At 36.1% G+C, this 72,089-nt stretch overlaps 4 protein-coding genes, 1 long non-coding RNA gene and 1 pseudogene across 5 annotated transcripts in view; 1 reads left to right on the top strand and 5 right to left on the bottom strand.

Moving 5' to 3' along the window:
- Positions 1-28,381: 28,381 nt before the first annotated feature.
- LOC145571178 (replication protein A 70 kDa DNA-binding subunit D-like) lies at positions 28,382-32,398 on the bottom strand. Its single transcript, XM_081630253.1, has 9 exons — positions 32,356-32,398; positions 32,156-32,268; positions 29,984-30,127; positions 29,615-29,876; positions 29,430-29,529; positions 29,219-29,346; positions 28,865-29,130; positions 28,603-28,781; positions 28,382-28,523 (listed from the first exon to the last, which is right to left on the bottom strand). The coding sequence occupies exons 1-9, from the start codon at positions 32,396-32,398 to the stop codon at positions 28,382-28,384; spliced, it is 1,377 nt and encodes a 458-aa protein (XP_081486379.1).
- Positions 32,399-32,522: 124 nt separating this feature from the next.
- Positions 32,523-33,389, bottom strand: LOC145571177 (uncharacterized). Its single transcript, XM_081630252.1, has one exon. The coding sequence runs from the start codon at positions 33,387-33,389 to the stop codon at positions 32,523-32,525; it is 867 nt and encodes a 288-aa protein (XP_081486378.1).
- A 143-nt stretch (positions 33,390-33,532) lies between these two features.
- LOC145571176 (uncharacterized) lies at positions 33,533-34,249 on the bottom strand. The gene is made up of 2 exons (XM_081630250.1): positions 33,933-34,249; positions 33,533-33,794 (listed from the first exon to the last, which is right to left on the bottom strand). The coding sequence occupies exons 1-2, from the start codon at positions 34,247-34,249 to the stop codon at positions 33,533-33,535; spliced, it is 579 nt and encodes a 192-aa protein (XP_081486376.1).
- A 78-nt stretch (positions 34,250-34,327) lies between these two features.
- Positions 34,328-35,841, bottom strand: LOC145571175 (uncharacterized). The gene is made up of 3 exons (XM_081630249.1): positions 35,830-35,841; positions 34,995-35,647; positions 34,328-34,835 (listed from the first exon to the last, which is right to left on the bottom strand). The coding sequence occupies exons 1-3, from the start codon at positions 35,839-35,841 to the stop codon at positions 34,328-34,330; spliced, it is 1,173 nt and encodes a 390-aa protein (XP_081486375.1).
- Positions 35,842-53,477: 17,636 nt separating this feature from the next.
- Positions 53,478-53,575, bottom strand: LOC145573419 (small nucleolar RNA R71; annotated as a pseudogene).
- A 17,535-nt stretch (positions 53,576-71,110) lies between these two features.
- Positions 71,111-72,089, top strand: part of LOC145572394 (uncharacterized) — a 1,936-nt gene continuing 957 nt past the window's right edge. The window contains exon 1 of the long non-coding RNA XR_014096824.1: positions 71,111-72,089. This exon is cut by the window's right edge and continues 315 nt beyond it. This is a non-coding gene — a long non-coding RNA (uncharacterized LOC145572394).

Raw genomic sequence — 72,089 nt, 5'->3', positions numbered from 1 at the left:
AGGTTTGTTTTTCTTTCTTTTTCTTCTATGGTTTGCCTCATTGATGTTTGGTGGAGAGTTATGGGTCAAACTCTTAGGATACCCTTACGAGACCTCACTCGTCCTCATAGGCGACTTTGGGGTTTAAAGGGCTTGTTGTAGCTAAAAACAACCGTGATTCCTACGACAATGAGTCTTAGTGTACATTCTTATCTTAAGTCTTTCTTTTTCGTTTTCAATAAAATTTTCATCCTCTCTTTTTCTTGCTTTGTTTTGCTCGAGGACGAGCAAAAGTTTAGCTTGGGGGAATTTGATGAGTGACATTTTTGGCACTCATTTGGTTCCTTTTTGGATGATTTTTATTTCTTTTTACCCTTCTTTTCTTTAGTTTCCCTTCGTTTTATTCTTGTTTTCTTCATTTCGTGCTTTTTGTAGTTAGTTTCTCTATTTCGTGCTTTTTCTTGTTTACTTGCTATTTTTCCTTTTTACTTGCTTTTTATCCTTTGATTGTAGGTTGTGATTGATTGTCCAAGGATTCCCGGGCTTCCTTTCTATGGTTTTCCATTGATTTTCATGCCTAAAGCTTGTGCAAGAAGTTTCAAGTCAATGAGAGGTTCAAGGAGCATGCTTCAAAGTCTTGTTTATGCCTTCCTCATGGCTCATTTTCTTCAAGAAATTCAAGGAAGTTGCTGCCTACCTTGTCCTCCATCATCATCATCTAGGATGCGTGCACCTCGTGAGCAAGGGCAAAGAAGAAAGGAGGAAGCTGCAGCTATGTGCGGGCGCACTTGAGGAGTGTGCGGCCTCACATCTGTCGTGTGCGGCCGCACATCAGGTGTGTGCGGGCGCACATTCCTGGGTACACTCCTTCGAGCGCCCGCACCAACGTGGGTCTATTTTTGGACGTCTTTCCCAACTTCCTCTTGGGATTGTTAGTTATTTTCATTCCTTTTATAGAGAGAAGTTTGGGATCTTAAGAGGAGAGAATTAGATTAGATTAGATTTTAGAGAGAGAAAACATTAGTTCTTAGCATTTTTAGAGAGAGAAAGTGTGGGTTTGATGATTGATGATTGAAGATTGCTTCATTTGATTTGATTTCTATCAAGTTTGTAAGGATTCTTTACTCTTTAATGCAATTCAAAGTTTGATTTCATTAGTATTGTTGTTTGATTTGATTAATTGATAGTTGATTGATTTTGCTTGTTTCAATTTGATTTCAATTGATGAATTTGGGAATGATGATTAGTTTAGCTTTGATTTTGTTGTTCTTTATGGATTGTGAGTAGTTTATTTGCTAGGGTAGTGGTGAAGCATGTATTGATGATGAATTGAGGTTAATTTGGGGGAACATTGATTGAGTTGATGATGTGATTAAATTGGTTGATTGATTATGTGCATGTGTGTGTTTGATTTAGGCTTGATCACCCTAGTTATTCACACTAGATTGCATTGTAAGCTTGCTATGATACGGACCATTGATTAGTAAACTTGCAATTTCACGATTGAGGTGCTTTGTGACGTTCCCTAGGTAGTGTTTAGCGTAGTTGACGCTAGTTAGACCTCTAGGTGAACCATCTTAGTATGCTCTTTTGGATACATGATGATTTTCCTTCATATCGCTTGACTTAGTTGGTTCAACCTCCCAAATTACCGTTTCCATTATGATTGCATGTGGATCCATTGCTCTAGTGTCTTAGATTGATCTCATATAAGTTTTGCATTGCCTAGTTTAGCCTAAGTTCTACCTCAACCCCTTCTTGACTCCGAAATAGCTTGATTTAGGCATCGTGCATTTGATATCCATTCCCTTGGGTTCGACCTTGACTTACCACTACGCTAAATAGGGGTTAGTTAAGTTACAAATTTTGTTTGATTGGGTGGGGTGGTAGCCCAACGACCTACCGTTTCCATCCCCATCACATTTTTATTACTAATGGAGGGCATCCGACTTCCTCCCCAAAAAGAAAAAATGAAAAATAAAATTGAGTTTGACAAAAAATAAGCTTAAAATTAATTAAACTTAAAATAATAAAAAAGGGATAAGTGTTTGAAAGAAAATTGCCAAAAATAAGTTTGGATAAGGCTTTGAAAAGAATCAAAACCATAAAGTCAAAGTACAAATCTGAGTCAAAGTTGGAAAACACACGGTCAGCTTAGCGCGTTATTCTAAAATTGAACCATCGCGGAGTGACACTCCTGTCGCGGCGCGATGGTCTTATTTCTCCGAATTCTCCTGGGATTCGGTTTTCGTCAGGTTCTGTTTATATAAAGCCCCCAAATTCGTCGATTACAGCATAATTCGAGCAGATTAAAAATATTTAGCTCATTAATTTTCACTCAAAATAGCCGTGTCTAAGATTTTTAGTGATTTTACTCGTGAGTGGGGCCGGTCTTTGACTACCAAAGAGAGAAAAGAGCTTGACTTTTTCCACTTGGGGGGTTTATATTGTATTCAGGAGGTAGATCTTGACATAGATTTTATTCATACCGCCTTAGAATATTGGGATTCAAATATCAATTGCTTCAAATTTGGTTATGATGAAATGTTCCCTTTACCGGAAGAATTTGGTGCCATTCTTGGCTTCCCCTCTTTAGATCTTGCGGTAATTCCTAAGGTGAGTGAATATTATTATAAGGATTTTGAGCGTTTCCTTAACCTTAGAGATAGGGACTTAAAAAACATAGTGCATGGGAATTTAGTAAATTTGAAAGAATTTGCACGTTTTTATTTTGATAGATTACGCTCCGAGTCTTTTCATGTTTATAGGAGGAGGGCTTTCCTCTTTTTCATGTTTAGCCAATATCTCCTTACTAGTGGAAACATTCATGAGGGTCAAGAGATTTTAACATCTGTCGTGGAGCAAATTGAATCAAGGAGAAATCCAATGCCATTAATTGTTGGAAAAACTATGCTTAGTTTAAATGAACTAAAGAGAGATCCGAAAGCACCTCTTAAAGGTTCTCCAATTTTATTACAGGTAGAAAATCAATACTTTTAGTTACAGAAATAAAAAATATTTAATTTTGTTTAGTAATACTAATTTTTGCACTGAATCTTTGCAGATTTGGCTAATGGAAAGGCTTGAATTAATTAGCCTTCCTAATAATGTTGAAAAGTATACACCCAATTGTCTCGTGAGAAGGAAGAAGCGCTTCTCCATAAAGATGGGCCGCCGGGAGTGGAGTAGAATCTTTGAAATTCGCGACTTTGCCATAAATGGGTTGTTCCGTGGTGGAAAATTGATGAGGGTCAAGAGATTTTAACATCTGTCGTGGAGCAAATTGAATCAAGGAGAAATCCAATGCCATTAATTGTTGGAAAAACTATGCTTAGTTTAAATGAACTAAAGAGAGATCCGAAAGCACCTCTTAAAGGTTCTCCAATTTTATTACAGGTAGAAAATCAATACTTTTAGTTACAGAAATAAAAAATATTTAATTTTGTTTAGTAATAATAATTTTTGCACTGAATCTTTGCAGATTTGGCTAATGGAAAGGCTTGAATTAATTAGCCTTCCTAATAATGTTGAAAAGTATACACCCAATTGTCTCGTGAGAAGGAAGAAGTGCTTCTCCATAAAGATGGGTCGCCGGGAGTGGAGTAGAATCTTTGAAATTCGCGACTTTGCCATAAATGGGTTGTTCCGTGGTGGAAAATTGATAAGATGGTTGGTGTCAATAAACAACCTTTTTGCCGTCTTCCAAGTTTGTCCAAATTAACTTTTTACTATCCTTCTAAAGTAAAAAGACAATATGGCCTTGCTCAAACCATTCTTTCTGGGGATCTTCGTGGCCCTTATGAATTTCCTATTTCACAAGATATAGAAAGATTTGATGACTATTGGTGTGCTAGACCTTTGTGGGAAGTTGTTACCTAAAAGGTTCCTCCTTCTTTTTTTGGAGATGTGAAGCAGTGGTTACTTGATAGATCTCAAAAGGACAAGAACAAAGTCCGAAACATACATGACTAGTGTTAAAGATCGTTTAGGAGATAAGAAAATTCCTCCTAAAGATTGTCTTGGTGCAAGAGTTGAATTCAAGACTCCTATTATGCCTAAGAAGAAAAGTACTACCAAGGGCAAGGAGAAAAGAAAAACTGACTCCACTGAAAAGAAAATATGGGTTGAAAATAAACATGGTGTAGTGGCTATTGGAAAAAACTATTGATACTAAGACTTTGTGCAGATCTTCTAAGGGATCCCTATTGGTGAAAGAGATGGATGATGAACAAGAGGCAGAGAAGAATTAGAAAAGGGCCTGAAAAGAGAAGATAGATTAGAGCATTGCTTTCACTTTCAATTTTAGTATCCTACTTTAATGTTTCTTGTCTTGACCTTTTCATTAAAATGTCTAGCCATGCGAGTTTGGTAGCATTGAGTATGATGTAGAGCTTTTAATCGTTTTTTATCAAGTAGAATTAGCTCTTCATATCTTGCTCTAGTCCATTTGACTTCATCGAGTTTTCTCTCCGACGCGATGCGTAGGGAAGGTATTTCTAATTCCACAGGTTGTACGACATCCATTCCATAAACTAAGGAAAATGGCGTATTTCTAATGGATGAACGAAATGACGTGCGATAACCCCAAAGAGCAAAATGGAGTTTGTCAGGCCAATCCTTGTAATTTTTTGTCATTTTTTCGATGATAGTCTTTAAATTCTTATTAGCTGCGTCTACAACGCCATTTACTTGAGGCCTGTACGGAGAAGAGTGATGATGTTGAATGCCATATTTTTGAAGAAATTCTTCACATTTTGCTTGAAAATGAGTTCCATTGTCACTTATCATTTCATGTGGGACTCCATATCGACATATAATGTTCCTTCGATAAAGAGTGCTACATTTTTTGCAGTGAGTTTTTCATATGACGCTGCTTCAACCCATTTTGTGAAGTAATCAATTGCTACTAGGATGTATTCTTGGCCTCCTATCCCAGGATGAGTGATTTTTCCAATAATGTCTATACCCCATGTTGAGAATGGCCATGGTGATGTATAGGTATAAAGAAGTGAGGGAGGAACATGTTGCAAGTTAGCGTATATTTGGCATTTAGGACATCTTTTTACATATTGATGGCAATCCCTATTCATGGTAGTCCAATAGTATCCTTGTCGCATTACTTTTTGGGCTAGCATTTTGCCATTCATGTGAGTTTCACACACTCCTTCGTGGATTATTCTCATTGCTCTTTGAGCTTCCTTTTTGCCTACACATAGGAGAGCTCTACCTTTAGGTGCCCATTTATGTAGCTCGTCATTTATGAGTACATATTGGGAAGTCAAAAGTCTTAGTGCTCGTTTCGCTCTCTTGTCATCATGGAGTGCATATTCTCCTTTGGTGACATAGTTGAGGATGTCAGTATACCAAGGTTCTTCCTCCTTTTCCTGTTCTTGAATTACTTCGTCATCTTCTATAGCTTGGATATAAGCTGGTTTATGCCTTTTCTATATTGTTAAAGGCATTTGCTCAATTTCCTTGGGAATTCTAACCATTGAGGCTAGTCTTGCCAAGGCATTAGCAAATTGATTTCCTTCCTTGGTAGATATATTTATTCTACCTTGTCGAGTTGATCGGTAAGAGTTTCCAGGTATGTTTGATAAGCAGCTAAGCTTTCACTCCTTACTTTCCATCTTTTGGAAATCTGATTGATGATTAAAGAAGAGTCTCTGAATATTCGAAGTTTCCTCACTCTTAATGCCAAAGATGTTTCGAGGCCTACAACACATGCTTCATATTTCGCAGCATTGTTGGTAACGTCGAAATCTAACTTTATGGAGATTGGGACGTGTTCTTCTTTAGGTGATACGAATAATACTCCTATGCCACATCCTTTTTGGTTTGAGGCTCCATCGAAGTATAATGTCCAAGTATCATCTTCCGTAACCATCAAGTCTTCGTCTAGAAAATCATTCTCATGTATTGGTGTCGAATCTTCTATTGGAAAATCTGCTAAGAAGTTTGAGACAACTGATCCTGTAATAGCCTTTTGAGGCATGAATCTTACATCGAATTGTGCTAAGTTTACTATCCATCTTGATATTCGTCTGTTAAGTGTAGATTTCTCGAAAAGATACTTAAGTGGGTCCATTCGAGATACCACATAGACTGTATGAACGAGCATGTAATGTCTCAGCTTAGTTGTGGCCTACACTAGTGCGAGGCACAATTTCTCAAGTGGTGTGTAGCGTACTTCATACTCGAGCATCTTTTTACTTAAGTAGTAGATGGCGTTCTCTTTGCCTTCTACTCCTTGCGCAAGCATAGCTCCCATTGTCTCTATAGTGAATGTTAGGTACAATCGAAGAGGGAATCCTGAAAGCGCTGGAGCTAATACATGAGGATTACTGAGATATGCTTTGATCTTTTCAAAGGTTTTTTGAAACTCATCGTCCCATATTACTGGCACATTCTTTTTAAGTTTCTTGAAAATTGGTTCACATATTATGGTTAACTTGGATATGAACCTACCTATGTATTGCAACCGGCCAAGAAATTGTCTAATTTGCTTTTCGGTTTTAGGCGGCGGCATTGACATGATTGCTTTGATCTTAGTCGGGTTTATCTTTATTCCTCTAGAGCTAATGACATAGCCTAAGAGTTTCCCTAAGGTGACTCCAAAAGCACACTTAGCTGGGTTTAGCCTCATGTTGTATTTCCTTAGCCTTTCGAAGAATTTCCTTAAGGCTACTTGGTGTCCTGGACGGTCTTTTGATTTCACAATCATATCATCCACATAGACTTCAACTTCTTTATGCATCATATCATGGAGTAAGGCAATCGTTGCTCTTTGGTAAGTGGCACCCGCGTTTTTTAACCCGAATGGCATTACCGTGTCACAGTAAGTGCCCCAAGGTGTTATGAATGTAGTCTTTTCCATGTCTTCTTCAGCCATGAGAATTCGGTTGCACCCTGCGTATCCATCCATAAATGAGAGAAGTGCATGATTTGCCGTGTAATCTATTAAAATGTCGATGTGTGGTAAAAGGAAGTCGTCCTTTGGACTTGCCTTATTTAGATCTCTGTAGTCGACACACATTCTTACCCTTCCATCTTTCTTAGGAACTGGAACCACATTTGCGACCCATTCGAGGTATTTGGATACCCTAATAAAACTTGCAGTTATTTGTTTTTGAACTTCTTCTTTTATTTTAAGAGCTACGTCGGGTTTCATTCGACGTAACTTTTGTTTTTACAAGTTTCATTCCTGGAATTAAGGGTATTGTGTGTTGAGCTATTTCTCTATTTATTCCTGGCATATCTTCGCATGACCAAGCAAATACATCAATTAATTCTTTTAGTAGATTAATTAAATCGGTTCTCTCTTCTTTACTAAGAGTAATTAGACCAATTTTAACTTCTCTCTAATGGTTGGATCTTTTGAGATATCAACCGTTTTGGTGTCTTCAATTACTGGTGTCTTGCTTTCAAGCGTTTCCATTGCCTTAATTATTTCTTTATCACTTTCATTGTTAGTTAAGCAATGCTCGTCATCTTGAGTAAGGGAATGACGAGGAGTAAGCTAAAGAAGACATGTTATTTAATTCAGAAATCATTAAATCTAATAAGGAAATGTCTGTTGGGACTTGACTACTAACTACTCTAGGAGTAGATTTTGAGGTAGAAGGGAGAGAAGGAGATGCTACTATAGGAGGTTTAGAGGACTCAACTATAGAAGACTTGAATTCAGACTCAGACTCAGATGATTCAGACTCGTCGAACATTGGTCCTTGTCCTGTTGTTATGGAGATCTTTCTTCTGCTTGGTGCAGTCGCCTTCAAAATCTTTCGCCATCCTTGAACTAATCCTTCTGCCGGAGTAATGAGCTTTGTGGGAACAAAGTCTTCTCTTTGCAAAGCCGTTTCCATAAGCACAAAATTATTGTCGATACGCTTAGGCTCATATTTCTCGTAGCCAAAGAGTAATCCCATGACATTAAAGTCAAAACATGGGGGTGCTTTCTCTTTGTGAATAGGGATTGGAATCTCATCTAAGAAATTACAATCCAAGAACATCTCGAATCCTGGTTGTCTTATCCCATCTTTGACGAAGGGCTCAGGAAATTCGTAACATGGAAGTCCTCACCCTCTCTTATGAATTGTCCATTTAGAGTAAGAGGATATTGGTTCATTTGGATTACTTTCTTTTGAATACGGGCATTCCTCCGTGCATTGATCTTTTCCCAGGCTTGCTTATAGTCTTTCGGAGTCGGTTCGAAACCAAGTCCAAAAGTATCTAATTTAGGAAGGCTAGGCGATCCCATTTGTGTTGCTACTCCCTTCTTCTTTCCTAGAGTCATTCCAGGAAAGTGTCCTTGCTTTCGGAATATACCATTAACTATCATGTTTGAATGGAGGTCGTAGTGAAAAGGGGTCTTCTCATTTTCGTCGATAAAAGAGACCTCTTCAGCATTGAAGCCCCATAAATCTTCATCATTCTCATCATGTTCCACATTTATGAGGGGTTTGTCAATCTCCTTGATCCTCATTCCGGAAGCATCGATTGTGACGGGAATTCCTCCAACTATAGCCTTTACTTGTTGATGAAGGGACGAAGGGACGGCCTTAAGGTCATGGAGCCAAGGGCATCCCAATAACAAGTTGAAAGAAGCTTTTATGTCTACTACTTGGAAGGTGGTAGCATGTTCAATAACTCCTTCCGTGACATTCATCGTTAAAGTTCCAAGAGCTTGGTGACGAGTGTTGTCATAAGCTCTTATGCCTTGCGTAGATGGAGATAAGTCTTCAACTCTTATTCCTAGCATCCTCACAGTTCGAAGTGGGCAAACATTGATTGCTGACCCATTATCTACAAGAGTCATTGGGACATTCATTCTCTTACAGATTACTATGAGGTTTAAGGCTTTATTGTGTTTATCACCTTTAGGAGGTAAATCCTTGTCAGAAAAGGTGATTAAATTAATAGGACTAAAGAGATCATTCGTGAGGAAGTTAGCCAACCCCTCAGGAGTGGTTTCTGAATCTATTCCGACTTTAGCCAAGGCGTCCATTACCGCGACTCTATGCTCACGGGATGTGGCTAATAGTTTCCATACGTTCATCTCGACCTTAGTCTTATTGAGTTGTTTGAAAACATCATTGTCTTCTATGATTGGTATGGGAACTTGCTGAGTAGTAGGAATGGGTTTTGTTGCGATAGGAGGTTGCATTCTCCCTAATCTTTTAAGGACGTCGATAGGTGAATCCTCTTCATCCCAAATGTCATCAATCGGATATATTGAGGAAAGTAGAGTGTCTTCTATATATTTGAGGTAAACATCCTCATCATCATTGTCCCACACTCCATTAACAAATTTAGAAGATACCTCATTGTCTGGTCGAATTTGAATCAATTTCTTACTGTCAATTAATCCTTGGACTAAGTCCTTAAATTTAAAGCAGTGTTTTTTGGTATGTCCTCCTGATTGTTGATAGGGACAATAGAACCTATCTGTCTTTTTAAGTGATTCAAAAGGTATTTGGTTTGAGAGTTTTGATCTTCCCATTCTTAAAGAGCTTTTGAAACATGTTCGCATAAGTGGTTCCAATAGGTGTATATGACTTGTTACTCCTTTTGGGTGTTTCGACTACTTTGAGAGTGAATGGTTTTATTTCGGTAGTCTTAGTGGGTGTCATCTTTTCGGCCATGCGTCTTTTCCCCGTCTCCTTTGCTTCTTGGAGAGCATGGTGAAGTTGAGCCATCACTGCCCTTTGTTGGGTCATTGCTGCCCTCATTGTGTTTATGATCACCCATGTATCTTCTATAAAAGCTGGTTCCTTATTTGGAGGAAAATAATTCATGGCATCAAAGAAAATGTCCTCTTCTTCTTCACTAGCATGAGCTTCTTTAAGTGATTTGATGAGAAGTGATGGGTCAGCGTGACCTTCCTCATCAGAAATGGCCAAGGAATCCGAAAGTGGAGCATTATTGATGCTTGGCTTCTTGCTTGCAGGAGGTAATGGAAGTTTATTGCTATCTATTAGATCCTGAATTGCCTCCTTTAACTTCCAGCAGTTTTCAGTAGGGTGACCCTTGTCTTTATGATATTTGCAATGTGTATTGGGATTCCAATTAGCCGTCCTCTTTTCGACTGGTGGATCTCCAAATGGTCCAATAGGCGTTATGAGACCTTTTGCATGAAGACGATCAAAGGCTGTGTCATAACTCATGCCAATAGGTGTGTAATGTTTCCTAAATGGCTTCTTTTGTCCTTGATTATTCATTGCTAGGACCTCATTCAGATTAAAGGTGCTAACATTGTTTGAGTGGGTAGTTTTGGAAAAAGGAGGATTGTCGTTCTTCTTTCCTTTCCAGCCACTGTTGGAAGTGTTAGCAGCTTTTTGTTTTGCAAGGTCGTCCTCAATGTTGATTCCTATATCATAGATGGCCTTGAAAGTACTCAAGTTTCTTTGGTATTTGAGATGCTTAGAGTAATTTTCTTGGAGGTTCTTGGTGAACATCCTTACAGATTCTTTTTCAGTAGGAACCTCAACCATTTTTACAGAAGTTTCTTTCCACTTATTAAAGAAGGAATTGAATCCCTCATTCTCTTTCTATTTCAACATCTCAAGTTCTCTATGGTCAGTTTCAACTTGAATGTTGCATTTATATCTATCTATGAAAGCGTTTGTTATTGAATCCCAAGAAGAGATCTTCTCTTTATCAAGGGAAAAGAACCATTGTTGACAAATGGTTTCTAAAGATAGTGAAAACAAAGAATGAAAAACCTTCTTATCAATCCCTTTAATATTCATTATTGTTTCAAAAGCTCTTAAGTGGAAGTATGGATTATCAGTTGGCTTGAATCTAAGGATGTCATTGGCATTGAACTTCTGCGGAAGAAGTTCCTTGTCCACCGAGACCCCTTGTGAGCTAATCCCATGAAACTTATAGTCATTAGAGAGCTTGCTCAAGCTTTCTTCCATTCGCTCAATCTGTTCCTACTTCGCAGGGTCATTGACTTGAAGAGCAATGGTTTTCATCATCTCAATCAAACTAGCAAGATTCTGCATAAGTTCACTGACCTCTTCTTGAGTTGCCATTTTCTTCTTAGCTTTTCTCTTTTGTCGAATCAGTCTATCAAAGAGTAAGACTTGGACGAAATTAAAGTGTTGTCCTTGATTAAGCGTCCTTCCTTTCTAGACCAAGAGCTTTAAATTAAACCATATTTGACTTCATGACTTGACTCAATTTGACTTTGACTTTATTGGTTTTAAAGGTAAAAAAGCAAAATAGGGTGCAAAAAATAGGTAGTATATTTTTGGGAATCAAGTATAGGGTTTAAGCAACATGGTTTTAATTTGGTGGATTAATATCCAACATACCCCCATAAAAAATATGACGGAAAATAGGCGCACACAAGACTCTCTAGACATGGTCATGGTGAACATATTTACAAAGTGTGTATTTAAGGAAGTGAGTGAAAGTGACATGCTTTGACACTTGTGTAAGACCATGGGACTATGTGCCTAGACTCAAACAAAGAATAAATATAGCTTCTGTCGTTAATAAAAAGGTTAATTAGACTCAGCGTGAAGACTCGACCAGAAAAATGGACCGTCGCCAAAGCAACGGCAATGTCTCGAAACGCCAGATGCCATCGCGTCGCGATGGACACCATCGTGTCGCGCCACAGGTCTGACCTTCGCGTCATTATTGATGCGTCGGTCTGGGCATGTTTCCAGTATTCTTCTTTAAAAGAACAAGCCTAAAGTCGTACTAAGTTGATTTAATCAATTTATTAAACTTTAATTATCTATATTAATTAATTAATTAAGCAAAGTCTTACATAGTCATTAATTAGTTTATTTAAACTTTTAAACAAGTCAAACAAACGGTTAGTGTAAATATGCACAAGCAAAGATGCACAAGTAGTCAAGTAAGCACAATATGATGCAATGAGTTTGCAACCAAACCGTGGCTCTAGTTCTCTAAAGTTCAAGGATAAGGGTAGTCAAAAGAGGGTCCATGGTTATGAGTCTGAATGCATCGCGCGGAAGCCTTACCTTTGGAAGGGTTGGCGTGTATGGATGAGACCTCGTAAGTTAAACTTGCTTCCATGGATTGGTAAATTCACAAACTCGGATGTACCCTTCGTTGCAATGAGCGTTCGATTGGGTAGATGGAGCGTGAATTCCCAGAGGTTATGGCCATATGTAGAACACATATGGGTTCAGAAAAGTGGGAAAAACTCAATTAGGAAGTAAAACCAAGCAAACAGTACTAGAACTAGTTGAAACAAGAACGCGGATTTCTGGCTCGGTATTGGAAGAACATAGCGCAAGACAACGGGGACCATCGCGAGACGATAGCCCTGTCGCGCCGCGATATTGCTATTGCGCCGCGATGGGCACTGTTTTCACAGCGCCAGTTCCTACATGCCTCAGCAGCAATCTCTGCTCTTAGAATTTTCCAGTTTTTCGTAGCGTTATTTCGATTCTAGTTGTGAAAGATATTTCTCAAATTTCCTACGTGTAAAAATCCTATGTTTTTTACGCATTACGGATGGTCTATCGAATGTGGACCTTTTTTATGCTTATGCCAATAATGTCAATCAAAATTACGCACGTGAATACTTAGAACGTTTCGAGTCTCATCCACTCATTCTAAATTATTGCCAAAATAAATTTTAGGAATTAAAATAGAAATCCTCCCTGGTAGAGTCGCCAAAAACTATAGGGAATATTTCAAGCATCCCACACTTGAGCGCCACTGTGATCATACACTTAAGCATGGTGGCGTCCAAAAGGAAGGAAGCTAGAGTAAAAGAGTCGCCAACAAGTTTTAGGAACTTGTAAACCGTTCATAGGGTGAAGGTTACACCCCTTCACGATCCATGAGATCGCTAACTCCATAGTGGTCCGGAACCATGACTGGATATTCGGGGATGAAGGTACAAATCCAACCTAAAAGAGATTGAACCTTCCATAAATAGGCCTCTACTTTATTCTTCTCAAATTCATGTGCGCTTTCTGACTAACATACAATCTATATATTGACCCTAATCCTGTTTAATCTATGTTGGTTGAATATTAATGCACAAATAAATCTATTATTGGCGATCACTTGAATTAAAATCACATTAGCCTAAATAAAATTATTAATTATCTTATTAAGCGTGATTACAAATACAAATTCCCTTTAAACCTTCAAGAGAGGCGTGATCAAGCAATGACAATAATATCAAGCAACATAATATTGATTATAGACACAACAATCATCATCATAATAATAAAGCATAATAATATTAGCAAGATCCTAGGCATGATACTAACAAGATTAATAACAAACCTATAGCATGTCACTAAACATTAAAAATCAAAGCTTTATCCCTAACATGATAGAAGAAAATAGGAAGCAACCTAATCATAATACTAGAAAGCAATAAAATCATCCTAACATGATACTAGGAATTAAAATAATATAAGCATGCTTAAAGGAATATAGCAATGAAACTACTTACTTTGTTGCCTCGTATCTCTTTCTATCAAAACAATTCACACGTTACTAACTTCAAGGAAAATATTAAATAAAACAATTAATTTAAATAATCGAAATAGGGGTTTGGGACCAAACCCTCAGAAATTATCAACCTTTCACGTCTAGGGCGAAGGCAACTTCGAGCTTGGCTAGGTATGTCTAGAACTCGTGAATGCGGTATTGTGTTTGTAAAAGGCCAGGCTAGAAAGAGGGAGAAAGAACAAGCTATTGCTTAAGAGAGAGAAGAGAAAGATGATTGTTGATGATCGTGAATGAATAAAAACGGGGAAATACGACCCTATTTATAAGGAAAAATGTAACACCTCAATAATTCTCTCTTTAAACCTGTGAGTAACCTGAACAATGTTCAAGAGAATTACTGGCGTGCTACCGTCATGCGTTTAAACGTTAAGGCTATATCAGAAACTAGCAGCGGAAATACTACGTCGATTATAAATAAGTTTCAAAACCAATAACCAAAACCAAGTTAAGTCTTACAACCTAGAACCATTAAGGCCCTTATTCAAAACTCAAACCAATAGAAGTAGTAAAAAAAAAGTGAAATTTAGTTTAAATAACTTCAAAAGTAAACAGCGATAAAAATAAGAAAAGCAACCAACACTCCACTCAAGATCCCACCACCTAGATACGGATGCAGCATGTGTAAGAACCTGTGGTTAATCTGCTCCCCAATATTACAAGTGTAAAAGTTGGATCGTCACAGGGTCATTGAAAGGCGAAGCCATGACCAAAGAAAGACACACAAAGCACGCAATCAGCAAAGCTGAGTACATACAAGCTGCGAAACATAATAAGAAATCCCTAGCATGCTACTAATAATCAATCAACACACGTCACTAATTTGTAGACTCAACACATGACCCAACTATCAATTTTCTAAAACTTCACTAGTTAAAAGTAGTTAACTCATCATTTTTATTCATTGGATTAAGCAACAGACAAGGTTGTCCAACCCATGCTCCATTTGGAACATCAATAAAAGAAAACCCCATGCCTCCTTTCGGAAACATCAATAAAACATCCAACGACCACGGGCGCGACTCCGTGACCGTAGCTAGTATGAGATCTCATCTAACTCCTATTTTTTGGAAAGTATTTGAAATAAGAAACTTGTAGATCAAACGGCCTCGAGAAAAGTTCACGGCTAATACCCTATGTACCCCAACCCCTGATTGTCATTACTACAGATGTGCACAAATCCAAAGTTTTATTGCTCACCCATCTTGCACTTTACGTGATTTACAAGTTTAAACTTGGTGATGACACATTTGCAAACAACTCGGTTGGCCACTTTAGAAACTAGAAATCGCCTTCTACAAAGTCCTCTCCTAAACCAAACAACGAGAATCAAATAAATACCCAAGCAAATAAATTTACAGTAGTACTAAACTACTTTAAAACCTCTTAAACCATCAAAATAAAGCTTTTAAATTGTTCACATTAGTCAATAATAATAGTATAACATCCCAACTATAAGTTTATACGTTAAAATTATGAAAATATAGTGTATAACATGAAATTCCAGCAGCTTTAAAGTAAGTAAATAAACCTGAAAATTTAGTTTAAGCGTATAAAATAACCCCATAAGCATAATTACTTGAAATTATTATTATATAGCAAGTTAGTGTGTTAAAAACCCAAAAATATACCAATTCAATGCAATTAGAAGATTCAAATTAAAAGTATACAAATCTGAAAATTTATTCTTGAGGTTGTAATTTAAAGTTCAAAGCTTTTTAATCATAAAATACCCACAATAATTATTTTATATGCTTAGAAGCATAAAAACATGAAATTAACATAACTTGCTAACAAAATCAAAACTTTAATAATCTGAAAATTTATACATAGTCAAAATAATTATACTTTGATGTAATTTAAAAATAGTATAATTAGATAACTTGATTAGCACGTTTTCAAGCCCTAATGAAAAAATCAATGGTTAAACCCTAAACTTCATACATATACAAATCTGAAAATTTATATAATAAATTGAACATGTCAAAACTCATAAATTTATAATCTTTTATAATCTAAATATATTATCAAACCATAATAATAACTTAAGTGTTTGGGCTAGTAACTTAAAAAGGGTTATAAATTAAACTAAAACTTAATGGTTTAGCTTACTAGTAGTAAAATCTTATTATTTTTATATTAAATAATTCATATTATAAAATTAAAATAAAAAAAAATTTGTATAAATAATAAATATATTAAAAATATAGGGAATTACAAAAAAGGTCCTAAAACGATCAGAAAAAGATCGAATTCGATTCGGAGTAAAACTGCTCCCATTGCGGCGCGACAGTGTCCATCGCGACGTGATGGCTCCGTCGTTTCGCGATGGTTCACGCGCTAACTCAAAGCCTTACAGAGTCCTTAATCTAATTGAATTAGACTAATTAATGTTTGTACTTATCTTTTAAACCCATATTTAATCTTTCAAAACACTTATTTTATTCCAAATAAAACTCTTATATTTTCTAAAAGATATAATTACTAATCCTAATTCCACTATAATTTAAAATAAAATTCTAGATTATTCTAGATGATTAAAATCAATCCTAATCACTTAAGGAATATTAATTAATGGGCCCTCCACTTGATCATTGGGCCACATAAAAATCATTTTGGGCCCAATTCAGTATTTTGGCCATAACTTCCTCATTATTCATCGGCATTGAGCTTATAATATATCTTTGGAAAGCTCTTTTTGAGCCCAACCCAACTACACTATTATTGAACCCTTATCATGGACAAAACTAAATTGGACTAGACATTTTCCATAAAAATAGAGTACGAAAAGAAATATTTTCAAAAACAGAAAAAAGTATTTTTATTAAACGACCGCATCATAAGACTTTGCACATTTCACGTCGTTTGATAATCAATGACGTGAAAGATAATACTGGAGACACAATCAGGTGTCTACAGTATTACTTCTACAACAAATCCGAGAACAAAGTGTTTGTTGCTCGTGATGGTGTCTTTTTAGAGAAGGAACACCGTTCTAAAATGATAAGTGGGAGGAAAATTGAACTCGATGAAGTTCAAGAGGACGAGCAACAAAATCAAATTGACAGTCAAAGTGCTTAAACAGCATCTGTTGACGTTGGTCAAAATGTGTAAAGTCAAACTGACAATGCAAATGCTCAGTCCATCACCCTACGTAGGTCGTAGAGGCCAAGGTCTCAACCCGATAGGTATCTTGGTGTCGTATTAACCGAGAATCAGGACATCCTAGTAGTGGATGGAGACGAACCGACAACCTACAGGAAAGCGATGATGAGCTTCGACTCTGCTAAATGGCAAGAGGCCATGAGATCCGAAATTGATTTCATGTTTGAAAATCAAGTATGGGACTTGGTTGACTTACCCGAAGGTTACACACTTATCGGATGTAAGTGGATTTTCAAATTGAGAACCGACAAAGGTGGAAATGTATTCATTTACAAAGCTAGACTGGTAGCAAAAGGTTACAAGAAAATTCATGGTATTGACTATGATGAAACCTTTTCTCTTGTCGCAATTCTTTAATCCGTTCGGATCATCCTAGCAATTGTTGCATATTACAATTATGAAATATGGTAGATGGATGTCAAAACCGCCTTCCTCAATGGAATTTTGGAAGAAACTGTGTATATGACACAGCCAGAAGGTTTTATCAACCAAAACAATGCTGGGAAGGTATGCAAGCTTAAAAATTCCATTTATGGGCTAAAGCAAGCTAGCAGAAGTTGGAATTTTTAATTTGATGAAGCTATCAATAAGTTTGGCTTTATCAAGAATCCAGATGAGTCTTGTGTTTACAAGAAGGTCAGTGGGAGTGACATCACCTTCCTAGTCTTATATGTCGATGACATATTGCTCATTGGAAATAGCATTCCGATGCTGGAGTCTGTAAAGACCTAGCTTGGAAAATGTTTTTCAATAAAAGACTTGTGAGAGGCTCAGTACATATTGGGTATTAAGATCTACAGGGATAGATTTAAAAGGATGATTAGATTGAGCCAGAGTACTTACATTGATAAGGTACTGGCTCGATTCATCATGGAGGAGGCCAGGAGAGGTCACCTACCCATGTCACATGGCACAACCCTAAGCAGGAAGCAATTTCTAAAAACACCTGATGAGCGGGAAAGGATGAGTCAGATTCCATATGCTTCGCTTATTAGATTGATCATGTATGCCATGATATGTACTAGGCCAGATGTATCGTATGCCTTAAGCGCTACGAGCCGATACCAATCAGACCTAAGAGAGGCGCATTGGACTGAGGCCAAGAATATTCTAAAGTACCTGAAAAGGAACAAGGATAAATTCCTGGTATATGGTGGCTCAAATGAATTAGTTGTTGAAGGTTACACCGACGCAAGCTTCCAAACAGACAGAGACGATTTCAAATCACAGTTAGGATACGTATTCTGTCTAAATAGAGGAGCGTTTAGTTGGAAGAGTGCTAAGCAAAGCACAATTGCAGATTCTACAACTGAAGCCGAATACTTAGCAACTGCTAAAGCGGCTAAGGAGGTAGTTTAGATTTGTAAGTTAGTTGGTGAACTTGATGTTGTACCCTCCATCAAGGGTCTAATAGCCCTTTATTAAGATAACAATGGAGCTATTGCTCAAGTCAGAGAGTCAAGGGAACATTATAAGGTCAAACATGTCAAGCGGCGATTTCACATGATAAGGGAATGGAAGTCAGAGGGTGAAATCAGAATTTGCAAAGTAGGAACGGACGACAATGTAGCCAATCCACTCACTAAACCTTTACCTCTAGTGAAGCACAACAAGCACGTTGAGGCAATGGGAATCAGGCACGTTGGTGATTGGCTTTGATTTCCTTGTTTAGTGTTTTAATTAATTTTGAGTATTTTAATGTAAGACACTACGATGAACCATTCAAGTTTGGAGTAGTTTAATTTCATGCAATTTTATCACTCCATTTCTATTTTATTGTGGTTTAGGATTAAATATTGAGTCCATTCGATTATGAGAATATTCAAAATAGGGTATCAAGATTAGTATTGGATAAAGAAACACCTATTCACTGAACGTTGAATATTATAATCGAAAATTATCCCTAATCGAGGTCATTTAAATGATGGACGATTAATAACCACTTGAGATTAGTGTATAGTTTGATTTGTAGCACCGTTTCTTGTATAATAACCATTTGCACAGGTATTGGTTTAGAACCATAGTGGAACGACCTATGAGAATACTTTAAGAGATTTAAAAATCGTCATTAGTATACCTCTCATTATTGCTATCGGAACCTCTTTCCTCGACCATGAGTATTGTGAGTTCTCTTGTTTAAGTACTATTCCGTTTTGATGTTTGTCAAACGTCTTCCGTACAAAGGGATTATAACGGCAACACTCAGGCGGCTAGGTCCTCTTAGTAAGAGAAGCTGACAGTACAAGACTGGGAATGTCCCCTTATTAACCATAGGGAACATGTCTTTGTTATTTACAAGGTCCCTCGGAGAGCGAGTCTGTGAAAATGCATGGTCGTGCTCCAAATGGATTTTAAGAAATCATCTGCTTATTAACAATCGAACTCGGATTTCGAGAAACAAATCTGGATGTAATAAGGATGACGAAATATCTTACCTTATAGTTCATGAAGAGACATTAATAAGTGACATAGGAAATAGGCTATACACAAAAGGCGCACTTGTCTGGAAGGACAAGTGGGAGATTGATAGGAATGGTGTCCTTCGAACAAGTGTATTATTCTAATAGAGGGTTTGGAATTATTAGAAAGCTAATTATTCAGTGAGGTCAAGTGATAGGAATGATTAGTTGGACGCCGCTTCCGATCAGTAATATTAATGCATAATTAATATTACAGCTAAATCTTGACTGAACCCTTCGGGTCATGTCTAAGCAACTAACGATCCGACACGACGAATTAATTTTGAAGGAATTAATGAGTCGCTCGAGTATTATGAACTTAGACGTCGGAAATCGAGCCATGAGTGTCGAGACCGAGCATCGCAAGTCGATTCGAATTAATAAAAGATGAGATGGTAAAAACCAATTAATCAACAAATTACCAAAATACCCCTAGCATCGGAATGCCCCGAGAAAACCGAGTGCTAAGGGAACTTGGGATAACATGGTGGCTAGCATGCGCGCCGCACCGAGCCTAGGTTGCTAGCAGCGCTGACTGGTGCGTGGCGCAGCATGCTAGCGCACCAGTGCTAGTAATGCTAGCATCCCTGCTAGCATTTGGCTAGCAAGCAATTCTAGCATGCGCGCAGCATGCCAGTAGCAGGCTAGCAGCGCTTGCAAGCTAACAGCGTGCTAGCACTGCTAGCAATGGGCGCACAAGGGCCTCGGCCAGCAGCCCGCAAGCATGTGCGGCGTGCTGGGCCGAGGCAGCAGCAATGGCGCGCAACAGCAGGCCTAACCGAGAGCACCAAGTGCTAGCAAGGCAGCCTTGGCACCCAAGGCAAGCTTGCCATGTGGCAACAACTCATTGGAGCCGAGAGAATGTGAGTGGTGGCTTAGGGAAGCTTGGGGATCAATATTTAGTCCCCCCCTTCCCCTTGTGGTTCTTACCTACCCTCTCCCTCCTTGTGACACTTGTTAATTAATTATTATTTTGAGATTTTCTTTTTTTTTATTTAAAAATAAAATGGAAAATTAATTTTTACCAACTCTCCCTTATTGATAGGAGAATGGAATCCTCATATGAAATTCTCTATAAATACCCACCTTAGGAATTGGAGAATTTCACTTGAGTTGGAACTCAAAAAGGCATCTCCATAATTGTGAGAAAACCTTTAAGTTCACATAAAACTCGAGTAGTTGTTTTGGTCTGAACTCGGCTAAACTCCGAGTTAGAGACCGTTCGGGTAGTGGTTGAGGGCGGACTATTGTTGGAGGTCTATGCGCTTGCGAGACTCGACTTTCGAAGTAAGAGCTCGTCGAACGAGCGAAGCACGCGTCAAGGGTAAGATGGTCTTTTCACTCTATCTTGTTATTTATGTATTTTAGTTGTATTAATTGTGAGCAGGTCTTGGGGTCTGGTTTTTCCGCAGAAAGTCGGACTTTCTGAAACCTAAAAGTATATCGCGATGATGAATACCGAACTGGGGTGGTTCATAGATGACAGCAGGTCTAATCTTAAATGCAGTTTTAAATGTAAGGTTTTCGTATGAGAAAATAGAAAAGGAACAAGCAGGGGTAAATTAGGTCATAACAAAATCGTAACCATTATGATTATGACTTAAACAAATAGAATAATGTTTGGACGCAAATTCAGGGGATTTGATGAGAAAGAACCAATACTTACAAACACAAGTAAAGCGAATTAATGAGTTGACCTGCAATTGAGCAAGTATTTCGGTTAATGTATCCTCTGGCAACCCCATTTCCTCTCCTTTATAATTCTTCTTCTTCAACCTTTATTATTATTTTCCTTTATTTTTACTCATATGTATGTATGTATGTATGTATGTATGTATTATTATTATTATTATAGGAGGATTGGAGTTTTATAGGAGGAAGATGTAGGGATTGAATGTGAAGATTTTTACCTAAACTAGGGTTGCGACGCGCTCGCGTTTTGCGCGAAGCAATTTAGTGTGATTAGTAAGTGTGGCCGGAAGTGTGATTTTGTTTTCGTAATATGTATGATTTTTAAATGGACATTGTTAGTGATTGCATATGTTGATAAATAGAATTGTATCCATAAATAGAATTGCATAATAATTAAATAAGTGTATCTACATATTTTTTTTATAAAGGGTTTAATGTGTAATTTGGTATTAACTAAGTTGGTTTAGTTGTATGTCAATTTCTTAAGTAGACTACTACTTGTAGAATGTGTGGGCCTTAAGGGTAGCCACTTGAATTACTTTTAACTTAGACTAAAGGCCCATATTACTAATCTCTTTCCACAATAGAAAACAAAAGTAATCTAAAATGACAATCAGATTAAACCTTGAAGTAAATATTTTCAAATCATGAAACCAAATCAATGTTGCTCTAATCTGCTACTATTAAAAGCTCTTGGACAAGCAGTTTAGATGATTAATCCCAATAACAGTTTCCTAACAGAAATGATTTGAAAGCAACATATAAATTAATCCCAATAACAGCAAGCAACATGAAGCTTAATTTAAAGAAAATTAATCCAATTCCTCCGGCTGCTCCAACTCCTGCAAACAGAGCAAATTAAAATTTAAGTTTCATCAGTCAAATTAAAATCCATTACTAACAAACAGAGCTAATGTAGCATACTAAGTTCTTTAAGTTTAATATTAATTATATAATAAGAGTAACACCATACATGTACTTACTAAATTTGCCATACATTGACACAATACTACCTAATGATAGACAAGTACATTAAAATTAGTTCTAGTGTCATATATTGACACAATTAAAATTAGCTATAGTTTTTCCTAACTTCATATAATAATTTTTAAATTTTTTATAGCTTAGGAGGTTGTCTTGGCTGCATCATCTTCTAGTAGTAAGAGTCACTACTATTTGAACTATTGCTGCTATCTGAGTAGTCTAGTTCTTGTTCAGATGATGCATTAGAGGTGTCCTGGTTGGAAGATGCACTATCATCATCACCATTGTAGTCTGGATCACTACTATGCTTGGTACCTTTGGAGTCTGAACTGAGCCTGTGGAGGTCATTGTTGTCGGAGGAGCTTAGTGTTTGTTCTTTGTTTGAGTCTGAACCAAGGATAAAGTGGCGCTTCTTTGGTTGCATTTGCTTTCTCTCTGGCTCAGAAATCCCCCTTGAGGTGGTTGCTTGAAGGTGTTGCAATTTGTGTTCTAGCTCTTCTACCTGTCTTGCCAGTGCATCAATTCTTTCTTCCATTAATTTCAATGTTAACTTTCCTGAAGAGCGTGATTTGGGTTCAACAGGATGCTTTCCCTTACCTTTGGCTGCCATTTTTGTATTTTTTATTTGTTAGGAGAATTGGGATTGGTATATGAGGGGTTAGTAGTGAATTGATGGTACTTATAGCAGCAACATCTAAGTCACCCTACAGTCTTGTTGGGGCTCGTTTGATCAGTTTGAAAGAGGAGTATTTTTTCATGTTTGTTATTTTCGTTTGCTGCTTTCTTTACTCTAGATGGTTGCAGCTTCTGCTTTGGTATTTTAGTTTGGGCTTTTTAAGCCATGTACTTATATATTGTTTTAATTAATTAAATATTGGGAGATGCAAAAGGCTATAAGTTAAACTTTCTTTTTTCCTTTGGGTAAAGGTAGTACTCATTTTTGCCTTTGATAAACTTATTATTGTTAAATATATTTAACTTTTTAGGTGTTTGCTTAAGCTAATTATAGAATGCTTTTTTGTTACTTTGCTTTACTTAACATTAAATTTTCCTAAGATAGTATTATAAAAATTGTTTTTATGTATTCCTTATTTATTTGTCCTTTATGTGGTGAATTTATTTGTGCAATTAATTTTTTGTAGTTGCTATATTGGTGCATCATTTCAGGTTAAATGTGAATAAACTTGATTAATATTTGGTTGTGCTAGGAGTGTTTGTGAAAATTATGTTGGTGAATGACCTTACATACTCGGGTTTAGTTTGGCCTTAATTTGGGTTTCAAGAAATTATAAACCCAAATAGGCAATTATATAAGCAAAGGGCGTTCCAATTATATGTACTACTTATATTGTACTATTATATGTCAAACTAATTATGATAGTCATAATATATGATAGTGATCAATGAACATCCTTATGGGATCAAGGAGTAACCTCTTTCATAGAACAAAGAAACATTAAGAAAAAAAAATAATAAGATTCTTAACATGTGACATATCTATACGCTACATTGGTAGCAAATCTATGAATGAAGTCCTGATATTTTGGTCATTGTTAACATGGGTGTTGCTATTTTATACTCATGTAGTTTTTATTTTAGTTGTCTTTTTGGACTAATAAGCAAACTATGGACATATTCTCGTATTTTTGCTTGTTACGAAGTTCCTTTGATTTTTCACAAATAATTCTTTCTTAATCGAACATAACCAATCGAATTTCATATGATTTTGCTAAAATCCTTTGCATTACTCTCACAAATTGGTGCCCAACAATTTCCTTTTAATCTAATTCAATTAAAACCAATGCTCACACAGCAACAACACATGTAACATTCCTTTCTTAAAAAAGAATTAAAAAACTAATTGGCTAAAATATCAAATATACAACCTTCTAGTTTGTATATTCATATAATAATCTACCATTTACTTAAATAATAAAATCTCCATGATAAAAATGAAATATTATCATAGTATTAAATAGAGATGACTTATTTAATTAATCATTCAGTATATTTTGTTCTTCTTATACTACCTCTACATTGCCTTTTCTTATTCTTTTTCTTATAGTGTCGTCCTAAGAATTAAAATTTACATGTAAACCTCTATTCCTCTTATGTTTTGGTAGTTAAAAACATTAAGAAAAAAAAAAGATTCTTAACATGTGACATATGATTGTAATGTACTATATTTATTACAACACCAATTTATATTCTAAAAAAAATAAATTAAAATATTCATCTAATAGATATGTGTTAACCTACAAACATCATATCAATAAAATCCAGTTTCTTAATTTGATGGCTTGACCGAAGTTGTTACGAGGAAAGCTAATCTTTAATTTTTTTTTAAATATTTGATGGCTTAACCGAAGGCGTTATGACTAATTAATGATTCTTTGTGCAAATTGTTAAATATTACCATTGTATAATATTTTATCTTGTAAAAAGCAATGAGAAAAGAACCTTAATTGTTTTCTAAAAAAAAAAAAAAACCTCTTAATCACAGCCAATTTTAAATAAAAATACTTTTAATGTCTATACTAAAAATGGTATACAAATAGAAAATGGAATAGAATAAAAATTTTGTCAGGAGTATAAAGGGTTGTTTTAGAAAAAAGATCCCTTTTGTATGAATGGCACGTTTGTACGTAAAATAAAAATAGACTTTGCAAAGTGCATATTTCCCATGTAAAGCTGAAATAGAATTTGCAGTAATGAATGACATTACTCAGTAGAGGCTATAATTGCTTAGATTTTAAGAGATAGAAATCTTTCCATCTTCTTCTTCTATAAGATTCTTTGCTTCCCTTTTTTTTCACCTAGCTAATTTTCTCTAAACTCACAATGACAACCAACGATGGTGCCTCTTCATCTTCATCAAGGGCTTCTACGAATGCTCCTCGTCATGGCCCTCCTAGGTGGTATCAATTGGGTATGTTACAGTCGCGGCTTAGGGTTCTACAAGCTTGGAAGGAGGCGCTTCAGAGAGAATTAGAGCAGGTGGAGGAGGGGATTGCAGATGCAAGAAGGAGGACGGAGGAAGAGGAAGCTGCTGCTGCTGCTGCTTTTGCTAGAAGGGGTGAGGTAGAACAGCGCTATAGGTGGCTCCGATGGAGATTGAACAGGTCCAGGGAGTAGAAAACGTCGAAGCCGAGGGGGAGGAGAGTGATCTAGAAGTTGAGGGAGAGGAGGAGGATGAAGAGGATACAGGGGAGGATGAAGAGGATGCTTTAGAGGAAGACGAAGAGGGTGTAGGGGAGGAAGACACTGATGCTTCAGAGGAGGAAGAGCAGGAGGGTGTAGAGGACGCTTTAGAGGACGATGATGAGGCTAGTTTAGAGGAGGATAACCAGGACGATTTTGATGACTTTGATGATGGCAGAAATGAAGACAATGACTTTGTTGAAGGCTATAAGTCTGCTGATTCTGCAAAAGACTCTGATATGTATGGCTTAAACCTGTATCACTATGTACGAATTGTATGAATGTCTAGGTAGTTGCTGGTTTTTTATGGCTCAAATTGTTTGAAAGTCTAGGTTATGTAGTTTCTTTTTCCCTAGTAAGCCTAGCAGTATGGCTTTTAAGTTAATAGTAGTTGCTCGTTTTTGATGGTTTAAGTTGTATGATAGTATAGGTTATTTAGTTGTAAGCTTGGCAGAAATTAGTATGAATTATAGTATGTAATTATAAGCATCATAAATATTATGTAAGTGTAGACACCCAATTGTGTCTCCCCAAAAATCAAACCCAGTGATGAATACCTTTCACGTCATTTGATTATCGAACAAAGTGAAAGTGTGAAAAGTCTAGTGATGAGGATGTTTTTATTAAAATATCTCTTCTTTCTGTTTTTGAAAATATTTGTTTTCTTACCCTATTTATGAAAAACGTGCATTCCAGTTTAGATTGGTCCATGATATGGGTCCAATGATGGTTTATTTGGATGGGGCTTGAAAAGACCTTTCCAACGATATATTATAAGCCCAATTCCGATGAATAATGAGGAAGTTATGGCAAAAATACTAAACTGGGCCCAAACCGGATTTTACCTACGACCCAATGATCATGTAGAGGGTCCAAGGGTTTAATCCCATTCTTAAACTAATTAGGATTTAATTAGAAACTTCTATAAGTTTCTTAAAGATCTTAATTATCCTTTTTGAAAAGATAAAATCAAAGAATTTGAAATTGAATAAAATTTTCCTTTTTTCAAAAAGTTTCCTTTTTTAAGTCCTAATTCTATTCAAATTTAAAGATGTTCAAAGACAGTCAGATATTATTTTCGTGCCTCATAATTTTTATCCAAATCTTATATGGTTGGATAGATCTTGAAATTATCTTTCCAATGATATATTATAATATTAATTCCGAGCTATAACGAAAAAGATATGAATGGAATACGAAACTCTATCAAAAACTGACACCGTTCCACTATTTCGGCCATATCTTTTTATCTACATAATATTTTAATCTGATTCTAATTGGGTTGGAAACTAGACTTCAAGAGATTTCCAACGACATATTATATGACTTATTTGGATTTCTGGATCAAAAGTTATGATAAAAACAAATTTCACAAAAACTGCTGACGGACGAGTTTTATTTCGATTCGAATTCGGATTCTTTTCTTATTCTTCGACTCTCTTTTCCTATAAATAGAGGTCATATCTCCCTTTTTTTCAATCATCATCTACAATAAACTCTCATCAAGAATTTCTTGATTCTCTCTCTCTCTTTCTAAACCAACCCTTTTCACAAACACAATTCCTCATACATTAGCACTAGACACACCTAGCCAAGTTCGAAGTTGCCTTCGCCCTAGACGTGAAAGGTTTGATATTTCTGAGGGTTTGGTCCAAAATCTCTATTTCAATTATTTAATTTAATTGTTTGATTTTATATTTTCCTTGAAGTTACTAACGCGTGTATTTTGTCATTAGAAAGAGATACGAGGCATCAAAATATGTAATCTTATTGCTCTATTCTTGTAGAAAGCATGTTTAAATTTGTTTAATTCCTAGTATCATGTTAGGATGTCTTTATTTCTTTCTAGTATCATGTTTAGGGTGCCTTTCACTCTTTTCTAATATCATGTTAGTACCATGTTAGGTTTAAAGCTTTGATCTTTATTGCTTAATAAGATAATTAATAATTTTGTTTAGGCTAATATGATTATAATTCAAGTGATCGCCAATAATAGTTTTGTTTGTGCATTAATATTCAACCAACATAGTTAAACAGGTTTAGGGTTAATCTATTGATTGTATGTTAGTCAGAAAGCGCACATGAATACAAGAAGAATAAAGTAGAGGCCTATTTAGGGCAGGTTCAATCTCTTTTATGTTGGATTTGTACCTTCATCCCCGAACCCTATTTGGTTCAAGACCTTTTGGAGTTGACGATCTCCTGGATCTTCAAGTGGTGTAACCTTCACCTTGTGAACGGTTTACAAGTTCCTAAAACTTGTTGGCGACTCTTTTGCTCTAGCTTCCTTCCCTTTGGACGCCACCATGCTGAAGTGTATGATCACAGTGGGGTTCAAGTTTGGGGTTAATGCTTGAAATATTCCTTACAGTAAGTAATTTATTGGAATGACTGTGAAACATATATATTTCTATCTATTTTAGCTAAAAGTTATGGTATTTGTTGTTAAGTTTGTGATGCTTTCTTCTTTTTTTGCCGAGTTTAAAGGAAATATTAGCTGAATTGTGTACCACTATAGTATTATTATTGTTATCTTTTAGTGCACTAAAATGGTGTAAACCTTACCAGAAATGAGAATGTAAATCTTCTAATTATACTTATAGTAGTTATCAAAATAAATGAGATAAAAACATCACAAATTCAATCAATGCAAACTCAAATAAAGACTCTAATACCACTGATCTTTCTTCCCTCATAAAACAAAACTAAATCAAGTTCTTTGGAAGAACTAGAAATTACACATGCATATAATTCAGAAGATTTCTAGCAAATAGTTCTAAAGATTTCCAGCAAAGATTAACAGAATTACAGCTATATATTAATCTAGCATGCTTAATTTCATAGCAAATCACAAATAGTAATCCAACATGATAGCTGTCAGCTAAATAAGTAATTGAGAGAAAAATTTATAAAATCATTAGATAGATAATAAGCTTAGATTAATGTGGCAATGGATGATCGAGGTTTGTAAATTTGTCCAAAAGATTACAACCAAATGACTTGCAACAAGATACCATAGGTGCACAAGTTCACAGATATGATGAATCTACCATCCATTCTAGGCTAAGATAGTTTTAGAAAAACCACTTATTAGCTAAGCAGTAGAATAGTTACAAGCAGTGCAAGATCAAAAGGATCAGTAGAGGAATATGAGAAAACAATCACACTGCTTGCTAAGCAAACCTCCATCAAGTTACTCCAATGAGACAAATTTGAGAGCCCACCTCAGAGCTCCCACCCTACTCAAAATGTTTGCTGGTCCAACACAAAAGTAAGCCTCCTTAGTCGACAGTCTAGCTGCTGCTTCATTAAAATCATTCTAGCATTCCTATCAAGGTAGCAAGTGGTATTAAGTTAAGAGCTTGTTATGTGTTAGGCTTGTAGTCTTAGGTATGTGAGTTACTTATAGCAAGTGCTTTGCTGTATATGTCAGCAAGTTGCATGCCAAAGAGCTTCTCACACTCTGCTCTAAAAGCTGTGATCTTCAATTCCCCTGTTCCATCAGTTATGGTGAAGGTGTAGTTTACCCTACATGAAACAATATGACAATGCAATTAGCTTTCTAATTAAGACGTGCTTGTTATTGCCATTACAAGAACATAGTTACCTAGTAGTGGCTGTGCAGACTTTGTTAGGGCAATTGGAACATTTGAAGGTCTCACCAACTAGCTCATCACAGCAACGGCCACAATTATCGCAGCCAATGTAAGCAATAGTTTTCTTCACATCAGGTTTAGGAATTGTTGCTGCGAGCCATATGCGCTCTTCTTGCATTGTATTAGTAAGCTGCAATATTAAAATAACAATTTAGGCATGCACATCTATAGATTGGAACGTTAAATACAAGAGTAATGTTTGTAAACCAAAACCTTTTTCAGTTCAAGTTCAGCAATAGTAGTTATAATCCTTTCATCAAATGGTTCACGGATTTGTAGAACCTTAGCCATCAAGTCACTTATGTAAGGTTTTTTTTCCTTAGTCTTGTTGAAAATAGATACCAAGTTAGCATTATAGCTAAATACATGCTTTACATATTGGTTGTAGATAGTAACTGACCATTTTTTGAGATGATCTGCTGTCTCTCCTGAAGGGCCTAGTATTACTGATGTGGACATAAAGGATGCTAGTGAGAATCCTGTTGATCCAAAAAATTTCTAAAGTGTTAGGCATAGGAGCTTATATAATCTTGCCTAAGAATATATAAATGTAGTAGAACCAGTTACCTTTGTGACCTGTTGGGCGCATGTAGGTGAAACCAGCAATGAGTGGAACTGATGGCCAAGAAGCTAATTTTTCGCATGCTTCAGTAGCAAGTCCTCCCCAAAGTGAGAGCATTAAAGGCTGGTAAATACTGCATGTTAATCAAATTATGGGTATCAGTGATCTAATGTTCATCCTGTGTTATTAATTAGATAACTATGTGTAAGAATTTACCTGTCATCAACTATCACAACCTCTCCGACATCCATTAAAGCCTCTGATCCAGTTTTGACCTGCCTGACCTGCTCCATGTATACAATTACCCCAAAGACATCTGCAAGAAGCATAATAAAGTAATCTTACTGCAGGCACTCTAGCTTAGAAGTAATTGTAATAAGCAAAATTATTTAGGTAGATACCAAAGCGTTCATTCTTAGAGCTGGTGCATAGAATAGCAGCAATTGGAATGTACTTAGGAAGCACAGGACCTGCTTTAGCTTGAAGTGGCTGGATGGTTGTATTCCCTCCAAAGGTCATCTGGCAGTCATCTTTTCTTGTTTTCCATTTCTCATCAACAGCTCTTAGTGGAGAATTTGCAATTTCATACTCCCTACCTAGCTCAAGAATTCCCTTAAAGCTCTCCACTTCATTTTCGAATAAAGTTCCACGAATGTGATTTCCCTTAAGCAATAAGAATGACAAAAACAATTAAATCCAGTTGAGTTTTCCTAATAAACAACCTGTACAAAATGCAAGCAAAAAGAAAATAGGAAAATTTACAAACAAACCTCACTGTCTTCTAGTTTCAGCCATTGATACAGAGTTTTGTTAGGAGATAGCTTTGGTTCTGCTTTCTCAATTACCCTTGCTCGAACTTTGTACGCCTTAGTTTGTGGAGTCAGATTGCCAATGGGGGTATATTCAGGCTTCATCTACACATTGTGTTGGATATGTTATAAGCTGCAGCTTGTAAGTAAACAAGAATAAACAAAATTATAAGGATTTGTACAAGTCATTCTTAGTAATCTGTTTGTTGTTTTGATAATTTAGATTGTACTCAACTTTCTTTTACAGTCTTCTTTTAGGAAAAGCCTCTCTTCAACCTATCCCACAAAAATTATCTCAGAATGTAGTAGTTTGTTTATCCAAGGCATAACAGTTTCCTTACACCATTCAAATCAAAGCTTCTAGTTCTCATAAAACACTAAAGAAAGCATGAATTATTAAGTAAAACCAATACAACTCTAAGAATCCAATAACTAATTATACAAGTACACCATGCAGCAACTAAGTAGTGTAAAGGAAATAACAAAGGTCAGAGCAATATGTCCAAGAGATTTAACTAATAATCATAGATGGTTTTATAGTTAATTAATAGTTCATAAGCAATTACTTGAAGAACAAAGATAGCCAAATTGTCCAACAGTAAATAACATACTTTAAAAAGAAGCTACCACACCTAAATAGGGTGTGTAATATGAGCAGCAGTGCATGAGTACAAAAAAATCATGTTAAACAGGACTTGTTATAACATTCATCTACATTAATACTGTAATTTAGGCAGAACATTTTAGTAATACCAAACAATGATAAGCAGTGACCTATTTCAAAGCTTTATTACAAAGAATCTAAGTAGATAGTTCTTTTTAAGTCTCAGAAAAAGTTAGCATAAAGAGAAATTCAAATTGCTTCTTTGATTAGGGTGCAAAATCAGTTCACATTATGATTGGTTATTTATTTCTTCTACTAAAATAGTCACTTGTTACTATCCATTTGTGTGCTCATTTATTTATTGTTGTGGTAGATATAACCTTAAATACTTTATAATTGTATATGCATAACATGAAGAAATGTAGTAAATTATAACAGAGGATTCATAAATGCAATGTTAAAAGCATGTCAAGTGATTATATGTGATAAAAAACTTATGCTGGCAAAATATATAATGATAAAAGAATCCATTTAAGCATTTAATTGAAAACGAAATATAGAATCTAGAGGTGAAGAAGTACCTTTAATGGAGCTCCTTAATTATGCTCTTCTATTTTTGAGAGAATACTGATGAGAATGGTGAGAGAGTGCTTTGGAAACTCATATATTTAGCCTTATAAATGGTTATTATCTAGCAAGTAATACACTGATCCTAGCTTTTGTAGGATCAGGGAAGTGACAAGTAGACCAAACAAAGAAGTGAGACGATTTGACTATGCCTTTTCTTGTAACAGTTATAAGTATATCTATTATAGTGATCTAAGATAATGTGCATTGAGATGAGGAATTAATTTTTTATTGCCACTTGCTTACCTCCTATCACAGTCCTAATAAAGTAGTTTGTTATTAGCTGTGCTTTTTTGGTAAAAGTTGTAAGCAGAGCTATTTTTGTGATTTAAGCACTTAATGAATCCCGTTTTGCTAACGAACATTGAGAACTGGAACATCTTCCTGTTGTTGCAAAGTGTTTATTGCTTGATTATATATATATATAATAATGTTCTTCATCTTTGCAATATTGTGTGTTGTGTGTGTGTGTGTGTGTGTTTTTTTTTTTCCGGGTTTAAAAGGGGGAATTTTTCTAACCCATCACCCAAAAAAAGCATGGGCTGTTTCAATGGGTTCTACATTACTTTACTAGGCTAGACTACATGCTATGGACATTGCTTATAATGCCTTCATTAAGTTGGACTCTATTTATTTTGGGAACCAAAGAGCTTTGCTTTTAGCAGGCCTTTTTGTTTGATGCTATCTGAGTTTTTTTGAAGTGTTAACTTCATATATTCAAGTTTTATAAGTTGTAACACAAAACAATTAATAATCTCTGGCTTAAAAGTGAAAATATAATTATGTAAAGGCACATGAAATGGACTTTATAAATAGATCTGGATAAGCAATTGCAGCTGATACAATTATACGTTACAAAATTTTCAATGTGAAGGTCTAAATTTGCCAATATACCTTCCTACAATTCTTCTTAGAGAAGTAATTTGAGATTTAGCGCATATTGTTAATGACACTGCAGAATTTGCACAAGTCTGAGAGAAGAAATGTATCCAGGTTGCCCATTTGTTAGAAAAACCTACATTAGAAGCTTAATGATATTTAGGAACCATAAGCAAATGCACATTGAATGAAGCTGTTTATTGAGTGACCCTTTAAAACTCACCTTGATGAACCTTTGTTGGTGCTATACTGCTGTAATGCTGCATCATCAACTTATAAATTATTTGCTAGAGCCTACATTTAAGTAGACAAGTATTATGCTATGTGTGGCTGCTTAGGATTAAGTGTACATTAAGCATGGATAGTTAGAAATCATCCTAGAAAACTGACCTATGAAGAGTTTTCAGATATGATCCCAACCTTGTATAGTATATCAAAAGACACAACATTCCTTACACCGTCTGCGTCTTGTTTTTCTTTAGTAGGCTTGTTTAACACTCTTACTTGGCTTGATTTCCGCGCTCTAGATAGCCCAACATAAAGCTGGCCATGAGAAAAGCAAGGACGTCGTAAATAAATCCTAACCTTGTTGAGAGTTTGGCCTTGAGCTTTGTTTATGGTCATAGCAAAGCTCAGCTTAATTGGAAATTGTATCCATTCGAACTTGAATGGGTAATGGCTGGAAGAGGAAGGCCTCAGGTTAGCACGTGATAAAAAGACCATCTCGCCTGAATGATGGCCTGTTGTGATCATACATAGGATAACATTTCGGTAGAATGCTTTACAGATGAGTCGAGTTCCATTGCATAGGCTTGAAGCTGGAGCTATGTTCCGAAGCAAAATCACAGGACAATTTTGTTTCAGAACTAAAGAGTGTGGGCTCATTCCTTTAGGGCATAAATTATTTAAAAACTCGGTGGTGTAGATGTTGCAATTATCATCAATCAAAGAATCAAAGCTTTTATACACTGCTGCTTCACCAGGGTGATTTTCTATAAGAAGGTTGTTGATTTCATCAACATTATCATTAAGAGGTGTTAATATAGCGCGATTAGTGAAAATTTCTAAGCTGAAGTGACCTTCTGACAGCTCTGGAAACACCTCTTTAATAAGCTGTGACAAAGAAACACCTTCTTCTTCAAATGGGATGAGGAGCTCATTAGGGAGTTGGATGTTTCCAGTTTCTGTTTCCTGGAGTTCACCATTCCTAAGAGCCAGCAAGAAATCAGAGCACAATGGGTCTGACCGTGCACACATGTTCTCACTTAGCCTAATACGCGTAAAGCATTTCCATAAATAAGAAGAATCTAAACTTGCTGCCACTGCTACTTTTTGAGATATTTTAGGCACAACAGGAAAAACATGTTCTCATCCAAAAACAACTACTTTACCGCCAATGGTTATTCTTCCTCACATAAATCTCTAAGCAACATGTCAAGAAATTCAATATTTTCTTTCAAAGCCATTGAAGCTTCATCCCAAATTATCAGAGTGCTCGCTCTTAATAGGTCTGCAAGGCCACTTTGCTTAGACACATTGCAAGCCATTGACACAGAGTGGTTTAGAGGTAGTTTAAAACGCGAATGAGCTGTTTGACCCGTGAGCATATTTGATCCAGCTATGCCTGATGTTGCTGTAGGAAGCACTATCTTGCCCATTTGTCTAATAGCAGCATAGAGAGCACAGTAAAGGTAAGTTTTACCCGTGCCCCTAGGATAATCAATAAAAAAGACTCCCGGTTCTTCATTGTTGACCTTGCTCATAATTGCAGTGAAAGCTTCATGTTGCTTGCTGTTTTACGTAGCAATTGCTTCAATATATTCATCAGGTATAGGTGCATCTAATGCATCTATAATATCTTTAGTCCTGGTAAGCCCTTCATCAGCAGGGACGACTAAAGACTCCAACCCAAAATCTTGTAATGTCTTTCCCATCTCTTCTAAATATCGTTCCACATCACGAACTGTTATTGCTTTTACTTTTTGTTCCTCGCCTCTTAATGAATAGCTATAGTCTTCACAAATAGCATTGTAGTATTTATGCCATAGTGCTAAAGGATCACGCGAGTTACCAAAATTAAGTAGTGTTGCAAATAGCCTTCGCAGTGCCCGTGGCATCTATGCAGTAGCAGCTTCATCCATACACATTTCCACTGCATCATCTTCACTAAGTAGACCTAAGTTTCCAGCAGCTTCTTAGAACGTAGCACAGAGAAACCCATTAACAATATGCAGGTCTTCAAAGGATGTAGGACCCCTTACATGCGTTAAGAAAAGACAGAGAAAATACCTCTCCCCTACAGATGAGGAAACAAAGGCTGATCTGCTGACGACAACACCAAAAGAACGTTCTTTCCATGTCTTAGAAGCAGGCTGCCACACATAATGTTCAGAAAATTCAGAATACAATAATTTTGGCTTGTCTGAAAATGCAGCATTCATTTTGAAAAATTCAGTTAATGATGTTCTGGCCCTTCTACTGTCAGCAACTACATCCTCTAGCTGGTCAGTAGCATTAAATCTAACAGAATAGTGGTTTGACAAGTGCACTTGCAGCAATAGTACAGGCGGACTCATCTCATAAAGATCAAATGAAAAGATCCTCCAGGCAGCTTCACAAGGAGATACCCAACGGCCTGCCTGAAATTGTTTAATCTCATCAACAAGTGGCCTTGGGCCTATTTCTGCTACATTGAATGAACATCTGTCATGCACTTTGTAGACATATTTATACAAATACTTCACAGCTTGAATTGTGGAGCAAATCTCCACATTTAAATGGCAATCAAAGAGCGTTGACAAGTAAGGATTGTAGGGGATCACCCATTTGTTTTTCTAGCCTTCTCCCCTGATACGAATAGACTCGCCAGTAAAGCGCCTACGGTAAGCAGGGTAACCGCTATCATTGCTCGTGGTTGTGTCGTTGTATGCTTTTAGGTAGCCATATTTACACTTTCCTTCCCACCCCTTCTTGTTCATGTAGGAACATTTAGGATCGTCCTTGCCACAAGGGCCATGCATCATATGGCGAAGAACAATTTTACGCAAGTGAGGGTTGTCATTGCTAGGATTCTCAGCACAAGTGAAATTATCATACAAGGCTGGTTCCTTGATTTCATATCCTTGTTTTAGTATAATCAGCATATGAACATGCGGAAGGCCACGCTTCGGAAACGCCACAACATAAATGAAAGCTGCCACTTCACCAAAGACATGTTCATTTGTAATTTTCTTTTTCAGCGCAATAAGTTTTGCCTTGAAAACACGCGCAACTAAATCAGGTCGGTCTTGAGCTTTTTCACCGGGGGCAAGTTTTGCTTTAGTTTCTGGCCAGTTGGGATTGCAAGTCATAGTCACAAAGAGGTCAGGCTTGCCAAACCTCTGTACAAGAGTAATTGCATTAAGGTACCTCTTGCTCAAATCTCGAGGGCATCCAAGGAATGTAGGGGGCAATATAACTGAGTGACCAACATTAGAAGCATTTATTTCCCCACCATCAAATGTATCAACAAGATCCTAATATAATTCAACCCTTATTTTTTTCTGGTTTTTTCGGAAAAAATCCAAGCGCGTATTTTCAATCTTCACATACATATCCACAATGAATTGCAAAAATGGTCGTCTTGCTCTTAACAAATAATTGCCAATCCGTATCTGGAAACGATAGGCATAATACTCCCTAGCAGAAATAAACCTACCTCATTTGCCATTAATAGCAACTGAGACAACAACATGCACAAAAACACTAATTATAACACACATCTGATTGTTTAGAGAATTCATTAGCAATGTATGTACATTAGCCATGCATGTAATAAAATATATTAAAATCTTAGATAGATCATCTCCTTACAGCAATGCAGCAGCAGCAACATCATCATCCCCATCTACAGTGGCTGTGTCTACAAAGCTTTGATCATGAGTTTGCCGACAAGAAGACATTTTTAGAAGGCCATGGTTCCAACCACAATCGCCTTGAGGGAACAATAAAGGGTATTGCAGAGGTTCATAGCAGCCATAGTAATGCATTATACAGTGGTTCGGAGTAGACTTCCCATACACTGTGATGTGAGGAGTATTTTGTTCATGGGATGCACTAGCATCAGCCCATATAGCAGCCACCTCGTTAGATGTTAGAGCATTGTACACCCGCTGATCCAAAGTAGGGTCTTTGTTGAGGGTAATCACAGTTTCAGCTGAGACAGTAATATCCCTCAGAGATTTAAAAAATCTAGCATAAGGGTTATGCGACATAACTTCCATCAGAATTGCAATAACATTTTCCTGGAGCTCTAGGAAGAGGTCAAGTCGGTGCTTAGCCTCATGCTGAGAATCATAAGAAATAAAGTTGAAGGAATTGTGGCTGGGTGCCATCAGGCAAAAAGTCGGGTACAAAATGGTATAGCTGCCCATGTAATTTGAAGGCATATACGCCTTTTTTTTATTGTGATTCCAATGCACCCCCCCAAAGAGCTAAAAGCGAACATGTTATTATATAAATGCGCATATGTTTGAAAGTGTTCGGCAATTTCATCTTTTGAAGTGAATAGTCTAATAATCTCAAGTGGAAGCTGATTATTGACAATCACACACTCTCCACCACTACAGCAAAATTTAGGAGATTCATAAGCAAATTTTTTGCCAAGCATATATCACAGAAATAAGGAGCTGCCAATTCTAAAGGAGTTGTTGGCATTTGCTGACCAACATCCCAAGCATCTCCAACTCCATTTTTATAACCACGTCTTAGTTTACAATTTGGCCAACATGTACAACAAAGCAATTAAATATAGCAAATTAAACAATACAGTACCTGGCCCTATAGGTTTAGGCTTCCTCTGTTTCTTTTTTTGGGCTCTCTAGTAAGTGCCCGTACACATTTGCTTATTCGAGTTTTAGTTTTAGAAGACGAAGGGTAATCAGGGTAGTCTGTAACAACTGAAAATAGCGTATGATATATAAGGTAAGAATCCTAGCATACTCAATTTACTACAATATAATAGGTTAGGAAGACAATACCCATAGATGGCCGACACTGATAAGAATCTAGTAGACAGTATACTCCTGCCATGTATAGACAGTAAACCACATCAATACATAATAAAAAGCCAAACTCCCTTAGTTCACACTATAAATGATAAAAATAACAGTATATAGATGCAAGTAGCTACACTAACAATGAAACAAACTTTATATAATTGTAAAGTTATAGATTTCATTTCTCTTAAAAGGACACTATCAATAGTAGCAATTACATAGACAAGGCTCAAGATAAAGCAAAAGACATGGCCATTAAATTCAGAATACAACAAACACACCATCACAAAGTCAACTGAGCACTATAGCTCTTAGGTTTATAAAAGAAAAATACTAAACAGGCCATCAACCAACACATATTCTAAAATTTGTCCTATCATCTCCAAAGAACTACCCTACAACTAATTCCTCTTCCTACGCTTAAAAACAGCTTCCAAATCAGATGGAACCCTAAGCAGATGGCGATTAGCTGCACTTGCCCTCTTGAAAGTAGGACGAGCTCTACGCTTGCGAGGAGTTAGTGGTGGTAGGCTTGGAGTTGAGATTTTGTTACGGAGAGATTTAGGTGTGCTGCAGTCATGCTCATCTAGGAATGGCGCCAAGTGAAGTGCTCCTTGCACACCCAACACACATTCTTGAGCAAACATGTAGCTTTCTCGGGCCAATGAACACTTAATACCAGCATATTTTTCATGGCCATAGTTCAAGTCAATTATTTCTACCCTGTACCTGCACTGGAGGAAAGAAACAGCCTTCACAGCAGCATTTTGTTTAGCAGCTGCCTCACTAATGCATATGTAACTGATTATACACTCCATATTAACTATTTCTCCAGGATAATACACCGTAAGCCATGCCACATATCCCTGCAATGCAAGCTCAGATGACTCAATAGTTGAGGCTCGTGCACGCGTCTCTACAGTCAGCACATGCATCACATCCAAGTAGTCAATAAACACATCCTTCGCACCTGCCTTCTCAAGGAAAGCACTAAGCTAGTTAACAGGTGGTTTCTGCAGTACCCGTTCCTTAAACTCCAAAGCATCATGCTTCAGCTGGAACAACACCTCATAACGCTTGTACATCCAAATCTTAGTACTCGTCCAATCATGAATACAGAGGTCATACTCTAGCCTCAAGTGTCGAACAGCCTCCTCTGCCGCTTTTTTAGAGGAAGCCTCCAACTTTTCACCCTCACCACCATCAAAAGTGTAGATGTGTGAAAAACCAATGTCTGTCGTTTCAACATGCACCTTCACATGATTCTTAGTAATGTCCACTAATTAAACAGGACGTAGAAACTGCAGGTGATCCATAACCTGCTTTAATAAGCAACAGTACGAAATACAAACCTTGTGAAACTCTAGCTCCATGACCTGTGTGCATGACCAACGGATGAAACAATTAACATCCTTCCGATTCACTAATTCTAGAACATAACCCACCTCACTCAAAATTATAAAAAGATGAGCTAAAGGTGAACAAGACAACATTCTAATCAATCCTATCCTAAACCAACACAAGAAAAGTCCTCTTAGAAAACAATAAAACTACAATAAAAGGTATAAGCAATAGAAAATAAAGCAACTGGCATATAGACCAGAAAAGCCATACCAATAATTCTGAGCAGCAGATGGAAAAAAAATAACAAATATACACTAAAACTACAAGGCCAACACCAGAGCAATCCCACACCAGGTAGCCTAACAAGAAAGCATACACCATAAAAAGGGACCACAATCTAATAGGCACTTACTCCATGTGAAATAGAATTTCGTATCACTATCACACATCCACATTAATACTTTTACCTAAACAGAACACATTAGTGGAATCCAACATGTGTCACATACCAAGCACATATTTGAACCCAATAAAAGTACAATAAGATGTATAAGCAATAGCAAAACAAAGCAAATAGCATAAAGATCAGAAAAGCCATACCAATAATTCTGGGTAGTAGATGGAAAACAAGACCCCAACACCAACCAACAGATGGCAAAAAAGACCCCAACACCAGCCTGCACAAACCATAACATTATAATCAGTGATCTAACCAATTAAATATATTATCACTCATTAGCCAATTTTGTCTTAAAAGGAATATATAAACTATACAGAACAACCATATCAAAACCAATATAAACATCAAAAAATGGAACCCAAGATCATTCTAAAAGCATAAATTTCATAAACACCAATGTTTAACAATTGAAACATAGTGCATGTAGCTCTGGCAGCCATAATTTGTATAACTAAATTACTCCACATTAAAATAGCCTAAATATATAGTAAATTGTCATGGCAAGCAAGTCAAGATATACTTAGTTTGATTGGCAATCCAAGTAAGTCCAACACAAGTCCTTAAGCATATATCACATTTTCTGATTAGTGTAAATGCAAAGTTCCAATTGCCTAGTAGATGCATTCAGCAAGAACAAGGAACGTTAAAATTAATTAAAATAATTATATAAGAGCAGGAAATTACCACCAAGAGTTCTTGGTTTTTCCCTTTTTTTTGGATTTGGAATTTGGATTGGGAATGACTTCAAGTGATAATATATAGATAGATAGAATAGAAGTCACTGTCATTTTCATAAATTTCTATATAAGCTCAACATAAGCCTCGAGAACACCATTTTATTTGTTAGCAATTTTAATTATAATATTTTAATTTTAACAATGAATTATAATTAAGCACAATATGGTCTAAAAATCAAAAAATATGAGTCAAATACAATACAAATTTTAGTATATCAGTGTAAAAAGGGAAAAATATCCAAAAAGAGAAACAATCTGAAGTAATCTAAATCCAATGCTTATATATAATACAATTTACCTTATGATGAAATGGTAGGTGTTTTGACATTTTGTAGCCGTTGATGAAATGTTGTGGTGTTGCTTTATCAAATGCAAAAGGTGAGGAAGCACTTGTTGGCAAGGCATCAAATAAGCTGCCGGAGAAACCACATAAAAGATTGAAACACAATGATGTGTCAACTTCATCATACAAAGATCCAGAGGAAAAGGAAAAAATGGGGAAAAAAAATTGGGGAAAAAAAAATTAAGTCAGCATCATAATCGAAAGAAAAAGAAAAAATTGGGAAAACAAAATTGGGGGAAAAAACAGAAAAAAAGAAGACATTTTGAGAAGAATGCATGGTCTCCATGAATCATTAAAGAAGTAATGCTGAAGATGACAGCAGCTCACACCAAGATCCAAAAGAAAAGGAAAAAAACAAAATGGTGGGCACATGTCCCCTTGAAAACCCCACGTTAGCAAAAAGAGGAAGAAAAGCCACGTGAGCTAAAATTCAGCAAAGAAGCCACCATATTGCCACATCACAATAGCTGCCACACATGCCCCTCACACATGTGAGCACTATTCATAAGGGGAACAAGTGAAACATTTTAAGGGTTGAGGATAAACAAAAGGGATGAATAATAAATATGTTGCCATTGTATTTGTTTTCAATCTCAAATTCACAACCATCAATATATAATATTAAAACTCGTGGCAAGACATGTTTTGCTATGTATCACCAATTTTACCATTTGGCATATGATGTGTCGCCAAATCATACCATACCATTAATGATTGGAAAAATTCATGCATTAACCTCCATGTATTAATGTTTAGTTTAATTGATAAAGTCTTCATATGCATAACATTTCCCATGTAACTCCTTGATAATTACACAATAATAAAGTTTGTAAGAAATTAAACATAACTCCATTTTTATTTTATACATTAATTCATAAAATTGTATTGTAATTATAAATTAAAGATTTTTGTGCATTATGGAATAGTATATATTTTGACATCATAAAGATTTGATTAATCATTTTTTTTTACTACGAGTTGATTTTAATGCAAAAAAATTATTTTTATAGTCAAACCAACTTATACAAACAACAAACTAAATAAGCTGTCATCTTAAAAAAAAAAAATTAAAAATAACACCCACCACTTAAGCTCTCAGTGACAAACAATCCAAAAAATATATAGTTTGATTAAAGTAATAGATTTATAATGACTAGGGGCATCGCATGGGCCCATAACTAATTAAAAATTTAAGAATAATAAATCTTGTTCATTTATTTGTTTGACTATTAAAATTTTGAAGGAAAAAAAAAGTAAACTGTTTATTTTTAAAATAACTGCTTATTTTATTCTCAAAAAAAAAAAAAATTATTTTGTCGCCAAAAACAATCGGTTTAATGCTATCTCCATTATTTGTACAGCAGAAGTTAACATCGTTAAGTTTGTATTATCATCAAGAACAAGAATGTTTTTTTTTTTTAAAGGGAGGAATATTAGATATTCTATCCTCCACATCTAAGTAAAAAAATATATGCACCAATATCATACGAAATACATTTATGAAAGTCGAAATTCAGAATCAAACGAATTAAGGTTTGGGAATCAAACTTTAAGGTTGTTTAAAGTAATCGATCAATTATTATCACCAATTTTATATCAAATAGAACTAATTTTTATTGTATTTATTGTATACAAATATGTCATTCTACTATATTAATTATTAAGTCAACTCTATAAATGGTCAAGATTTAATATTGAATTTTAAAGGTCCATATTTAAAGATTACGGTGGCTATAATACTCCCTCCATCCCTTTATTGGAACCCTACTTTTACTATTTACTAATCACATACTAAAGAGAAATCTAGTATCATATTACTAATATATAAATCCGGTCTCGCAGACAGGTCACGAGACAGCGACACTTGGCATTCCAGTTTTTTGCCAAGTGTCGAGCCACGTAGGCGACAAAAATTCTATATTGTGATTAGATTAGTTGTATAGTTATATTAGATTGGATAGATCTGTTTAAGATAAAAAAAGTAAACAAAAAACAATTTATATTTATTTCTTTTGAAAAAAATTATCTTTTTATTGACAAAAGAATTTTACTTATAAACAAAAGACTACATATTAGAATTAATATAAATATCCATTTAACAATAGGGTTTTACTTCTATATGAATAACAACGTAATTATAATTGTAAATATGGCGATGTATAATTAATTTTTTTTGTCTACCTTTGATTTACCATCAAAGTTTTTGAATCATGTCTTCTTCATATTCGGTTGTAATTTATTTTTTTCACTTAAAAGCGTTTTATTAATAATTTAATTTTTTAAAAGGTACTACTAAATTTAATGCTACAATTATTATTATTAAAAAACATGCCACTAATAAGTACACTCTCTACAATGGATATCCTGGGCAACGTCCGAGGGCATGTACAAGTAACTACAGTAATATATAAAGCTAAACTTTTAGGCAGGCCATGAGACAACGACACTTGGCGTTTCAACTTTTTGCCAAGTGTCGCGCCACATATGCCACAATTACATATTAATATGACACGTAGAATTTATTTGGATATATTTTTTATAAATAAAAAATTTGTATTTTTTTAATAGTATAAAAATTAAGATAGATTTTGTAGGATAAAGAAAGTTAGTTTAGAGTTTTATTATCAATAAAATTTTGATAGATTTATATGATAAAATTGTTGGTTTAGAATTTTATTTCCGATAAAATATCTATTTTTGGAGTGAAGGATGTGATTCAAAGTGTATAACATTCATTTATAATATATCATAATTGATTGAAAAAAATAATTCACAATCTAAAATGATTATATTATTTTAAGTATAATTGTCACTCGGGTCGGGTCACGGGTCATTTCAGATCGAGTCACTTCAGGTCACAGGTTAAGAAACGTTCATAATAGCCCAAAGTTTTGGGTTCAGGTCAACTCAACGGGTTTATCACAATTTTTTTGTTTACTTTATTTTTGGCTAATTTTTAGAAATTTCTAATATTTCAAGCTTAGTTTGTTTTTTTTTTTTTAATAATTTTTTAAATCAAACATTTTCACCAATATTATTTTTAGTCATTACATGCCTACTACATAATTTAAATATCACAAAATCACATCAATTCCAAACTAATTTTGTATCAATAATAAAATTTAAAACTTGGTATATAGATAAAAAGTTTATATCTTAAAATTCAATAAATAAACCGAGCATCACATGGGGCATCAAACTAGTATATAAATAAAGTAGTCATTTTTTGGGAGTATTTGGCACGCCACATAAGAAAATGTATTATTTCTAGCAATAAAAAATTAGATTTGTATTTTATTTTTGAATAAAAAAATTCACTCACCATAAAAAAAAAAAAGTGACGAATGGTAAAAAAATTAAAATTATATAGCCACTTAGGTAAAAGTAATGAATTATATTTGATACCTAAATGCCATGCAGATTAAAAATTATAAATAAAATTTTCTTGTAATTTTTTAAAAAAGTAATTTATCTTATAAACTAATGGTTAAAAAAGTAAAGATAAGTGCACAAATTTAGAAGATAAAATTTTATAGCGTTTATGATAAAGAAAAATTGTTCCTCAATCATAATTAAATTAAAATTAAAATTAAATTAAAAAAATGATAAAATTAAATTTTGTGATACCTACCATTATAAATTGACTCATCTTACAAAACCAACAAAATTTGTATCAATACAAAGACACATCTTAGTAATTTTATGTCGGTTTTAGATCATGAATGGCCGGGTAATTCTTAGCTTAATTTTTCAAATCCATGTTTAAATTTATATTTGTAAGTATTACTTACAATGTGTTTATTTGGGATACGTAATGATTGTATGTATATGTTTTATTTACTGTTTTTATTTTCACATGCAAATCCAAATATTTAATTTAATTCAAGAATTAAATTCGACCAAAATTAAAGTAATTGAAATCAACGTACGAGTTTCTATCCTGTTTGAACGAGAAGGTATTTTTATAAATTTTATACATAAATTAAATTTTTTCATAGACCTCTAATTTGTGATTTAGGTGGCTCAATCATGTTATTAAGTTAACATTACCTTATTTTTAATTACAGGGTGATTACGTTCATGCCTCAATTAAAACCAACTTTGTTCAACACTTTGGTCTGAATAAAGGAAAAGTTTACTCCGTAAGATACTTTTCAGTAGTTCTAATAAGAAGCAATATCGCATTGTCAATGACAACAAAATAATATTTCAATTTTACAGAATATTGATGTTCTAGAAATTAGGGACAATGAAAAGATTCCAATGCATATATTTGATTTTATACAATTACAATTATAAAATTATTTTCGCAACAATTATGTGAATGAAGTTAATGATTCTATCGAAATAGAAAATAAATGGTATATATGTTTTTAATTATTTTAAAATTATAATACTTTACATATATATTTATAATTTATGTGTAACTAAGAATTTTTGTTACATTTGTTTATGTGTATATTTTTTAATGTTCTTATCAAAATGTTTATTAGGGGAAACAGAGTTTAAATTAAGCTTCGGATTGGAAAAACTTTTTTGTTGATTAAAACTTTTATTTATATAATTTGGTCTACGAAAAACAATGTTTATGGATGATATATTTATCCTAATATTTTATGGATGAGATACCATATTTATGATTTATTTATTAATTATAAATACAGTTTTCACAAAACTATCACCAATGAATAATAAAAACTATTATTTTCTAACAAGCAAATTAATCAAAATATTATATGGTTTAATTAAGAATATTACCTTTTCGTGAGATAAATAATAAAAACTATCCTTTTCTAACAAGAAAATTAATCGAAATATTATATGGTTTAATTAAAAATATTATCTTTTTATGAGATTTAAGTACTCCGTAAAAAATAAATGAATAAATAAAAAATAAAAAAAAAATCCGTGCATCGCACGGGCTTTCATCTGGTAGGCTTTTAATTTAGGGACGGAGGGAGTATTATTGTAGCCATTGCAAAATTGTCCTAATTAAATAAAAGATTACTAAAGATAATATCTTTCTTAGTCAAAGATATTATACCCACATGATTTGATAATGTTCCATTTCAGAGGATTATATCAAGTTCATGTTTCTTCAACCGAGTCTCCGAAAGAAACACCAATTGGGGGCTCTCTAGAAAAACAATGCGTTTCAAATTATTGACTGTAGAGATGCTCCCCAGGCCTCTACAACTCCATGAGAGGATATAACTCATTTTAGAGGATTATATAAATTAACAGATAATCTTGATATTATCTTTCATATAAAGTAGGTTGAATGAAAAGGAAATTGAAAGAGGGGAAGAAAAAAATAGAGAGAGAAACAATCGATACTTCAAAGAGGGGTAAGTAATACGTTGGCTTCTTGAACATCTGTCCGTTACATTTTATGGGTTTTCGTTGTACAACTTAACCATTAGTAATTTTAGTTTTGTATTAGTCAAAATAATGAATGGTTGGTATAAGAAAATGCATATTGAAATTAATTTAATTAAATTCGACATGGTAATGTTTTTTTCATATACAACGTAGTAAAGTATATTTTTAGCATTTTAGAAATATTGCAACATAGATGGAGGGGAGGCATATGCAAATTAAGAACGTGGATACAAAGTAAGAGTGACCAAAAATCATGTGAAATACTAAAAAAAAACTACATATTATTGAACAAGAAGGTGGTGCCTGTGTGTGTTGCAGCTGATGTGTGTCTGGGTTGATGCTAATTTCCTGATATTTTCTTATTTTGTCTTTTTGTTCTGTAAGTTGTCATGTGATTGCATCTTTTGTCTGTAGTTCCCTAGGATGATTCTAGTTGACAGTTGTCATGTTTTGTAAGGACAATGAGTCCATATAAATTTGAAGGAAGCCTTGTGAGAAGGGCAGAATGAATGAAAGAAATACCCTAGAATATGGGAAAATTCCTCTGCAAACATAGTCGTTTTATTGCTAAGTTATTTTTTGTAATTATGGTATCAGAGCCATAGGCTCAATTTCGCCTAAAAATCCTATCTTTCTTCGTTTTTCATATCATTCAAACACAGATTTAGTAGAACCTATAATTAGATTCAAGAAAGTTTTTGTCTTTAAAGAAAATGGTAACAACCATAGATGCTACTAGTCCACTATACTTACATCCTTCATATGGGAATAATTTCCAATCCATAAACAAGCTCCAAGGCTCTTCCAACTTCATGTCATGGAAGAGGTCTATGGAGATAGCTCTGGCATCTAGAAGGAAGTTCGGGTTTGTGACTGGAACTCTGGTGAAGGATAGCTCAGACAATGTGAAGGCTAAGGCATGGTATACATGTAATAATATGATAATTGACAGGCTAAAGTCGTATCACATAATAAAAAATAATTCCTAAGTCCTCTAGCTAAAACAGATAGGGAAGTAGGGTCAGATCCACAGGGAAACAAGTCTTTCTATTCCTAATTAATTAAAACAATCTAAATTATTAAGTAACCAAATTATTTATATGATGAATTAAACTAAGGAGAGTATAAGTAGGAAGAAATCAATAAATAAAACACTAGGGTACAAGTTCACCTATAAAAAATCTTTCAGGGTAAAACATAATAATAAATCACCAATGCAATAATTAATCAGATTATAAAGGGCTTTCACTATGTATTACAATCACAGATTAATCTATTGGTATTAAATCGCATCTCTCGAATCTTGACTTTACCATTTATAAATTAATCTGCCTATTGAACTAAGCCTAAACATCAATTCTCATCTCTCATCTCTCGAATCTCGAATCAATATTGCATAACTCATACAATTAAACCAGGCCTAATTTAATTGCATAGCATTAAATCAATCAATAGGAAATTTATCAAGCATTGATAATCAACAATAATTAATTACCCCTTCATATTATTTATGGATCCCCACAATTGATGAGTGCCATTTATGGCACTCATTTGATGAGTATTTAGGTTGTTTTTACCTTATTTTCATATCTTTCTTTCTTAATAAATGACTTGTTTAATGCATTTTTTCCTTAGTTTCCCTTTTCTCTCTTATTTTGTGTTTTTATGGTTTTTCTAGTGTTTTCTCCTTTATTTCCTCTCTTTTTGTTGTTGTAGGTATTGTACGAGGTTCAGGTCTTGATATTGGTGGTTTTCTAAGTTGGAAGATGCATTTGGAGCAAGCTTATAGCATTGGGAAAGCTCAAGATGCAAGAAAGTGGATGCTTCAAGTTCTAGCTCTTGCGCTCTCAAGCCGCACTCTCATGAAATCACGGTGTTGAACCTACCGTCAAATCCATTTGAATCTGCCATGTTTAGTGACTGTCATGAAGACCTTGCGAGCGCACAAGAAGTCTAATTAGTGAGCGCACAAAGTTACGAAGCGTCGAAGAAACCCAGAAGAGCACGAGCGCGCAACCAACGAGCGCGGGCGCGCACCCCTGCCCGCGTGGGCGCTCCTCTCTGGTTTCCAGTTTCGCTCAAGTTCATTTCCGCACCTCTTATAAATACCTACTTTTAACCCGATTTTTAAGAGATGTGGGTTTTGTTTGGGTGGGTTGTGGGTTACGGAGGATGGAGGTGTGGGGTGGTGGGTGGGTTACGGTTTGGGTGGAGATGTAGGTTTTTTTTGGGTGAGTTGTGGGTTACGGAGGGTGGAGGTTTGAGGTGTGGGGAGATGCAGAGATCTGGTTTAGGTGGGTTGTGGGTTTTGTTTGGGTGGGTTATGGGTTACGAAGGGTGGAGGTGTACGGTGGTGGCTGGGTACGGGTGGGTGGGTTAGGATTAGGGGCGGGTTAAGGGTTCTGTGGCTGGGTACGGGTATGTTGGTGGTGGCTGGTGGTGTGTTTTTGTTTGTTATCAATTTTTTTGTTAATTTATTTTTTTTGTTGAAAATCAGAAATTGTAATATTACTACAATTAATTAATAAAAATATTAATGTTTTTACATATGTTTTGATTGTGTATCAATTTAAGTGAAAAAAACCAAAAAAAAAATTATTTCAATACCCGTAATGGGCGGCGGTTTGGCGCCAAAACCGCTGTCCTTTCACTATAATTGGCAAGCGGTTTTGAACCGCTTGCCATTTTAAAGACCAATGGCAAGCCCCCTAAGGATATGCGGTTCAAAACCGCATCCCATTAGGGGGTTTGAACAGCTTGCTGTAGACACCCAAATGTGTCTCTCCAAAACCAAACCCAGTGATGAATACCTTTTGCGATGAATGATTATCGAATGAGGTGAAAGCGTGAAAAGTCCAGTGTTGCGGTTGGTTTTTATTAAACTCTTTCTTTCTGTTTTCGAAAAACAACTCTATCTTATGAAAACAGCCAATCTAGTTTAATTTAGTCCACGAGAAGGGTCCAATAATAGTGTAGTTGGATGGGGCTTGCAAAGAGCTTTCCAACGATATATTATAAGCCCAATTCCGATAAATAATGAGTAAGTTATGGCCAAAATACTAAACTGGGTCCGGTTTGATCTTTACATGCGGCCCAATGATCTAGGGGAGGGCCCAATGTTAATTATTATTCCTAAAGTTATTAGAATTGAATATAGGCTTCTAGAATTCTCTAGAGGGTTCTCTTTAATCCTAATAGAATTAGAATTAATAATTATATTTTGATAAAGTTTTATTTAGAATAAAATATTATTTTATGAAAAATACGATTTCAGTTTTCATACGGACTTTACAAATCGATTTTGATTCATATGTGGACTCCGTGTAGAAAGCGCGTAGAAATCCAGGCTGTCGCCACGCGACAGACCCTATCACCAAGCGACAGACCCTGTCGCCTGGCGACAAGGTCGGTTTTGCAGCGACAGAGTGGAGTTTTATTCCTTATCAAATTGTACTTATTTCCAGACTGTTTTCTTATATATGGGGTCCTGAACCTCTGTTTTTATTCATCTACAATCTACAATCTACAATCAACAATTATCATCTCTCTCAAAAGCTAGAAGCTTTCTCTCTCTATTCTTTTTCTAAACCTTTCCCCTTACAAAATTCCGTATTCACGAGATTTAGAAACACCTACCCAAGTTCGAAGTTGCCTTCGCCCTAGACGTGAAAGGTTATAATTTCTGAGGGTTTGGTCCCTAATCTCTATTTCAATTATTTGATTTGATTGTTTGATTTTATATTTTCCTTGAAGTTACTAACGCGTGTATTTTATTATTAAAAAGAGGCACGAGGCATCAAAGTATGTAATCTTATTGCTCTATTCTTGTAGAAAGCATGTTTAAATTTGTTTAATTCCTAGTATCATGTTAGGATGTTATTATTGCTTTCTAATAGCATGTTTAGGGTGCCTTTTACTCTTTTCTAATATCATGTTAGTATCATGTTAGGGATAAAGCTTTGATTTTTATTGTTTAGTGACATGCTAGGATTAGTTATTAATCTTGTTAGTATCATGCCTAGGATCTTGCTATTATATTTAAACTTTATTATTATGCTTTATTATGATTATGATTATTATTATGATTATTATGTTGCTTTATGCTTATTTATTGTTATTGCTTGATCACGCCTTTTATGCATGCCTAAAGGGAATTTGTACTTGTAATCACGCTTAATAAGTTAATTAATAATCTTGTTTAGGGATAATATGGTTATAATTCAAGTGATCGCCAATAATAGTTTTGCTTGTGTATTAAATTCAACCAACATAGATAAACAGGTTTAGGTTTAACCTAATGTTTGCATGCTAGTCAGAAAGCGCACATGAATACGAGAAGAATAAAGTAGAGGCCTATTTAGGGCAGGTTCAATCTCTTTTAGGTTGGATTTGTACCTTCATCCCCGAACCCTTTTTGGTTCAAGACCTTTTGGAGTTGACGATCTCCTGGATCGTTAAAGGGTGTAATCTTCACCTTGTGAACGGTTTACAAGTTCCTAAAACTTGTTGGCGACTCTTTTGCTCTAGCTTCTTCCCTTTGGACGCCACCATACTTAAGTGTATGATCACAGTGGGGTTCAAGTTTGGGGTTAATGGCTTGAAATATTCCCTACACTTGCCATTACGTTTTTTCTACTAGTGTATTGGTGATGTGAGGCATGGTGGTGAGGAAGAGTTCATTTGTGAGACCATTACCCCTATTCCCTCTTCTCATATCCCTTTTTCAAGGAAATTTAACCATATCCCTTACGATCCTATATCCCTCCCTTCCTTTGTTAATGAGCCTATTCGAGACCCCTTCTTCTATGATGATTTACGTGTCCCTCATTCGTCTATCATTGAGGAAAAGGGTGATTTTGCCACCCAAAAATGTCTTGAGGAGAGTTTGCCTTATTTTTCTTTTTCTTCTTCTTCTTTTTCTTATTTTGTTGAATTTTCCTTTGATTATTCTTCTTTCTCTTGGCATCTCTCTCCTCATAGGTGTGCACTAAGCTTGTTGCATGCCTTTATTTTGTCATGTGCATACTTACTTTCATATGAAATGTGTAGTTGTGCATTTGACAAGCTCTTGCGTTCGTTGAAATATTATTAACTAGAGTGGTCAAGCTTGGACCTAAAGCAAGCCTTTCTCGAAAAGTAACCCGTATTTTATTGCTTTCATTTTCTTTTCTTTTTAGAATAGATTTTCTCTCATGGAAATGTTTAAGTGCCTTTTGCTAGGTACATGACTTGACATACTTTGGTGCATTGGTTTGAATCAAGATTCAAGGAAGTATGACTCCACATTTGCTAGCATATGGAAAGCAAGATTCAATTCTAGAGGAAAGTGGTTTTGAAAGGTTTAATTTGGTCATTTGCGAGTAGTTACACCCACCTAAATCCGGTAATATCTTTCCTTGCTCTTCTTGTAATGGTTGGTGACTTGTTGGACATGTGTTGGTCTTGTTGGTTTGATTTCTTTCTCTTCCCCTCCCATGGATTATGTGATTTATGATTTGAGTGTATTGTCTCATTCAAGCTTGGGGGAGGGTATTTTATCATGTTTGGTGGGATTTTGATTCATATATGCCATACACGATTGAATATGCATTTCCATGTTCTTTATTTTGAAAAACTCTAAAAAAAAAATTTGTTTCTATCAAGGCAAATTTGCAATGTGTTTTGTTTTGTTCTTACTTTGGAACATAATACTTTTGGACTTGTATATTTGAATTTTTTTCTTCTTAAATGGTAACGGTGTCCAAGGTTGATGAGTGTCATTTATGGCACTCATTTAGCCTCTTTTAGGATATTTTTAATTGCTTTTATAGCTCTTTTTATCTCTTTTTCTTTAGTTTTACATGTCATTTCTCTAGTTTGTGTTTTCCTTAGTTGTTTTGCTCGTTTTCTTGCATTTCATAGTTTATTTCCCCTTTTCTCTTTTATTTGTTTGCTTTTCTTTGATTTCAGGAGATTGGTGATGTCCAAGGATCTCCATGGCTCTTTCTCGGGATCCATAAGGCTCAAGATGCAAGCCGTTCTCTTCCATTGAAGCTCAAGTTTTGAGGTTTGCAAGCTCCAAGTCTTCTAGGCCGCGCTCTCAAGCTGCATGGACATCAAAAGTGGTGTTGACCCCACCATGGGAGCCCTTGGAAACTGCCACCCCCAATGTTCATCAAATGGAGAGCACGGAGGCATTGAAAGACGCACGAGAGAGGCTGTCGTGCTCCCATGCACGAGCGCGTAAGACAGGGTTGCGGGCGCGGGCGCGCACGAGCGAGGTGCGGACGCGCAGCCCTGGTCCCCTTTCCGTACCAATTTCTTCGCGGCCGCGCATTATGAGGAGAGGGCACGCCTATACGGGTTCTTTTTTGACGTCTAACTAACTTCTCTTTTGTTAGTTTTTACTATATATAGATTTTCTTCCTTTTAGAGAGAGAATTAAGTAAGAATTGTATTAGAAATTGAATAGAACAGATTTTTAGAGAGAGAAGCTCAAGATTTTAGGATACTTTTGTTCTAGATTTTAGAGAGAAACACTTGGTAGTTGATGATTGCTACATTTGATCTTCATTCTCTTTGATATTTATCAAAGTTTTGTAAGAATTCCTTCCTCTTAAATGCAATTTTAGTGTTTAATCTTTTATATATTATTGAGTTTCTAGTTAGTTGATTGATTTGATTGTTGATATTTTGATTACAATCTTGATGATGAAATTGATGATTTGTTTAGTTTTGCTTTTCAATTCTACAATGTGTAGTGAGTAGATCTTTTGCTAGGGATGTGGTGAAGCATGTATGAATGATAGACTAATTCTAATTTGGGGATTTTGATTGATTTTATATTATGATTAAATTGGTTGATGGAATTTGTGCATGTGTTTGATTTGTTGAGGAGTAGATAACCTTGATTATTAAGCTAGATTGCATTGTAGTTTTCATTGATACGATACCTTGATTTGAAAGCTACTTTTATCCATTGAACTTGTCTCGTGATTTTCCTTTGATAGTCAGAGACCACTAGTTTGACACCTAGTTAATAGCTTTTCAAGTGATTTTGATTGCAAATACTATTTTCTCTTGTATTATTCGATTGATCAAATTCCCGTCAAATTAGTTTGTTTATTGTGAATGCATGTGGATCCTAATTCCCTAGTATCTTGATATTGATTTCTATTCTTAGAATTGTTGTGTTGATTTACTTTTGTTTTACCAAACCGACTATTAAATCTTCGGAATAGCTTAACTTAAGACCATAGCATTTGCCTCCATTCCTTTGGGTTTGACTCGGACTTACCCCTATACTAGGAGTAAGTTTGGTTATAAATTTTGTTTGATCTAGGGGAGTTTTAGAATCCAACGACCTACAATTTCCATCCGTCAAAATGGCGCCGTTGCCGAGGATTGGCATGGTTACTTGTTATAGTTGATTGAGTCTATTCCATCTTACTTGAAAAATACAAAAAGATTTTGCTTCTTTTAGGCTACATTTGTAGCTGTGCTATTAATATTTTCCTTTGAGATTTGTATGCGTAGGGCACGAGATCGAATTTTAGTGCACTTTGATCCGAAAATTGAGAGGACCATAACAAATATAAGGGTTGCTAATCGTTCCTTAAGCTCAAGTCCCTCAAGAGAGGAAGACCATTAAGAAGAAGAAGAACGAGAAGCATGGGTGCTAATATGAGAGTAAAATTGAAGGAGTTGGGAACTCCGGGAGCCTGTAGGTTTGAAAGCGGAATTGCTCCTCCCATGACACCATCAAATGACTATGAGATTAGAGCGGCGATGATTACATTGATAAAAAGGCGTCAATTTAGTGGAGCCAAGCATGAAAGTCCCCTCAACCATCTCAAAGAATTTGAGAAGTATTGCAATACCATTAAGGTGAATGGGGTTACTTAAGAGTTCATTCGACTTAAACTTTTCCCTTTTTCTCTCATTGCACGTGCTCTGGAGTGGTTGGACAAAGAGGTGAAACCAAACTCTTTGAGGGCATGGGATGAAGTGACAAAAGAGTTTCTATCTCATTTCTAACCACAAAAGAAGACGGCCGAAGCAAGGACGCTCATTCAAAGCTTAAAGCAAAAGGAGAATGAGAGCTTATATGAGGCATGGGAAAGGTATAAGGAGTATCAAAGAGAGTGCCCACATCATGGGATTCTGATGAGTGACATTTTATGTCGCTCCTAGGATAGTGTTTATGCCTTGTTTTAGCTTGTCTTAGGGTGTTCTGCAGTTGTTTTGTTCAAATAATGCGTGCATACATGTCTCGATGTATTTTTAATGAAATCGCGTATATTGTTGAATGCTTGCCTTCATTGCGTGTTTGCACCGTTCCCTATACCTTATTGCTTTCCTTGGTGTTTGTGCTTAGGTATTTGAAGTCTTGGATTGCAAAGAAGAAGCCAAGGAAGCATGAGAGAAGAATCGAAGAAAGCAAGGTGCAAGGGCGCGAATAATGTGCGGGCGCGCAGCCCTGTGAGAACCCGCGCAAAATTGGCGAAATCGCAGAATCGAGGAAGAAAGTTTTGCGCGGCCTGTGCGCGACATGTGCGCGGGCGCACACCCACACCGCGCCGGCGCACAGCTACGGTGCGCGGGCGCGCATCCAGCAGCACGGGCGCACACACCCAAGCACAAGCCGCGCAACCCATAAATGCGCGGGCGCGCAGCTACATTGCGCGGGCGCGCAGGCCGCTGCGAGGGAGCGCAGGCCACTGCGAGGGCGCACAGACCGCTGCGAGGGCGCACACGCGGGCGCACAGATCCTTGCGTGGGCGCACAGCGGGTCCTGTTCAGCGTTTTTGCGCGATTCTTTATATATTGCGGGGCTTGTTTTGTACGGGAGAACTTCATTCCTTTAGATCTTTTTTCCCTTGTTTTAGGAGAGCTTCTCTCTCTAGGTTTAGCTTAGGATTAGAGTAGTTTAGAGAGAGAAAGTGAGGGTTTCACCATTGTTGAGCTTGGATTTTGAAGAAGAAGATTGATCATCTTGTTTGTAGACTTTCATCTTCAATCAATGAGAATCTCTAACTTTCTCTCCTCTATTTTATTTGCTTTCTTTTGACTATTGTTTTTGTTGTTGGTATTGCTTGTTAATCATGTTGATTCTTGATTATTTGTTGATTAATCTTGTTATTATCATAATTAGTGAGTAATTTCCCTATTAAGGGGATGGTTGTGGTGTAGTTGGATCTTGAGCATGTTCTAGGTTTAGAATTGATTTATTTGTGATTAAAGTCTTTATATGCTTGATATTCTTCAATCTCCTTGCAAAATGCATGTTGTTAGTTGATTGGGAGTGAATCTTTGCTAACATGAAACGGAAGTTGACTTAGTTAAGGTTCATTATTATCGATTGTTATTTGATAGTACCTCCTAGTATATGGTTCTAATGTGGAAGCATAGAGGCTATGTTAGGAGAAGCCAATGAACCCCGGAAGGTGGCTAGGTTGGACCTTACTTCGATATTTGAGCATGTTTAGTTCATAATTAATTCAACTTCTATGCCTTTGTTTATGTTCAAGTGAATGCTATACCCAAACCATTTCCCTTAATGTTTTATTTCTTGTTTTAGCATATTTAGACTTTAGTTTATTTATCTCCTATTCCGGACTAGCTTAATTGTCGATAACATTTGGTGGTGTTTATCCGTTCTCTGTGGTTCGACCCCTATGCTTGCCTTATACTCGTATTAGGTTTGTTTAGGTTGTATAAATTGTATTTGATCTAGGGATAGACAATTGACGACGCGTTTATTCCTTTGTCAAATTGGCGCCGTTGCCGGGGAACGGCTTCCATTACCGTTGTGTTATCTTATTGAGACTAGTCCATTGTATATACTTTTCCTTTGATTTATTTTTGTTCTCTTTGTTTTGTTTTTGTTGTTGAAAAATGGCACGTTTTTCTTTTCCTCAATATGATGGTGAGCCTTTTTATGTCTATTTCCATAGACTTGTAGAGTTTTTGAACTATAATGGTTGTAATCCTTGTGAAGCTTGTGAGATTTGTTATTATGGCATGAATGAACAAACGAGATATGAAGTTAAAAGTAGGTTTAATGGTGAATTCCAAGCATTAACGGTTCATAGTGCTTGGAGCTTTTTTGTACGGTTCGCTAAGGATGTACGCAATAGGGCATGTAATGTTGCTACTTTTGATTCTCAATGTGATAATAGTTTTATTTGTGGCATGAATCCCCATGATTTGTCTTGTGATCCTATATGTGAACCTAGTACAAGTGATTCCAACTCTTTTTCTCCTATTGTTGATGATGAATCTCATTTGCTTGATTATGCCCCCTCTCCCCAATATGATGATGCTCATGTTTATAATGTGAATGATCCTCCCTCCTCATTTTCTTGTTCTTACATGGCTCCAAATGATTTCCCTTATGCTTCTAATGAATCCTTTTATGAGGGTAATTCTATGGAAAATTTGAAGGAAGAGAAGATAATGAAGATAATAGAGATGATGGAGAGGTATAACGAGATGAGGGAAGTTGAGAATAGGGAGGTGGAAGCTAGAATGAAGATGCTTGAGAGCTAAATTCTCCAATTAGCCAACTCTCAAGAAAATGCCCTTCCTTTTTCTTCTCTTCCCCATATGAGTGAGGATCCCATTAGAGAGCATTCGAGTGATGGTGAAGGAGTAGAGAATGAAGAGAGTGTTGATTTTGAAAATCCTAATCCTCTTTCCCATCTTGATGAGTCTCAAGTGTATGTTTGTGACCCTTCATTCTACGAGTATATAGACTCTTTTGAGGTAATGTCCCACATATTTTTCGAGAGTCATATGAGGACTTATAGATTATTGGATGATTTCATCGAGAACGCTTCTTGGGATTTAGATGAGTTTGAGATGAATCTACCTCCATTCATGCACGATTTTGGGACCTTAGGTTTTGAGATAGTTAAAGGAAAGGTTGTCTATTGTGGTGAAAAGGAGGATAAGGTTGATTCCCTTGGAGTTTTTGAGCTTGAGGGAGGTGTAGATCGTGAGTGCCCTTCGTTTGAGGACTCTATGATTGATTTTCATGCCCTCATTGGCGATGTGAGGCCTTGTGGTGAGGGAGTAGCTACCCCTTTTCCCGTTTCTCATACCCCTTTTTCTCTAAGGTTTGACCACATCATTCCTTACCCTATTTCTCTCCCTTCCTATCTCAAAGAGCCTATTGGGGAGCCGCCCTCTATGGATGATTTTCATGTCCCTCCTTCCATCATTGTTGAGGATAAGAGGAATTTTGCCAACAAAAAAATTTGTGATGAGGATTTGCCTTTTTCCTTTTCTTTCCATTCTTCTTTTTCTTCTTCTACTTCTTACTTTCTTGAGTTTCCTTTCGATCCTTGTAGACACCCATTTGTGTCTCCCCAAAACCAAACCCAGTGATGAATGCCTTGCACGTTGTGTTATTATCGAATTAGGTGAAAGTGATTCGAAAGTCGAATGTTGCGGTTTAGTTTTAATTAAATTCTTTTCTCTCTGTTTTTGAAAATGACTTTATTTATTTAAAAACGTCCATTTCAGTTTATTTTGGTCCATGATAAGGGTCCAATAATGGTGTAGTTGGATGGGGCTTGAAAAGGTCTTTCCAACGATATATTATAAGCCCGATTCCGATGAATATTGAGGAAGTTATGGCCAAAATACTAAACTGGGCCCAATATTAATTATTATTCCTAAAATTATTAGGATTAATTATAGTTTTCTAGAAGTTTCTAGAAAGTTCCTTTTAATTATAATATTGTTAGATTTAATAATTAATTATCTTTAAAAGATTTTTATTTGGAATAAAATATTGTTTTGTTATCTTAAAAATACATATTTTATCTTCTGTACGGATTCCGTAGATCAAGTTGATTAAAGATCGGATTCCGCGTGAAGAAAAACGCGCTAATACAGGCTGTCGCCAAACGACAAGTCTGTCGCCACGCGACAGACATTGTCGCGTCGCGACAGGGTTAATTCCTGGCGACAGCGTGGAGTTTTATTCTTTATCAAATTCTATGATTTTCCGGATTATTTTCATTATAAATAGCGTCCGAATCCCTGTTTTCAGAAATCATTTACAATCATCAACTCTTTTTCAATTCTCTCTATTCCCTCTCAAGAATTACTTAATTCTTTTCTTTCGCTCTCTATTTCTAAACTAGCTTTTTTCAAATACAATATTCCGCATTCACAAGACTTAGAGTCTCTTAGCCAAGTTCGAAGTTGCCTTCGCCCTAGACGTGCAAGGTTGATAATTTCCGAGGGTTTGGTCCAAAACTAGTCAAAACTTTATTTAATTTAATTCTTTAATAATTCTTTATTATTTTCATTGAAGTTTACTAACTTGTGTATTTTGTTATTAGAAAGAGGTACGAGGCTTCAAAGTAAGTAGATTAGCTTACTCTCTATTTCTTTCACAATGTAGAAAGCATGTTTATTATTGTTTGATTCCTAGTATCATGTTAGGATGCTTTTAATGCTTCCTAGTATCATGTTAGGATGTTTTTAATGCTTTCTAGAATCATGTTTAGGATGCCTTTACTCTTTCTAATATCATGTTAGTACCATGTTAGGTTTAAAGCTTCGATCTTTATTGTTTAGTGACATGCTAGGGGTTTGTTATTAACCTTGTTAGTATCATGCCTAGGATCTTGCTATTATTATTGAGCTTTATTATGCATTATCATGCTATTATCATTACTATTGTTATTTTGTTTATTATCATTATGTTGCTTGATATTTTTTATTGTTATTGCTTGATCACGCCTTTTATGCAGGTTTAAAGGGAATTTGTACTTGAAATCACGCTTAATAAGATAATTAATAATTTGGTTTAGGCTAAAGTGATTTTAACTCAAGTGATCGCCAATAATAGTTTTGTTTGTGCATTAATATTCAACCAACATAGATAAACAGGGTAGGTTTAATATAATGTTTGTATGTTGTTCGAAAAGCGCACATGAATACGAGCAGAACAAAGTAGAGGCCTATTTTATAGGGCGGGTCCTTTATTTTGTAGATTGGATTCGTACCCTCATCCCCGGACCCTGTTTGGTTCAAGACCTTATGGAGTAGTTGATGGTCCTTTTGGATTGTCTTTTGGGTTTACAAGTTCCTAAAACTTGTTGGCGACTCTTTTTGCTCTTTGTCTTTCCCTTTGGAACGCCACCGTACATTAGTGTATGATCACAGTGGGGTTCAAGTTTGGGGTTATCGTAATGCTTGAAATATTCCCTACAGTTTTTGGCGACTCCACTGGGGAGGATTTCTATTTATATTCCTGAAATTTATTTAATTTTGGCAATTATTTAGAATGAGCGGATGAGACTTGAAAAATTCTAAGTATTTCATGTGCGTGATTTGATTAACATTATTGTCATATGCATTAAAAGGTCCTCATGGGAGTACCCCATGAGTCAATCCATAGGAATTTTACACGTACGAAATTTGAGAAATATCTTTCATGACTAGAATCGAAAAGATGATGCGAAATCTGGAAAATTTGAAGAACACAGAAACTTGCCAAGGCATGTAGGAACTAGCGTCTAGAAAACAGGGCTTGTCGCCCGTAAAAAGTTTCTGTCGCCTGGCGACAGTTTTGTCGCTTGGCGACAGGAGCTTTTTTGCGGCGACAGTCCCTGTAGTCTGGCGCCAAGTTCTTCCAATACCGAGCCAGGGGTCTGCCTTCTTGCTTTGACCATTTCTAGTGTTGTTGGCTCGATTTTGCTTATTGATTGAGTTATTTTCTCACTTTTCTGAACCCATATGTGTTCTACATATGGAAATAACCCTCTGGGGGTTCCTGCTTCACCTACCCAATGGAATATCCCACTATCATGTGCAAAGTTCAGATTTGGGTACGTGTAATGTTTGTGAATCCACCAAACCATGGAGTCGAGTTCGATTTCATCTCGCACTCGCGGAATCCTGTCCATTCGCTCCAACCCTCCCGGTAGGCTTGTGTGCAATGCATATGGATTCTTAACCATGGACCTTTTTGACTTAACCCATATCCTCGAACTTTAGAGAACTAGAGCCATGGTTAGGTTGCAAACTCATCTTGTGACTATGTGAACTACTTGTGTATCCTTGCTTGTATATATTATATATGTGTTAACCGTTTGTTTGACTTGTGTTAAAGACTAAATAAATTGACTAATGACTAAAAGGACTTTGTCTAATTAATTAATTAATTAAAGGCTAATAAATCAATCAATTCGACTTAGTACGACTTTAGGCATGTCCATTTAGAGTAAAATTACTGGAAACAGTCCAGATTAATGTTCCAGCAATGGCACAGAAATTTGGACTGTGGCGCTGCAGTTTAGTGTCTGTCGCCTGGCGACAATTTTGTCGTCTGGCGACAGGCTCTAAACAGTGGCGACAGTCCTGTTGTTTTAGCGACAGTCCAGTTTTCTTGCTCGAGTCATCACGACGAGTCTAATTAACAGTCTACTAATCGGTTAATCAATTTATTAATGGTTCAAACCATGTTTAAGTATTTAATTGAGTTTAGGCACTTAAAGTCCAATGGTCATACACTAAGAGTCAAAGACTTTGTTTAATTAATTAATTTGAACTAATAAATAAGCCTAAAATCGAGTCATAGTTCCTTTAAGTCAACCCGGATTTTTATTCCCGTATACTGCACATGCGTCAACTTGTTTTGGTCATAGCCGAAGTTCTAGGAAGAACCACGAGTCGTATAACCTATGGATCTGTAGCCCCGAGTTTTATCTTTAATTAGGCGTTGGTTTCGTCCCAATCAGAGTCACAGATTAAAAGTAATGACTAAAATACCACAGCCTGTCCAGTCTAGTGCACATACGTGAAGTCTTAACTTAGTCTTTGCTTAAGTCTAGTCACATAGTCTAGCCACATGGTCATGACACAAGTCTTAACATTTCACCTACACTCACTAGTCTATAGCACACACTTTGTACAGGTTACCATGACCATGTCTTAGGTTCATGCATGAGTCGATTTTTCCGTCATTTGAGTGGGGGTCCATTCTTTTTCCTATTTCTTCAATATTTCTTCATCTACATCTTCTTCCTATTCTCCACATACTTTCTTTCATATTTCTTCATCTACATCATCTTCCTACTCTCTACATTCTTTCCCCATGCATATCATTCCCTTCATTCTTCCATGATCTTTCTCCACCTATGCATGTTGAATTGAGTTCGAGTCATGTGATTAACAATAATAATAATAAAAAAAGGAGTAATGATGAGACAAAACACAAGGCAAGATTCTCACTAAGATTCTCACTAAGATGATGAGATAAAAAAAAACGCCGAATTAAGCACAAGGTATACCAATGATTTGAGGCACCCCTTGTAGCCATGTCATATCATCTTCACCCTTTAAATATATAATCCTTTTCTTGATAAACCACTTTGAGCCTCGTCTAACGATAGACCTTTCATTTTTCAACCCACATCTACTTAACCTTGGGATGGGATGGTGTGTAACTTATGCAAGTTCCAAATATGAAGCTTGAGTGATCTCAAAAGAGTAAAATAAAAATAAAAAAATATAATAAAAGTGTACAAAAGGGCAAGTGTTCCAATGTCTATGATATAAAAATATCTTTGATAAGAATATGTCTCAGATTGCGTCTCTTATCGAGTGCTCGGTACCGTGCCTGAGAAACATGAATGCCAAGTGAGTGATAGACCGCATGATCGAGATTGCTCACACTTATAAAAAAAAATGCGAATATGAAAAATGCAAAAGCGAAGAAAGAAAAGAGCAAAAAAAAAAAAAAAAAAAAAAAAAAAAAAAAAAAAAAAAAAAGAGCTCAAAAATGAGAAAACTTAAGCATAAAAAATACAAAGAATCAAAAGCAAGGTTGCACACCTTGGGGGCTTATCTAGGGTCTTGAGTCTTTATCCCTTTCTTCTTCAACCTTTAGCCTAACCACATTACAACCCTTAAAAGACCTTTTTGAGGTATACACACACTTGTGCGAGGTTCGGCTAGAGCTACGTTTGGCCTGATTCCTAACGGATACGTAGGCAACCTCATATTGAGGTGCGGCCATAACAAAAATGCATTCATTTTCACATTCACACACTTACAGCATGATCATATCAAGGGATCTCCAATGCTCATCCCTATTCACTTAGAGCTAGACTTGGGGGCTTGATCCTTACATCATTAGCCTACCTAGCCTAAGAGTCATCATTATTTGACTCTTATCAAATAATACTTTTCCATACACTTAGCCTTTGCAGCCTAACTTTAGTGTCACTTTCACACACATCACAGATACATGACCAAATAGACTTCCAATTAGGAACCCTTTGTCATGAATTCTTAACATAACGTTGAAGCATGCTTTGTCAAATCATTCATCACACATCACTCATCACTTATAATCATCATTGTATCAAAGTATGAAGTGCTTAGCCTCCGTGCCTAAGTTACCCAAATACTTTCATAATCGAGTCAACTAAGATAGTTTAGGAGGAATTAATCCTTGCACCTTGAGGGATAGTATCAAACGCATATACTTGATTAAGCTCATTCAACATGCACCATCAAACACTTCGATTCTTTTTCGCGTCTTTCTTTTTCGGGAGAAAGTCGGTACCCTCCACAAAAATGACGGAAAATTTTTGCTTTTTTGCATTTTCAAGTCGCACTTTACACACGAGTCATGTACATTGAGTCATGTTGTGTCAAAGTTCACATCGAGTTGAGTCTAACACATGTGTCAAACGCTTTGAGTCGAGTCATGACCAGTCAATGAGTCAAGCAACACTAAGCCTTAGGTCAACCCTAAGATAATAAAAGATGAGCAAAGTCCTATAGTCTGAAATATAGATGAAGGTACATTCCAGTGAGCAAGAATATTCCCGGATTTTTTCGAAAAAACCGCGAATATAGATATATGAGATTCTTCCAAGATGAGAGAAGTTTGAGCAAAATTTCCAAAAGATTTGAGCAGATTTGGTCGTAAGGAAACGACCAAATTGAAAGTTCGGAACGAAACCGAGCAATGAACATCAGCAGCAGCGGTAGAAATGAGAAAGAAGAAGAAGACGGGTTTTAAAACCCCGATTCTGTCGCCAAACGACAGAATTGTCGCGAGGCGACAGACTCTGTCGCGTGGCGACAGATGAAAATGCTCGCGACAGAAGGTTTTGGCTTGCGCTGGTGCGGCGACAGGTCACGTGGCTTCATGATGTGGTCATATAGACTTGGCTCAGCAATTTTGGGTTCCTTGGTACGCCAGTTAGCCCCTCTAAGCAATTTGACATGATTTAGTAATCGGCTCGATTACAATCACAATGAGTGATCGACCTGACAAAAGATCGTCTCACTTAGCTTAAAGCGCCTAAGTATTGGCTCATCGCAAGCACCAAAATAACGGTTCAGAACGATTTCAATTCCTAGGATGGAAGAAAATTTGAAGATTCGAGATGACGGAGCCTTCAACAGGGGGCTTTAAGATTAAAAAGAATCTATTACTTGGATTTAAGAAGGGCGGTTTGAGATGAAGCGACCTTCAATAGCTTTCACTATGATTGGGGAGGTTATTATTTGAGAAGAACGATTCAAGATGAAGCGGTATTTGATAGCTTTCGCTAAGATTGTGAAGGTTATCACTTGATTTGAGAAGATAGCACGAGATGAGCAATCTTCGACAACGCCCGCTAAGATTGTGGAAGTTGTCACCAAGATTTGAGAAGATAGCACGAGATGAGCGATCTTCGACGACCTTCGCTAAGATTGTGGAAGTTGTCATCAAGATTTGAGAAGATAGCACGAGATGGGCGATCTTCGACGACCTTCGCTAAGATTGTGGAAGTTGTCATCAAGATTTGAGAAGATAGCACGAGATGCGCGATCTTCGACAATGTCCGCTAAGATTGTGGAAGTTGTCACCAATATTTGAGAAGAGCGGTTCGTGATGGGGCGGTCTTCGACGACATTCGCTAAGATTGTGGAAGTTGTCACCTATATTTGAGAAGAGCGGTTCGTGATGAGGCGGTCTTTGACGACATTCGCTAAGATTGTGGAAGTTGTCACCTATATTTGAGAAGAGCGGTTCGTGATGAGGCGGTCTTCGACGACATTCGCTATGATTGGGAAGGTTGTCACCATGATTCAAGGAAAAGCTCGAGATGTAGCAGCAATAATAGACAGCGTTCCCTAGGATGTGGAGAGTTGTCACAAGTCTTGGAGATGGTGAAGTAAGGTCACCTTCGACGGTCCCTCAAGATAAAGAAGAGACTGTCTATAATGGCGATACACTGTCGTGGCGACGTACGGCTACAACCTAGAAGATGACGACATACAGTTATTTTCGACGATGTTCCCGAAATACTGTGGAGGATTGTCACCAAGAATATTGAAGGCGACGACATATGGTTATTTTCAACGATGGCGTTCACGAGGCACTGTGGAGGTTGTCACAAACAACATACAGATGAAGCAACAGCAAATGGCTACTTTCAGAGACGTGTGCTCGACGGTGCAAGATACGCGTTTCTTAACTCTTTTATCTGTTTAACTAATGATTGGTTTGCAGCGGCGTTATAAGAATGATTTGGAATCGCAGAACGTTTTGAATCATTCTCCGTCCCTATCGATACTTTGACTCTCGTTTTTTTGAAACTTAAGTTTCTTCAAACTCAGTCAAAGTGGGGGCTTCTGTAGACACCCATTTGTGTCTCCCCAAAACCAAACCCAGTGATGAATGTCTTGCACGTTGTGTTATTATCGAATTAGGTGAAAGTGATTCGAAAGTCGAATGTTGCGGTTTAGTTTTAATTAAATTCTTTTCTCTCTGTTTTTGAAAATGACTTTATTTATTTGAAAACATCCATTTCAGTTTATTTTGGTCCATGATAAGGGTCCAATAATGGTGTAGTTGGATGGGGCTTGAAAAGGTCTTTCCAACGATATATTATAAGCCCGATTCCGATGAATATTGAGGAAGTTATGGCCAAAATACTAAACTGGGCCCAATATTAATTATTATTCCTAAAATTATTAGGATTAATTATAGTTTTCTAGAAGTTTCTAAAAAGTTCCTTTTAATTCTAATATTGTTAGATTTAATAATTAATTATCTTTAAAAGATTTTTATTTGGAATAAAATATTGTTTTGTTATCTTAAAAATACATATTTTATCTTCTGTACGGATTCCGTAGATCAAGTTGATTAAAGATCGGATTCCGCGTGAAGAAAAACGCGCTAATACAGGCTATCGCCAAACGACAAGTCTGTCGCCACGCGACAGACTCTATCGCCGCGCGACAGACCCTATCGCCTCGCGACAGACATTGTCGCGTCGCGACAGGGTTAATTCCTGGCGACAGCGTGGAGTTTTATTCTTTATCAAATTCTATGATTTTCCGGATTATTTTCATTATGAATAGCGTCCGAATCCCTGTTTTCAGAAATCATTCACAATCATCAACTCTTTTTCAATTCTCTCTATTCCCTCTCAAGAATTACTTAATTCTTTTCTTTCTCTCTCTATTTCTAAACTAGCTTTTTTCAAATACAATATTCCACATTCACAAGACTTAGAGTCTCTTAGCCAAGTTCGAAGTTGCCTTCGCCCTAGACGTGCAAGGTTGATAATTTCTGAGGGTTTGGTCCAAAACTAGTCAAAACTTTATTTAATTTAATTCTTTAATAATTCTTTATTATTTACATTGAAGTTTACTAACTTGTGTATTTTGTTATTAGAAAGAGGTACGAGGCTTCAAAGTAAGTAGATTAGCTTACTCTCTATTTCTTTCACAATGTAGAAAGCATGTTTATTATTGTTTGATTCCTAGTATCATGTTAGGATGCTTTTAATGCTTCCTAGTATCATGTTAGGATGTTTTTAATGCTTTCTAGAATCATGTTTAGGATGCCTTTACTCTTTCTAATATCATGTTAGTACCATGTTAGGTTTAAAGCTTCGATCTTTATTGTTTAGTGACATGCTAGGGGTTTGTTATTAACCTTGTTAGTATCATGCCTAGGATCTTGCTATTATTATTGAGCTTTATTATGCCTTATCATGCTATTATCATTACTATTGTTATTTTGTTTATTATCATTATGTTGCTTGATATTTTTTATTGTTATTGCTTGATCACGCCTTTTATGCAGGTTTAAAGGGAATTTGTACTTGAAATCACGCTTAATAAGATAATTAATAATTTGGTTTAGGCTAAAGTGATTTTAACTCAAGTGATCGCCAATTATAGTTTTGTTTGTGCATTAATATTCAACCAACATAGATAAACAGGGTAGGTTTAATATAATGTTTGTATGTTGTTCGAAAAGCGCACATGAATACGAGCAGAACAAAGTAGAGGCCTATTTTATAGGGCGGGTCCTTTCTTTTGTAGATTGGATTCGTACCCTCATCCCCGAACCCTGTTTGGTTCAAGACCTTATGGAGTAGTTGATGGTCCTTTTGGATTGTCTTTTGGGTTTACAAGTTCCTAAAACTTGTTGGCGACTCTTTTTGCTCTTTGTCTTTCCCTTTGGAACGCCACCGTACTTTAGTGTATGATCACAGTGGGGTTCAAGTTTGGGGTTATCGTAATGCTTGAAATATTCCCTACAATCCTTCTTCTTCTTTATTTTGGCATCTCCCTCTTCACTTACGTGCAATGATTTTATTGCATGTTCTTATTCCATCATTTGCCTATTTACACCCCTATGAAATGTGTAGTAGTGCATTTGACAAGCTCTTGCGTGCGTTGAATTATTAATTTCTAGAGCGGTCTCGCTTGGACGTTAAACAAGCCTTTGCGGGAAGTAACCCGTGTTTTATTGCTTTCATTTTCTTTTGTTTTTAGATTAGATTTTCTCTCATGGACGTGTTTGTGTTCCTTGCTAGGTACACAACTTGATATACTCTTGCGCATTGGTGATGATCAAGAATCAAGGAAATGTGCCTCAACTTACCTATCATATGGAATTCAAGCCTTATTTGTAGAGATTGTGGCCCATATGAGGTTATTTCGGGTTTTTTTTTGTGTGATTTTGCATTTATCCCATATCCGGTAATATCCTTCTTTTCCCTCTCTCTCTTACTTATTGTGACTTGAAGATCATGTGCTGGTAATGTTGGATTAATTTTTCCTTGTTTTCCCCTCCTTGGTTTCATTGTTTATGATTTGAGAGCTTGGTTTCATTCAAGCTTGGGGGAGGGTATTCTATCATGTTTGGTGGGATGTTGATTCATATATGCCATGCACGTGAGTATATGCATTTCCATGTTTTTTCATGCTTTTGGAAAATCCAAAAATATTTTTGTTTACTTCAAGGCAAGTTTAGCAAAATATGTTTTGTTTGTACTTATTTTGGACATTATATCTTTTGGATTTGTTTACTCTTGAATGCCTTTCTTCCTAAGTGGTTACTGTGTGCACGATTTGAGAGTGTCATTGGTTGACTCTAGGATATTACATGCTAAGGTAGCCGGGTTAAGAACTTTTAGGGCGCCATGAAGCCTTAGTTCACGGGTATGTGGTAAGATGGTGTTGCTCTCTATAGTGGATTTGGCACCCTTAGTTGATATTTGCTTAGTTATAATCCCGTGTGAGGTAACATTGTTCTAGCCTTCATCACTTTGTTGTGTGGCACATTTGGATCCTTAGCTATGCATGTCTTGATCCTTATTTTGACTTATAGCTCCCAAGATCGTGGCCAAAGCACTCTAGGGGAGGAAAAGGGCACCCTTTCTTATTTTTCTTTATATTCTTTTTGTTTTGTTACAAATTTGATTTTCTATTTTGCATAAACCTACTTGCTAACCAATTTGAGCCTTATGTTTCCCGCTCTTGTTTAAACCACATTACAAACCTAATGAGCTATGTTTACCAACCTTTTAGTTAGTGAAGCATTGGCATGTGAGGTTTGAAGTTTAGAGTTGTTGATCATAAACAAGAAGCACTTTGAGATTTGGTTAGAGTTGAGCTTGTAAAGAAATATGCAAATTTATGGAAATCAAATAAAGTTTCAAGAAAAAGCCGTCCAAAGTTAAAAAGGCAAGGACAATGAATAAAGTAAAAAAAAAAAAATTGAAAAAAAAAGAAAAGAAACAAAACAACAAAAATATTTTAGATGGTTTCATTTTCTTCCTTAGTTTAAGCATTGAGGACAATTCTTTGTTCAAGCTTGGGGGGGAATATTGTGTGTTTGTGTTGAATAAGCTTGGGGGAATGGCATTAGTGGTATTTTTGCTTTATATTTAGTGAATTCTTGAGTGTTTTTGAGTGTCGGCCACACTTTTTGTTTCACTTAGGAAATATCACCAAATTTTAAATTTTTACCCCGCCTTAACCCTTAGCCTTACGTTATAACCAATAAAAAGACCCTTAGACTCTAGTGGGTTAGGTCAAAAGAACGGTGGAGGGAGATAGACTTCAAACCTATGGAAAGAGAATGCATAGTTGAGACGTCGGGATTACCTTCTCAAAGTTTTTCATTTCTTTATCTTTTTCCGGTTCCTTCGTGGAATCTTGAGAAGCTAGATTAAGGGTTGATTTGAAGCTAGTGGAGAGAACGTGGCCCGATTGGTTAGGGCTAGGGTGGATTGAGTCCTAAGTAGTTCTCTATGCTTAGCATGTCTTATGTTTCAATCAACCATTGACATCTTGGAACGTGCATACATTTGTCTATTTAGAAAGGTTTGCATTCACTAGTACTTGTCCCTATCTCTTGTCCATATATGAACTTGTGTTTTGCTCTTTCATTTCATGTTTCTTTTTCTTTTCCTTTTATTGCCTTGCCTTGGTTTTTGTCAAGAGTTGTGGGTTAAGCTCTTAGGAAACCCTCACGAGACCTCACTCGTCCTCATAGGCGACTTTGGGGTTTTAAGGGCTTGTTGTAGCTAAAAACAACCGTGATTCCTACGATAGTGAGTTAGTGTACATTCTTTCTCTTTGTTTCTATTTTTGTTTCTTTTGGTTTCAATAATTTCGTCTTGTTCTCTTTTGCTCTAGCTTTGCTCAAGGACGAGCAAAGGTTTAGCTTGGGGGAATTTGATGAGTGACATTTTATGTCGCTCCTAGGATAGTGTTTATGCCTTGTTTTAGCTTGTCTTAGGGTGTTCTGCAGTTGTTTTGTTCAAATAATGCGTGCATACATGTCTCGATGTATTTTTAATGCTTGACTTCATTGCGTGTTTGCACCGTTCCCTATACCTTATTGCTTCCCTTGGTGTTTGTGCTTAGGTATTTGAAGTCTTGGATTGCAAAGAAGAAGCCAAGGAAGCATGAGAGAAGAATCGAAGAAAGCAAGGTGCAGGGGCGCGAATAATGTGCGGGCGCGCAGCCCTGTGAGAACCCGCGCAAAATTGGCGAAATTGCAGAATCGAGGCAGAAAGTTTTGCGCGGCCTGTGCGCGACATGTGCGCGGGCGCACACCCACACCGCGCGGGCGCACATCTAAGGTGCGCGGGCGCGCATCCAGCATCACGGGCGTAGCCAAGCACAAGCCGCGCAACCCACAAATGCGCGAGCGCGCAGCTACATTGCGCGGGCGCGCAGGCCGCTGCGAGGGCGCACAGACCGCTGCGAGGGCGCACGCGCGGGCGCACAACTACCATGCGCGGGCGCACAGATCCTTGCGCGGGCGCACAGCGGGTCCTGTTCAGCGTTTTTGCGCGATTCTTTATATATTGCGGGGCTTGTTTTGTACGGGAGAACTTCATTCCTTTAGATCTTTTTTCCCTTGTTTTAGGAGAGCTCCTCTCTCTAAGTTTAGCTTAGGATTAGAGTAGTTTAGAGAGAGAAAGTGAGGGTTTCACCATTGTTGAGCTTGGATTTTGAAGAAGAAGATTGATCATCTTGTTTGTAGACTTTCATCTTCAATCAATGAGAATCTCTAACTTTCTCTCCTCTATTTTATTTGCTTTCTTTTGACTATTATTTTTGTTGTTGGTATTGCTTGTTAGTCATGTTGATTCTTGATTATTTGTTGATTAATCTTGTTATTATCATAATTAGTGAGTAATTTCCCCATTAAGGGGATGGTTGTGGTGTAGTTGGATCTTGAGCATGTTCTAGGTTTAGAATTGATTTATTTGTGATTAAAGTCTTTATATGCTTGATATTCTTCAATCTCCTTGCAAAATGCATGTTGTTAGTTGATTGGGAGTGAATCTTTGCTAACATGAAACGGAAGTTGACTTAGTTAAGGTTCATTATTATCGATTGTTATTTGATAGTACCTCCTAGTATATGGTTCTAATGTGGAAGCATAGAGGCTATGTTAGGAGAAGCCAATGAACCCCGGAAGGTGGCTAGGTTGGACCTTACTTCGATATTTGAGCATGTTTAGTTCATAATTAATTCAACTTCTATGCCTTTGTTTATGTTCAAGTGAATGCTATACCCAAACCATTTCCCTTAATGTTTTATTTCTTGTTTTAGCATATTTAGACTTTAGTTTATTTATCTCCTATTCCGGACTAGCTTAATTGTCGATAACATTTGGTGGTGTTTATCCGTTCTCTGTGGTTCGACCCCTATGCTTGCCTTATACTCATATTAGGTTTGTTTTGGTTGTATAAATTGTATTTGATCTAGGGATAGACAATTGACGACGCGTTTATTCCTTTGTCAGATTCCCACCTATCAAATCATCCAAATTTTCTATGGAGGTCTAAGCCCTCAAGGAAAATCTTTCTTAGATGCCGGTGCTGGAGGCCCTATCATGAACAAGATGGAAGAGGAGGTGGTGGACATAATTGAGGATGTAGTGAGACACTACATGGATTGGCAAGAAGGTGAGAGAGAGTCGACAAGCAAAAGTGGTTATATGGTGTATTCAATCGACCATCTCAATGCCATCAACACTTTGTCCTCACAAATTTTAAATTTGGGAAAGGAGATGACCTCGATCAAAGCAAAGCTTGAGAATGCTTCATCACAAGCACCAATTCTTCCCTCCCACAATAAGGGGAGAGGTACATCTTCTAACTCAACTCTCCTTCTACTTCAAATAATATGCCAAATGATTCTTTTTTTTTGTGATATATGTGGATCATATGATCATGATGCTTCTAACTGTCCACATGCTTTTTATAATTGTGATGATATTGATAACAATGAATGTGAACAAGTGAACTTTGTTTCAAACAACAACAATAGGCAAAGATTTGATGGACAAAAGAACTTTGGGAATAGAAACTCTCACCAACAAGGGAACTTTGATAATTATAACCAAAATGAAGGTTATAGAAACCAAGGAAATCAAAATTTCCAAGGCAACCACTACTACAAAAAAAGCCAAAGAGACCCGTCCAAAGATGCCTAAGAGACCGCCTTTGGACGGGTCACTATCTCAGGGGTCTGCTTGTTACCCAGACCCCTTTATTAGAGGGGGTTTGTTTTTAAGATAGAAGAGAACCATTGTCGTAGAAAGGGGGTCTGTTAGAGTAGTGCTTTAATGAATAATTTAGGTAGTGAAAGAGATCCCTCATTAAAGAAATAGGGTCACTTTGTTAGATATATACAAACTTGTCATCAAAGAAATGGGGTCTGTTAGCCTCTTTATTTTATAAAAATAAAAAAATAAAAAATAAAAAAAATTCGATAAATCCATAATTAGAACGAATAAATATAGATTCATAATTAATATATATAATTATTTTTAAAAAATAATATAATTTTTATTTTTAATTACATTTATACAATAATGTTTTACAACGATGAAAAAAAAAAGAAATTGCAATCAAATGGAAATTAAAACACAGCTTCCATGGTAGTTTCAAGCTTCAATATTTAACAATTCCAACCTTAGTCATTTCCTCGGCGACGGAATCTCAAATGTGTCATCCATGGGCTCCGATTGACACCTAGAAACTAACAATCAAACCCAAGAAAACCAATTATGATGTTTACAAATTAACCAGAATTATGAGAATAATCAATCAAATTAAATTTCTAGAACAATATATTCAACACATGTAGATCTAAATCAAGGCTAAACTATAGCATATAATGCTAATGGAAATTTGGATCCTTAATCGAGCAAAATTAAATGGTAATTTTTTTCTTTTTCAGAATACAAATCTGTGCATGTAACAATACACAACAGATATTCTAGAAATTAAAAGTAGATGAAGTTAGAGATTTGATGAGTACCTAGCTTAGAGAACCATAGATGCAAGGAGGAGTATGCCACGTACACAAGATTGAAAACTTTTACTAATTTTTGAGTTGGTAAATATACAGAGTGGGTTCAATAAGAATGCAAAAATCAATAGCCTACACTACCACAAAAAGTGGAATAAGTAACACGTAATATATAACTTTCAAGTTGGATAGGCGTTCTTTAGAATTTTATAGAACGCCTTTGTAAGATGAGTGTTTTGTACATTAAAACTTATAGAACACTTCTCCTAGTCAACCGTTCTATTTTATTTTTTGTAATGTTAATGAAAAAATTGACTTTACATAGAGAACGCCTTTTTAGTTAATTGTTCTATTTGATTTTAATATTATTAAAATTAATAAATAAAAAAGCTAACAATATAACCCTAGCTAGCACCGTTTCCTCTATCTCAACCATTTCTGGAACGTTCAACCGCCTCCCCACGACTTCCTTCTCAAAGATTTCCTCTCTCGCTCCTTATCCCATGTTTTGGTAGAGTTCAATTCCTTTTTCAATTTCACGCCACAACAAAGAGCAACTTTCCGGCC

Source organism: Chenopodium album, chromosome 12 (assembly GCF_948465745.1).
Source record: "Chenopodium album chromosome 12, dcCheAlbu1.1, whole genome shotgun sequence".
In the NCBI taxonomy this organism is placed as follows: domain Eukaryota; kingdom Viridiplantae; phylum Streptophyta; class Magnoliopsida; order Caryophyllales; family Amaranthaceae; genus Chenopodium; species Chenopodium album.
This window is presented reverse-complemented; position numbering and strand designations above follow the sequence as displayed.

Excerpts from the sequence above, each read along its gene's own strand:
- LOC145571178 (XM_081630253.1), bottom strand. The coding sequence starts at position 32,398 with ATGCAGCATTACAGCAGTATAGCACCAACAAAGGTTCATCAAG. Across the intron at positions 30,128-32,155 it reads TTACTTCTCTAAGAAGAATT|ATGAAGCCTGAATATACCCC; the intron begins GTAGGAAGGTAT and ends CACAATGTGTAG. Across the intron at positions 28,782-28,864 it reads CTGAACTTGAACTGAAAAAG|CTTACTAATACAATGCAAGA; the intron begins GTTTTGGTTTAC and ends TTAATATTGCAG.
- LOC145571177 (XM_081630252.1), bottom strand. The coding sequence starts at position 33,389 with ATGTGTGCACGGTCAGACCCATTGTGCTCTGATTTCTTGCTGGCTCTT.
- LOC145571175 (XM_081630249.1), bottom strand. Across the intron at positions 34,836-34,994 it reads CGTAGGCGCTTTACTGGCGA|ATGTTCATTCAATGTAGCAG; the intron begins GTCTATTCGTAT and ends AGTGCATGACAG.
- LOC145571176 (XM_081630250.1), bottom strand. The coding sequence starts at position 34,249 with ATGCCACGGGCACTGCGAAGGCTATTTGCAACACTACTTAATTTTGGT. Across the intron at positions 33,795-33,932 it reads TATATTGAAGCAATTGCTAC|ACAAATGGGCAAGATAGTGC; the intron begins GTAAAACAGCAA and ends TGCTGCTATTAG.